Source organism: Crotalus tigris, unplaced genomic scaffold (genome assembly GCF_016545835.1).
Source record: "Crotalus tigris isolate CLP2741 ecotype Arizona unplaced genomic scaffold, ASM1654583v1 scf7180000020429.91544, whole genome shotgun sequence".
Lineage (NCBI taxonomy): Eukaryota > Metazoa > Chordata > Lepidosauria > Squamata > Viperidae > Crotalus > Crotalus tigris.
In genome coordinates this window covers 1-72,089 of record NW_024098020.1, presented here as the reverse complement: position 1 = coordinate 72,089, position 72,089 = coordinate 1, and the positions used below count along the sequence as shown (strand labels likewise).

General features: G+C 40.1%; 1 protein-coding gene across 1 annotated transcript; it reads right to left on the bottom strand.

Annotated features, from left to right (window-relative positions):
* Positions 1 to 30,637: 30,637 nt before the first annotated feature.
* On the bottom strand, positions 30,638 to 69,789 carry LOC120318777 (probable phospholipid-transporting ATPase VA; the record flags this gene model as incomplete). Its single annotated transcript, XM_039366835.1, has 11 exons — positions 30,638 to 31,511; positions 32,227 to 32,414; positions 35,701 to 35,805; positions 36,490 to 36,570; positions 39,318 to 39,518; positions 58,965 to 59,090; positions 61,133 to 61,209; positions 64,556 to 64,877; positions 66,638 to 66,822; positions 69,182 to 69,308; positions 69,580 to 69,789. Coding segments are annotated over 11 exons (2,322 nt in total), but the record flags the coding sequence as incomplete, so codon positions are not given.
* Between the last annotated feature and the right edge of the window lie 2,300 nt (positions 69,790 to 72,089).

Sequence of the window (72,089 nt, the reverse complement as noted above, 5' to 3'; positions counted from 1 at the left end):
TTTGAAAGTTGTTTCTTTTTCTTGTTGAAGCATGGTTTCAATCAATCTCTGATATACTGGGCTAGGCGCCCCAGATGGTGGTGCTGAAGCTGTGATTTTAGCAGTTTTAGCAAGGTTTGGGACACTCATTTTGTTTTTGTTTTTTATTCCCCACCCAGTTACCCTATCATCTATCTGTTGTACCCCCTGGAAAATGTCTTTATCAGCAAAGAAAAACAAATCTCATGTTTAATACACCCTTATACAATTTAAATTTAATATCATGTTGTGTAGTTCTTATAGTTCTTATCTAATGTGCCACAGAAAACAAGAGTTTTGTAGTCCAGTTTTATCTGTCAGTATCAGGTCTGGAGGGGAAGTTATAAAGTCTACTACAGCCCTCATGACCAGAGTTCAGAGTCCAAGAGTTTTGAATCAAGCAATGTTTGTAATCCCAAATGGCTAATAGGTCTTAAACCAATCAGTAGGACCCACCAGGTTAGGAGTAATGAAAAACCATGTTGTTCTTTGTCTCTAGATGTTTCTTAAAATCCCAGGTCAACTGACGCTTGTAATCCACAGTGTGCAGTATAATTCCATACGCTCCATGATAGAATATCACATAGAGTCTTGCTTCTTTCTATCTTCAGCTGTTTATTAGTTCTCAGTGTTTTCAAGGTCATCCAGCTGGCTGCTTAGCTGTGTCTGGGCTCTCTGCCAAGTCTATCCCAGGCATAACATACTGAAAGATTTTGTCTCTCTTCTTTCACTAGGTGTCACCCTCTCCCAAATAATAGGAGTTTAAATTGAAAGTTATTAATAAGATTAGTCTCATCCTGTTATTTTTCCAGCATAAATTAATAATTTTGACAGTTGTTCAAGTTCAGCAAAGTTTTCTTCCTGCTGCTTTTGTTTCTCTGGTAGGGCAGGGAGTGGTGGTGGTGGAATCTCCTTCCTCCAGTCACACCTGGGGAATTCTTGCCTTGGGGAAATTTGTCTGTTCCAGGGAATAGTGTTAAAAATGGTAGAGAAAAAAAAATTCTTTTCACCCAGTTCCATGACATGCTGTTACTGAAGGCTAATCCTCAGCCTTCCTGACTGTCAATAGCTCTTGGACTGATCGCATATGTGCAGTCTGTGTTTCTTCTGTCAGTTTGGAGGGATTTCCTTGGATCAAATGGGCTGACTGCTGTCATCAACAAGGACCCCTTCCTTTATTGTTGCCTCTCTGGGGCAACTTTTGTCCAAAGGAAATCAGCTATGAGCACAAAGCTCTGCTCTCCCAACATCTGTATGTCAAGCCCTCTTGGGCTTGACATATGAGACGGGAGGAAGCCAGCATAGAAGCCAAAAGCTACCGGTTTGAAAAACACAAGCCGGACATCCTCTGACGTTACCTGAATTATGGACAGTCCTGCGGAGCTGAAAACGCAAAGCCTGTGATGAAGGAATAACACGCATGCACAGAAGAACTATAGACTGCCAATCAGGTATTTGGCAGATAGCCGAATCACAGCTGACAAACATGATTTCCAGAGAGGCATGAGAACTTTAATGCATGAGAGCTTTAAGAGAATGGAGGGAATGTAATGTTAATTGTGAAAGAATGCTGGATGGACAGGGATAGGGCGAGACACAGGAGGGTGGATGGGTGGAGTTTACATTTCACTAGGTGCGGTCGTGGTTAACAAGGAATTGATTGAAGGGTGGGGTTAATTTGGACATGTGTTTAAATAACGCTGGGAGGCAGTAGCTCCCAGTGCAAACTTTGTTTTGACAAAGAACCTTACTGCTAGAGGTCTTTGTTATTGTTTCACTTGATCCTAATTAAATCGTTGTTACCTGGGAAGATTTGCCATATTGTGCTTCATTCACCGTGGATCCGGTAAGGATCTTGACACTGTATCTCTATGATGTCAATCTGGAGCTCATACTGGACTATGTGGAAATGGATAGACTCACATTGGAAATTAAAAAAAAAACAAGATACAGAATACTTTCAAACATGGAATTTATTTTATCAATGGTTGACACCTTTGACTATAGGGCAGTGGTTCTCAACATTTTTAATGCCACGACCCCCAACCGGTCGTAAGTCGAGGACTACTCAACCGGTTGTAAGTCGAGGACTACTCAACTGGTGCAGCACCGTTTGCAGAATGGGACTTTTGGCGGGCTCAGCAGGGCAGAGACAGCCTGGACAATTCCTATTGGCTTTTGAAAGCCAATAGAATTAGACTCTATTCAAGAGAGTCTATTCTATTGGCTTTCAAAAGCCAATAGAATAAAAGGGAGTAGCACAGCTAAGGAAAAGGGGAAAAAAATGGTGGACTGCGTTGTTTGGCGACCCCCGTGAAATGGTCTTTTGACCCCAAATGGGGTCCCAACCCACAGGTTGAGAACCACTGCTATAGGGAAAGAGGAAAGAGGAGGAGACAGTGGGACCTTTTCTTTAATCAAATTCTTTTATTTCATTACCCTCAGTAACAAAATCTTTCACTTCCAAATTGTTCCTGTTGTATCCTGAGCCTGCAAGAGCAGGCTCGGGACATTGCTATGGTCCCGGGGTTGCTGCAAGCTGCCCGGGACCAGACTGAGCAGCGCCAGCCTTGCGCACATGTGCGAGGCACAAAAGCGCGCCATTATCTGTAACCATTTTGCCCAGGGATTCGGACACAAAAGCAGAGACCTGTGAGTCTCATGGTTGTTGTTGGAGTGAGCAGAAGGAGAAATAAAGAGTTGCTGATTCAACCATGTGTGATCTTCATTCGCCATTAAACGAAGGACTTAACACTGGTGATGAAGGTGGGATTGCTTACAAGCTTAAAGAAGAAAAGCTGTAAGACTTACCCAGGAGTCCTTGAAGAAGGGAAGACTATGTTAAACTCAGCGTTCTAGCCTGCCAGTACAGCGTCACTGGAGGTAAGCTCAGCTGATAGACTCCTTCCCAAGCAAGAAACAAGGATGGCGAAGATAGGTCGATTATCTGAGTTTGATGTTTCACAGCCAGAAAGATGGGAGTCTTATGTTGCAAGAGTAGAAAACTACTTCAGAGTAAACCAGGTCAGAGAAGACAGCTTGAAGGCTGCAACTCTGTTGTGTGTCTGTGGTCAGGACGCATTTGAAATCGTGTAAAATCTGGCGGCCCCTGCTCCTCTGGAGTCTGTAATGTACACAGACTTAAAGAAGCTATTGAAAGATCATTTCCCAAGATGTCTGTTATTGTGTGGAGACACAAGTTTGAGTAGAGGGACCAGAGGGCAGGTGAATCAGCCAAGGAGTTTATTGCGGCCTTGAGGAAAGCAGCCAAACCATGTGAGTTCAAGGATCTGGAGGAAAGGCTGAGAGACCGTTTTGTATGCGGTCTAAGGAATAGGGACATACAACAGAGAATCTTTGCAAAGGAAGATATCTTATTCCAAGATGCTCTAAGAGAGGTGACGGCTGAGGAAGCAGCAGGTGGGGCAGTAAAGAACATGCAGCCCATCAGAAGCAATCTGGAGGCGGTCTCTGTGCACCAGGAGGGCGTCCAAGAAGGATTGGAGGAAGATCCTGAAGAAGAGGTGGATTGGCTTTACCAATCAGCAGAAAGAAGGCAGAAGGAAGGCAAAGAAAAAGCCCCAGCAGCACTCAAATGCTTCGGGTGTGGAGGTGGCCATAAAAGAGTCAACTGCAGGTTTCATTCTGCCATCTGCAGAGAGTGTGGCAGGCAAGGCCACATAGCATCCATCTGTTTGGGTCGCCAGAAGGTACAACCTGGAGAAGAATTGCATCTGAAAGGTATCAGGGTCCCCAGCCAAAATAGGATGGGTTTCTGCATGTCGCGCAGGAGTATTTGCAGAACAGGCACACACAAACACTTTAAAATAAAGCTGTCACTTAAGGTTAGGTTGCAAGGGGTTCCTTTAGCCATGGAGCTGGACACTGGGTCCGCTCTTTCAATTATTTCTATTCATACTTTTAGAAAGATTTGCAACAGCAGTGGCTTTCAGGCCAAACTTAGGCCTTCCAACATAATACTAACAGATTTTCAAAATTCCAAGGTGCATGTAAAGGGGGAGGCCACCCTTACAGTGGCAACACAAGGATTTTGATGGTCCACTAGATGTGTTGGTTGTTGGGGGTGAACGAACGAGTCTTACAGGACTTGATTGGTTTGAGGCCTTGGGAATCCAGGTTACTGGACTGCAAAATTTGCAAACGGGCCTAGCAGAAGTCTGTGAGGAGCTTGCAGATGTGTTTAGTCCACAGCTTGGGTCCTACAAGGGGCCTCCAGTTTCATTGAGATTAGACCCAACAATCAGGCCCATTAGGGTTAAGGCTAGGAAAGTACCCTTTGCCTTCAAAGGCAAGATTGATGCTGAGCTGGATAAATTGATCCAGCAAGGCATTTTAGAGCCTGTAGATTCAAGTCCATGTGAGGAGAAAAAGCAGGCCCGTCTCTCCCCGTGGCCTCGGGCAGGCTACACCCCTTCACCGTGTGGTCATGCTCGTTGGCCCAGACCTGCGAGACCAGTGGGGCTGCCGCGCACCATGGGGGGCCGCTGCTTTCGCTGTGCCCATCGCGTTGTCCAGGAGCTGTGCTGGAGCAGACGCCGCTTGCGGCAGCTGGCAACAGCTTGTAGTTGTAGACCTCGAAGGGCGTCGCATGAGCTCTTCCACCTTCCTTGTGGCGGTCCCGGGCGCTCGTTTCTTTCCCTGCTGCCCAGGCCTGCGGTTCCTGGATGGCCTCAAGCGGCTGCAGAGGAGAGAGGAGTACAGCTGAAAGAATATAGGGGTCTTCAGATGTGGCCCTTTGTGACTTTTGGACTTCGACTCCCAGAATCTCTCAGCCAGTGTATGTTGACTGTATGATTGATTGTTTTTAATTTTCTTTTTAGTTTTATTGTATTAGGGTATGTACGGGTGTGAGTGATGGAGCTGGGAGTGAGAACTGGTGCCCCCTCTGCTGAGTGTGTAAACAGAAGTGGGGGGTGGTGGATGTACTTCCCGGCTCGATATGAATGTGAGATGTGAACTGCCGGGAGGGGGGGGACGATGGGAGGGAGACCTGCGGGGTGGGTGGGGAGTTTTCGGGGGTGGAGGTGGGCTGGAACATTCCGGTTATCATAGGGAGAGGTAGATACGGTGGGAGCCAAGGGGTGGGCCATCTTCGGGGAACAAGGACTCGCTGCATTAAAGCGATTACTTGTTTCGGCCCCTTGGACTCTTCTCCAATACGTGGAGAGGGGGGTGTTCAGGACCCTGGCCTCAGGTTGTTGCTTCTTAATGCCAGGTCGGTTATTAATAAAGCTCCCCTCATCCGGGATTTGATACTAGATGAGGAGGCCGACCTGGCATGTATTACTGAGACCTGGCTGGGCCAAGAGGGAGGTGTTCCTCTCTCAGACGGGTTTCAGATAATGCACCAACCATGCCCAGATGGGTTTCAGATAATGCACCAACCGCGATTCCAGGGAAGGGGTGGGGGAGTGGTGATTCTTGTCCGAGAATCCTTGAGACCTCGCAGGATCCCTGCCCCAGAGGTTGTTGGGTGTGAATCCCTTCTCTTGAGGTTGGATTCAAGGGTTCAGTTGGGCTTGTTGTTGACATACCTGCCTCACAGCTATTTGACAACAGCCCTGCCCGAGCTGCTGGAGGGGGTAGCTGGGTTGGCGGTGGAATTCCCCAGGCTTATGGTGCTGGGGGATTTCAATCTGCCGTCACTCGGCGAATCCTCCAGTGTGGCTCAGGAGTTCATGGCTTCCATGACAACCATGGACCTGACCCAGATAATTCAGGGTCCGACTTGGTATTCCTCTCGGGGCAGTGGAGATGTGATTTCGATTTAAGGGGTATAGTTACTTCTCCCTTGTCATGGTCGGATCACTTCCTGTTGAAGTTAGATTTCTCGGTCCTACTCCCCCACCGCAGGGAGGCAGAACCGATTAGGTGGTTCCGCCCCAGGCGTTTAATGGACCTGGAGGGGTTCCAAATAGCGCTTGGGGGTTTTCCTGATTCCCTCCTCCGTGAACCGGCTGAGTCCTTGGTCGCTGCTTGGAATAAGGTGGCATCAGGGGCATTAGACCGGATCGCGCCTTTGTGACCTCTCCGTGATTGTGGATCCCGGAGGGCACCTTGGTTTACCAAGGAGCTACGGGAGATGAAGCGTCAGAAGAGACGTCTAGAGCGACGTTGGAGGGCTAGTAACTCCGAATCCGACCGGACACTTTTAAGAGCCTATATTAGGACTTATTTAGTGGCGATACGAGCGGCAAAATGTTCGTATTTTTCCGCACTTATTGTGTCTGCAAATCTCACCCCGCCACCCTGTTTAGGGTGACCCGTTCCCTTCTGGAAGCCGGGGAGCCCTTACAGAGTAGGGCGGAAGAATTTGTGCAGTTCCTATCAGACAAAATCGCTCGGATTCGGATGGACCTAGACTCCGATTGGGCAGGGCCTTCTGAGATGACCGGGGCAGGTCTTAGCCCATTTTATGGGATGAATTTGAGTCTGTGACCACTGAGGATGTTGACAAAGCGGTGGGAGTGATGAGCGTCTCCACTTGTTTATTGGACCCGTGTCCTTCCTGGTTGGTCTCGGCCACCAAGGAGGTGACACGAGGCTGGCTCCAGGTGTTGATCAATGCTTCGTTGAGGGAGGGGTCTTTATCACAATCCTTGAAGGAAGTGGTTGTGAGGCCCCTTCCCAAGAAGCCTATCCTGGACCTGGCTGACTAAATAACTTCCGTCCAGTCTCCAATCTCCCCTTTTTGGGGAAGGTTGTAGAGAGAGTGGTGGTGCTCCAGCTCCGACGGTCTCTGAATGAAGCGGATTACCTAGACCCTTTTCAATCTGGCTTCAGGCCCGGCTTCAGCACAGAAACCGCTTTGGTCGCGCTGATGGATGATCTCTGGCGGGCCCAAGACAGGGGTTATTCATCTGTCTTGGTGCTACTTGACCTCTCAGTGGCTTTTGATACCATCGATCATGGTATCCTTTTGCGATGACTTGAAGGGGTGGGAGTGGGAGGCACTGTTTTACGGTGGTTCTCCTCCTACCTCTCTGGCCGGTCGCAATCGGTATTGGTGGGAGGGCAGAGGTCAACCCCGAGGCCCTTTGAATGCGATGTGCCGCAGGGGTCAGTCCTCTCCCTCCTATTTAACATTTACATGAAGCCGCTGGGTGAGATCATCAGACAGCACGGGGTGAGGTTTCATCAGTATGCTGATGATACCCAGTTATATATCTCCTCCCTGAACTCTCTCAGTGAAGTGGCTGATGTGATGGGCCGTTGCCTTGAAGCCGTGAGGGTCTGGATGGGGGTTAACAGACTCAGGCTCAATCCTGACAAGACCGAGTGGCTTTGGATGTTGCCTCCCAAGGATCATGTTAACTGTCCAGTGTTGACTCTAGCAGGAGAAAATATACCCCCTTCGGAGCGGGTTCGCAACTTGGGTGTCCACCTTGATCCACAGCTGAATTTGGAACATCATTTGATGGCTGTGGCTAGGAGGACCTTTGTACAAGTCCGTCTGTTGCACCAGTTGCGACCCTACCTGGACCGGGAGGCTCTCCTTACAGTCACTCATGTCACCTCACGTCTGGACTACTGCAACGCGCTCTACATGGGGCTACCCTTGGAAAGTATTCGGAGACTACAGTTGGTCCAGAATGCAGCCGCGCGAGTGATAGTGGGTGCTCCTCGGTACACCCACGTTACACCTATCCTCCGTGAGCTGCACTGGTTGCCTATTGGTTTCTGGGTCCAATTCAAGGTGTTGGTTATTACCTTTGAAGCCCTATATGGCTCAGGGCCAGGCTATTTGCGAGACCGCCTACTACCTCATAGTTCCCTTCGTCCGGTTAGATCCCAGAGGCTGGGTCTCCTTCAGGTCCCGTCGGCCAAGCAGTGCCATTTGGCGGGGCTGCGGAGGAGGGCTTTCTCTGTGATGGCGCCCACATCTTGGAACCAGCTCCCCCCGGAGATTAGGACCGCTCCCACTCTGTTGGTTTTCCGTAAGCTGCTTAAGACCTGGCTTTTCTGGCAGGCCTGGGGTTTATAAAATCTGACCCCTGGATGACTGTTATTGTACTGTTTGTTTTGTCATGTTATATGGTGTTTTTATTGTTAGCCGCCCGGAGTCCTGCGGGATTGGGGCAGCTTATAAATTTTAAAAATAAAATAAAATAAATAAATAAACCCCCATAGTAACACCTCTCAAGGCTAATGGGGACATACACATATGTGCAGACTACAAGTGTACAGTCAACAAGGCGCTGCAACAGCACGCATACCCAATACCAGTAGTCAGCCATATTTTGGCCTCCCTCAAAGGGGGGTGAGTTTTTGCAAAGCTAGATCTGGCACAGGCATATCAACAATTACCTGTTGATGAAGCAGCTGCTGAGGCACAGACCATTGTAATGCATAGGGGTGCATTCAAGGTCAAGAGACTGAAATTTGGGGTAAATGTAGCCCCTGGCATATTCCAAGGTGTCATGGAGAGTACACTTAGGGGTATCCCTGGAGTCTGCCCCTATTTTGATGATGTCCTTATTGTTGGAGAATCTTCTCAAAACCTAGCAGAGAGGTTAAGGGCTGTTTTGCTCTGTTTTCGAAGAGCAGGCCTTAAATTGAAGAAAGATAAGTGTAAGATTGGAGTCACATCTACTGATTTCTTAGGATTCAGAATAGATGCCCAAGGTATTCACCCTGCTGAATCTAAATTGAAGGCTATACAGCAGGCTCCTAGCCCCAAATCTAAAAGTGAGCTGCAGGCTTTTCTGGGCCTCTTGGATTTTTACAATGCTTTTCTTCCTTACAAAGCTGCTATAGCAGAACCATTACATAGGCTTTTAGACAAGCAGGCATCTTGGCAGTGGACAAAAGTCCACGAAAAGAGCTTCAATGAGGTCAAGGCTTTGCTAACGTCCAATGATGTGCTTGCACATTTCAATGAACAATTACCTACCTGCATTGCCTGCGATGCATCTCCTTATGGGGTGGGAGCTGTACTTAGTCATTTGAGGGCTGATGGAACTCAGGTTCCTGTGGCATATTACTCTAGGACTCTGTCTTCTGCTGAGTGTAATTACGCTCAAATAGACAGGGAAGCATTGGCCATAGTGGCTGGCATTAAGAAATTTCATGATTTCTTATATGGCCGCCATTTCACGGTCTACACAGACCATAAACCTCTGCTGGGGTTGTTTACAACTAACAAACAAACCCCTCACATTATTTCCCCTAGAATGCTGAGGTGGTCCATTTTCCTGTCAGCATATGATTATACTTTAGTTCACAAACCAGGTAAGGATATGGGCCACGCTGATGGCCTAAGTAGACTACCTCTGAAGCTGGTAGAAGCAGACCCTGCTCCTGCCACCAATATTTTCTCCATTCAGGAGTTGCCAGAATCTCCCCTCAATGCTAGGGGATCAACTGCCACAGATCACACTCTTACACGTGTGCTATCATGGGTATTGTCAGGGTGGCCTGACAGAAGTCCAGGTACGGAGTTTCAAAGCTTCTGGCTCAAGAAGCACGAGTTGTCCACTTTTAAGGGTTGCCTGTTGTGGGGTAGCAGGGTAGTTATCCCAGCCTCATTGAGGCCTAGAATCTTGGTCTCTCTGCATGAGAGACATTCTGGCATTGTCAGAATGAAAGCGCTTGCACACAGCCATCTCTGGTGGCCTGGGCTAGGTAAGGATATAGAGGCTCAGGTGCACAGGTGTCAGTTGTGCCAGCAGTCACGGCCAGAAATGCCTCAGGCCCCAGTTCATAGGTGGGAGGAAGCTCAATCACCATGGTCCAGAGTGCATATAGATTACGCTGGGCCCTTTCAGGGGCAATTCTTCTTGGTTGTTGTTGATAGCCATTCAAAGTGGCTAGAGGTTGTTCCTGTTTCCTCCACTACTACTGTCAGGACAATCCAGGTGTTGAGAGGCATTTTTGCTGCATATAGCCTTCCAGATGTTCTGGTTTCAGATAATGGTCCTCAATTCACTTCTTCTGAGTTCCAGGGTTTTCTTCAGGCCAACATGATCCGTAATGCGACTTCGGCTCCTTTCCACCCCTCCACCAACGGTATGGTGCACATCACCAAGGATGCCCTCAAGAAACTGACTTAGGATGACTGGCATCACAGGTTAGCAGACTTTCTTCTTGCATACTGCACCACACCTTGTACATCCACGGGAAAGAGCCCAGCTGAACTCCACTGGGGTCGCAGACTAATAACTAAGCTTGACAGATTGCACCCTGATTGGATGGCGTCTCAAGTCTCACTGCCACAGGCATCATGGTGTTTGCATGTGGGTCCTCTGGTCTGGACCCGGAACTACGGGCCCGGTCATCTTTGGATTCCAGCTGTGGTCTGCAAGGTCACTGGACCTTTGTCCTAAGAGGTGTCCATGGACGATGGCCACATTCTTCGGCGGCACATAGACCAGCTGCATACGAGACTGGACTCTTCCTCTTTCGCTCCTGGCTCTTCTCTAGGGGGGGGAGGGTTATAGTGTGCATGTTGGGGATTGCTATCAGCAGTCACTGGCCGCTGAGGAGGCCGGGGAAGGCCTATCTCAAGTTTCTGCAAGTGTTCCCAACAGGAATTCATTGGGACGGGAAACATTCTCCACACCATCATTTACTCCAGCCAAGGAGTCACACAGAGGATACCCACAATACTCTCACACACCATACAGCACTCCAGACAGGGAGACTAACCGGGGGTATCCAAACAAATCAAAGAATACAAGAGAACTGGCATCAACCCAAAGGAACTGGCCCAATTCCGCAACTGCTCCCAGAAATAAGTCAATGGGAAAGGAAGTAGACAGAGAGGCGAATCCTGATTCTGGCACCTCTGGTATTGAATGGAGGGCCACAAGGCATTGAGACCCAGCAATTACCCCGGACAATCCGTCTGCTGGGTTGGGAAATGAGGGGCTATGTTCCCAAGTAAGGTCCATTGTGGACCTGGAGAATACCACAAGTCCAAAGAGTACTGGGTGGGACTCAGAGGGTCCAGCCAGCCTACAATTTGGCAGGTCAACCAGGTATGGAGAGGAGCAAAGTCCTGGTCTGCCAAGCCTGGTGGGCGAGCAAGCAGGCCAGGCAATAGAACCAGGGTCACCTGGGCAACTGGGGCAGCAAAGAATGGGCACCCCAAACCCAGTAATTGAGCAGGGAAGCCAAGGGTGTTACCTGGGTCCGAGGAGGTTGCAACGGGTTAAATACTCACCCGAACACCTTAGGGAGTTTGTAAAGTGGCTGTCAAGTCACGGGGAAAACAAGGCAGTAATGCCATAAATGAATGGTTGAGTTATTAGATTGTTTTTGGAGTGTCAGGTACAATTATTCCCAAAATGATAGTATGGTATCACACAAGGGTATAATCCACGAGTAACATCAACATCCACAGTCCATGCATTTGATTGATGGAACCTTATACTACGTCCCTTCAGAGAGGTTGCACATGTGTGCGGAGAAAGTTTTATCTGGGGGGGTGTTGTGTCCTGAGCCTGTAAGAGCAGGCTCGGGACATTGCTATGGTCCCGAGGTTGCTGCAAGCTGCCCAGGACCAGACTGAGTGGCGCCAGCCTTGCGCGCATGCGCGAGGTGCAAAAGCACACAATTATCTGTAACCATTTTGCCTGGGGATCCGGACACAAAAGCAGAGACCTGTGAGTCTCATGGTTGTTGTTGGAGTGAGCAGAAGGAGAAATAAAGAGTTGCTGATTCAACCATGTGTGATCTTCATTCGCCATTAAACGAAGGACTTAACAGTTCCCTTTCAGCATTTTCTAGATGCTTTTTCTAAAACTATTTCAGACTAATTTATAATTATTTGGGGAATAATGACATTAACTTTCAGCTGTAATCTATTTTGGATGCTATCTGTTGCTAGTATACAGAAAAAAATTGGTTTGTTTTTATTTAATCAATTTGAGTACCATCTCAGTCAGAAAGATACTTCTAGATGGATGACACATTAGGATATTAACTTTTGAGGTAAAAGGGGTTAACAATTGAATGCACTGACACATAAACCAGTGGTTCTTAACCTTTTCTTTATCATGAACCCCCTTTAAATACCTTTTGTGGCCACGGACTCAAGACTTAACTCAAGATTTGGAAAATAGAATAATAGAATTGAAGGACATTGGAGGTCTTCTAGTCCAAACCCTTGCTTGAGCAGGAGACTTTATATCATTCCAGACCATTAGTTGTCTAGTCTCTTTTCTAAAGCCTTCAGTGATGGAGACCCACAATTTCTGAAGACAAGCTATTCCATTGTTTAATTGCTCCCACTGTTAGGAAATTTCTCCTTAGTTCTAGGTTGCTTCTCTCCTTGGTTAATTTTCAACCATTGTTTCTTGTCTTGCTTTTTGATGCTTTGGAAAATAGTTTAAATAATTTAAACTATGATTTAAATTATTTAAATGTTATGATTTAAAATTTAAATCAAGTCTTCAAGTCTTCGCAGACCCCCTGTGATGATATCGTGGTCCCCCCCAAGGGTCCATGGACCACAGGTTGAGAACCATTGACATAAACTGTGTTTTTGACCAGATTCTTACAACATGCTAAACAGTAAACATACTAATCACACTGCTTTAATGGATTCAGCCAGTAATTACAACTTGATTGTCATTTCAATGTACTGTTTAAAAAATATAAGCATAGATCTCTGAGCTTGAAAACATCAAAGGAAATATACGTGGTACTCCTTTGAAAAATTAGTTATCTTTGCTAGTAACAGTAACCAATATTGGAGACAAACCAATATACTCATATTGAATTATTCTTACCTGTTACAGATAATCCTTGACTAATGACCACAACTGAGCCCAAAATTTCTGTTGTTAAATGAGACATTTGTTAACTGAGTTTTGCCCATTTTACCACCTTTCTTGCCAGAGTTGTTAAGTAAATACTTCAGCTGATAGGTTAGTAACCCACTTTTTAAGTGGATCTGGCTTCCTCACTGACTTTGCTTGTTAGAAAGTTGCAAAAGGTGATCACATGACCTTGGGACACAGCTATGATCATAAATATGAACCAGTTGCCTAGCATCTTAATTTTGATCACATGATCACAGGGATGCTACAAAGGTTGTAAATGTGAAAATCTATCATAAGTCATATTTTTCAGTGCCGTTGTAACTTTAAACTTGTCACTAAATGAACTGTTATAAATTGAGAATTATCTGTACTTCTCTTTTAAAGCTTTACATGAGATTTTGTGTTACCACAATACAGATATCTGCATAAAAAATATCAAAGGATACTAGGGAAAATAATACCCTCAACAGATGCAGCCACCACAGAAACCAGAGTCAAATGGATTAAAAAGCTATTCTGCCTAAAGAGCTGGCAAATTGTCCTTGACAACTAAATAAATGATGAGTTTGAATCTCCTTTGCCTTGTTCTTAGAGTACATGAATGTAATGTAGTCTCAGCCCTGCCAGTGAGAATAACATAGTTTGTCAACCATTTTACAGAGTTGTAAACAAGCATATAAGAAGGAAGCCAAGGCATAACTTATCAAAAAATTGAGTATAAAAAGTCTATGATACAGCAACATGTTTCCACTTCTGCATGGCAATTCTACACTGACAACTGCAATATTTGTGTGTGTGTGTGTGTGTGTGTGTGTGTATCTCAGCAGGTGGCAGCATTGTATCTACATCTTGTTTTAGCTGATGATCTCAAACACTATAAGGATGGACCACAATAACCCTTGCATGAAGGTTCATTTGAACATTCCGAGGCTTTAGGCAGGCATCTCCAAACTTGGCAATTTTAAGACTGGTGGACTTCAACTCCCAGAATTTCTCAGCATGGCTGAGGAATTCTGGGAGTTGAAGTCCACTAGTCTTAAAGTTGATAAGTTTGGAGACCCATGCTGTAGGCTAAATCAGGAAGTTGGAAGTCTCTTCTATGGTGGCCCTGGCAAATAACTTCTATAATATGTTGGGAGGAATTCTCCCATTCGGCTCTTCCAGCCGGGATTCTCCTTCTCGGCGTAGCGTGGAAGAAATAGATCGTGAAGCCAGCTACCAGAAAGAGAGGTTTAATTACGAGGATCAAAGTTGAGTGACAATTCAGCAGAAATCCCCAGCTAGCTAGACAGAATGATCTTAAAACATGGGTTTTTATACCCTTTCGTGGTTTTCAAACTTGTCATTTCTGATTGGTGAGTTTGAATCTGTCTTCCCTGATTTGCTGGTCAGTGACTATTGTTGGTTAAATTTCTTTCCTAATCCTGCCTAAAAGATGTTAATTACTTTATTGTTGTGTATTTGTTAATCCTAATTGTTGCTAGCCAGTTCTTCATTCAGTGTGTGTTAAGTGTTTGCCATTTAGCCTCAGGCTGCTGTTGACTCAGGTTAGTTCGTATTGGGGTTTTTCCAGGTTATTCCCTCGTTGGAGTGGGGAGGGGGTGTCCAGCTCTTATCAATTCCCCCATTTTGGGCTATCACTGGTGTATCAGTGATTAGCCCAACTGGTTCGTATATACAGTAGTGGTGATCAATTTGACACATCATGAGAGATATTTTCTTGCTCTGTTCTTTGCCCCTGATGGGAGTTGTGCATATCCTTAGGCATTTTAACCCTAAAGGAATCAATTGGCATAGGCAACAAAGGAGGGCTCCACCTATTATGACTGTGATTATACTAACGATGAGAATTTTCATCCAATGGAAGTCTGGTAACCATGAGAAGAGCCAGGAAAGGTCCCAGGATGACTGGTTGTGTCCAATGTTTTGTGCTAGTTCCTTTAAATGTTTGATATCTTGTTCAATTAGCCCAGATTGGTCGGATAGGTTGAAACAGCAGAGTCCCCGGAATTCTTCACAGCCATGATTGTGCCTTAATAATAGGTAGTCAATAGCTTCTCTATTCTCGAGGGTTGCTTCTGTGACTTGCTTTAATTCTCTGTTTAAGGCATCTAGGGCATGGGAGGTGGTGTTTAAACTTTTAGCTAGGGTACATGCCAGGCTATTTATATTTCTTGAGTTCCATGCTGCAAGCCCTGGCAATCCCACCAGAGAGACAGCAAATGCAATATATTCAGACTTTGTGAGGAGGGAGGTATTTGAGTCACAGGCAGGAGGTAACGTGTGGAAGCTTCTTCTTTGTCGCCTTTGTAGAGAGGGCATTAGCATGGTTAGTCGCCCTAATGTGCAAGGGCCCCCCGTGGAGTTTGCTGACAGATAGGAATAAGCTTTTAAGCCACATAGCAGAAACCATCCTGTAGGAAGTGTCACATAGCCATATGAAAAGGTGATGGCCCTGGTATTGTTGCAAGTCAGTTCAGTGTTAGTGAGATTGTAGCAGCTGGAGACCTTAGGCATGTAGCTGCATGAGTTACTGTGCTACTTGTAATATGTACATGCTGTTGTCCTTTATGTTTGTACTGGTCCCCCAGTCAAAAATGTTGTAGTATGAGGCTATCTTATGAGTGCTCTCTTAGCTTAGTGTCATTAGTGATGGCTTTTGGTGCTATTGCTACTCCCATCAGGCATGTGGTTAAGATGTCTTTTACTGATCTACCTCCAGCAAGGCAAAAATCTGTGGTGTTTAGCACTTCCTTTGCTAAATGCTCCCACACGTTTCCCTTTTCTGGAAATAATTTTGGTTCTATGAACCCAGGGGTACATTTCAAATACAAAAATACAATACAAATTGTGTATAGGATTTTAACAAAGATAAACTTAATTACCTCCCCCATTTGTTTCAGTTTCAAAAAGTGTTTTTAGTGTCCACTCTTCAGTTTCTGGGTTTTTCTTGAGCCTCAGAGGTAGAACCTTAGGTGTTGTCTCAGGTATAATGCTGTGATTTATGACTGCTGGTTTGATGTGTGTCCAGTGGATCCAGGCATTCCTTTCAGCTACCTTGATTGCTGTCTGGGTGGTTAGTAGAACTTGAAAAGGTCCACTCCACTTTGGTTGCAGTGATGACTTGCGGCTATATGATTTTATCCAAATCCAGTCCCCTGGTTCAAAATGATGTAGGTTTTCTTCTAATGGTAAAGTCTGTGTCAGGGCACTTTGGGAAAGTAGAGCTGTAAGATAAGTGTAGAACCTCTGATGTAGAGCTGTAAGATAGAATGATAAGACTACCTCCCCTTTTTCTAAGAAGAGGGACTGGGAGTCCAGGCCTTTGAGTATGTTAGGTGGTCGACCAAACAGCAATTCGAAGGGGGAGATGCCTATGTCTCGCCTTGGTCGGGTTCTCAGGTGGAACAAGGCTATGGGTAGTGCTTGGGGCCAGGGCACGCGAGTCTCCTGACAGAGTTTGCCTAGGAGAGTCTTTAATTCTCTATTTTGTCTCTCTATCCCCCCTCCAAGGAACTGGGGTGTCCCAGTGTGTGCAGGTCTTGTTTAATACCCAATGCTTGGAGGACATGCGTGATCACCTGCGATACAAAGTGTGTGCCCCTGTCCATGTCTAAAACACTTGGGACTCCAAACCTGGGCACAAGTTCTTTTAATAGGTGCCTTGCGGTTTCCAGAGCTGTGGCATGGTAGCATGGGTATGCCTCTACCCAGTGGGTAAGCTGGTCTCTGCAGACTAGCATATATTGGTAACCATTGTTCCTAGGGAGCTGAATATAATCTAGCTAGAGTTTTTCAAAGGGGCATTGGGCCCATGGCCTCCCCCCTGTGTGTGTTGCTTCCTTGAAGAAGCATTGTTTGCTTGGCATATCTGGCTTCACTGTAGACCCCTGGGGCATACCACACTCTCCTTATAGTATCTACTATTGCCTGTGTCCCACAGTGCCCTTTAGAGTGTAACTGCTGACAGATTAGCCATAGCAGACGACTGGGGGCTATGGGTCTCCCATCCAGGACCCAACAAAATCCCTCTCTCTATATTGCCTTGCATTTCTCTTCCCACATTTTTATTTCCCCAGGCTCTAACAAATCTTGGTATTGTACTGTTGGTCCTAATTGTAATGTAGGGAGAGTGGTGAATGCTTTCAGGGGTTGAGTGGCAGCCCATTTAGCCTTAACATCAACAAATTGGTTTTCTTTTGTGACCCTAGAATCATCCTTTTGGTGTGCTCTACAATGGATGACTGCAAGGGATGAGGGTAGTCGGATAGCTTTCAATAGGTCAGATATGAGGTCCGCATGAGCAATTGGCTGGCCACTGGACATTAAAAAACCCCTCTGTTTCCAGAGAGCACCGGTCGCATGACAGCCTGCAAAAGCGTATCTAGAATCTGTATATATATTGGCAGACCAGTTCTCTGCTATTTTGCATGCCTTTCTTAATGCAATAAGTTTAGCTGCTTGAGCACTGTAGCGTGGAGGCAAGGGGAAAGCCCAGACTGACTCATGCAGGGAGACAACTGCAGCTCCTGTTACATGGGTCCCATCAAGAAGGTAGGAGGAGCCGTCAGTAAATAAGTCTGGGCTTGGCGGGGGATCATCTGTTAAATCAGGACGTGGTAGTTCAGCGTCTTGGACTAGGTGTAAGCAGTCATGTAATGCTTCGTCTGTTAGATTAATGGGCAACAATGTTGCCGGGTTGAGCGTGTTGCAGTGTTCAAAGGTAATGTTTTCCGAAGTGAATAGTTCTGCTTTGTATTGGGCCAGGCGTTGTTGGGTAAATGCCTGAGTTTGCGACTTTAAGAGTATTGCAAATACATCATGGGGAACTCTTAGAATAAGGGGGTACCCCAAGACCAGGTTCTTTGATCGCTTAACTAGCTCTACCGTAGCAGCCACGGCTCTCAGGCATGGAGCAGCTCCTCTGGCTACAGAATCTAATTGGACAGAATAATAGGCTACTGGTCTGAGGTTTGGATCGAATCTCTGTACCAACACCCTTAAACCCACACCTTTATATTCGTGGACGAAAAGGAAAAAAAGCTTTATGTAATTAGGGAGACCCAGAGTTGGGATTGAGGCCAGGATTTGCTTTATCTTTCCTAGGGTATTTGCTAATTCCTTCATCCATTCCAATAGGATCTGGTTGATCCTTTGTGGTTAATTGGACTAAGGGTTTCGCCAAGTCCCCAAAAGCTGGTATCCATGGGTGGCAAAATCCTAAAACCCCTAATAGGGCACGGACTTGGTGTTTTGTTTGCGGATGCTTCATTCTTAGGATGGTCTCGATTCTTTCGGGTGCTAATTTCCGAACCCCAGGGGCAATAATATACCCCAAGTAAGACACCTCCTTTTTAAAGTATTGTAACTTAAAAGGTTACACTTTATGCCCCTTTTCTCCTAAACATTTCAATAGGTGGTAGGTATCTGCCCTACATTTTTCCTCAGTTTCAGAAGCTAACAGTAGATCATCCACGTATTGGATGAGTGTGGATTTGTATGATAGGAGAATGGAAGCTAGGCCTTCCTTTAAAATCTGTAAAATAAAGTGGGGGACTCCATGTAGCCTTGTGGCAGTCGAGTCCATCCCAGGCGTATTGTTGTTTATCCCATGTGAAGGCGAAGAGGTATTGTGATACAGGATCCACAGGGATATAAAGAAGGCTGCGCAGAGATCAACTACTGTAAAATGGGTGGCTGACGCTGGTACTTCTGTGATTATGGTAGCTGGGTTCGGTACTATTAGTGCTCTGGGTATCACGTGATTTTTCACAGCTCTCATATCGTGCACAAAGCGATAAATGGGGTTCCATTCGCTGTCTAATTTGGGTTTTCGAACTGGAAAGATTGGGGTGTTGCAAGGGGAAGTGCATTTATGCAGCACCCCTTGCTCTAGGTACGCTGTTATCAGTTTTTGTATTGGCTTTATCGCTTCTGGCTGTATTTTGTACTGGGGAATGCATGGTGATGGTGCTGCCTTCACTTGGATTGTAACCGGGGTAGCTGCTTTCAGCAGTCCCACTTTGGCAGGGTCCCACCCCCACAGAGAGGCCAGCAAGCTTCTGAGATCTATAGGCAGCTGGACCTCCTTGCCAGTTGAACACACCATAGTAAAATGTGCCCGTTTGACTGGGATGTCTAAATGGAGTCCTTCTGTAGTACATTTAATGGTGGCCCCCAGTTTACAAAACAAATCCCTACCCAAGAGGGACAGGGGGGGGTTGAGGGCAAACAGTAAATGGGTGTTCCAAGGAGAAAGGGCCAACCTCTACCTTTAAGTTGTCTGTAAATTCAACTGGGATAAGTTTTCCTCCCACCCCCATTACATTATCCTTGGCCCCAGGCACTATTGAATCTTTAAAGGGTGCTGTCATGATAAGAGAGGAGGTGGCTCCAGTGTCAATGAGACATTCATATGCCTTTCCCCCTATAGTTATTGTTAACAGGGGTTCTCTATCGGGGCCGTCCTTTAAGGGAATAGTAGCCCCTTAAATGTAGCCTTATAATCACTTTCTGGTCGAGATAGATCATGCTCTGGTTGTTCCCATCGGGGCAAAAATTGGTCCCTTTCCTCATTCTGATGATGGGTTGTTCCCCTTGGGAAGGGAGGTCTTGGTTGGCTATGTTGATTCCAGTCTCCCTGTTCTGACCCTCCCAGCATAGTCTACTAGTATGTCCCTCCTTTCCACAATGGAAGCAATGCCAGCAGAAAGTTTTTCCCTCAACTTCGCATCGCCGTCATGTTATTACTTTTGGGGTGAGTTTATGGTGCCTTCTCCCATTATCCCTATTTATCATTGCAAAAGCTTGCAAGTCCTCCCTCCTTTCCGTTCTGTGTCTTTTTTCTTTCTCCCTTTCTCGTCTGCTTCCTTCCTTTCTCTCTCTTCTTCTGCTAATTTTTCCCTCTGGTCAAATACGAAGTTTGCGATCCTGAGCAAGTCCGAGATATCTAAAGTGGACCAGTTGGAGACTATCTTGTGGAAGTGCCCCCGGATATCATTCGCAGATTGATTAATGAAAGTGGCTGCAAGAATGTTCTTATCTTTCTGACAGCCTATGTCTAAATGAGCAAACGTGGTTCCAGCTTCCAAGAGACGGACCCAGAAGGCATCTGGGGTTTCCTTGTCCCTCTGCATTGTCCTTTGGAATTCAGTCCTATTGAGGGGCTTTTTCCCTATTTCCTGGAGGGCTTCCATTAGATTAATTTTTGCCCTTGTATAATCATCCCAGTGGTTCTGATTATTATAATCCCAATCTGGGCGGTTGAGAGGCCAGGCAACCCTAGCGGGGGCTACTTGCCCAGGCACGTTTGTTACAGGTCGCCTGGCTATCTCTTCCATTTTTTCAAAAAGTTTCATCAATTCGTCCTTGGTCAAAAACACATGTAGTAGGTGGGTCATGTCTGCCCAAGATGGATTGTGGGTATCTGCAATAGATTTTATAGTCTCTATAAACGACTGGGGGTCCGCTCAGAAGGTGGGAGTATCCTTCTTCCAAATGACCAAGTCAGATGAAGAGAAGGGGTGTGGGTTAAAATGTGTTCAGTCTGGCCCCTTGGTCACCCAGGTACAGGCCCATTCAATAGGGGGACCATGAAGGTTGGTTCAGGGTTTTCTAGGGGATGCTGGGGTTTTAAGTCAACTTGAATCAGGTTTTTCTGTCTAGACAGTTCAGCCCAGCATTACCAGTAGGGTAGTTGGGTCGGTTCTATCCTTGACCTAAGCGCTTTTAGTGTTTTGAGTTCCAGAGTGCCACCTTCAGGCTAAATTTGTCTTTCGTGCTCATCTTTAAGCAAAGCCCATCTTTTGCATAACTCTTTTAACTGTTTCTTTTTCATTCCAGCCTGGACAGGAAGCTGATTCCTGTCCCAGGCTTCAAGCAAGCTCTCAACTGGGGAACCTACTGTATCTCAACCCTTGAATTGGAACTTCACATGCTTCTACGATGGGATTTTCCTCTAATGCTAAAGGGCACTATACGCCGGAAGCCTCCTTGTGAGACTTCTTCCTTCCACCACAGTTTTGTGGGTCCAAAAAGGGGACTCACGGAGCACTCTGGATCCCTCTCAGAATACATGGGCTCCAGTGGAGCTAGCAGCAGGCCGGGGTGCGGCTAGAGTACATACGGAGGGGTGAGCTCCAGCTGGTTCTCAGAGGAGGGTGCCCCCCCACACATACTCATACATTCTTCCTTTTGTTCCCCAGACCCTTTAATTTAATAAATTTAAATTTGGTGGCACTTACCCTCTTTCCAGGTAGCTGTTCGAGTGCAAAACTCAAAACTCCCTTTAATACCCGATGCCGACCGGGTAGGGTCCGTGGAGGCTTCCCTGAGGACCAAGGTGTCTGCTGCCGGCTGGGTGACGACTCCTCCGGGCCCGGTCCAGTGGCTGGGTGAGCTGGAAGTCCCTTCATGGTCACCAGATAATTGTTGGGAGGAATTCCCCCATTCGGCTCTTCCAGCCGGAATTCTCCTTCTTGGCGTAGCACGGAAGAAATACATTGTGAAGCAAGCTACCGGAAAGAGAGGTTTAATTACGAGGATCAAAGTTGAGTGACAATTCAGCAGAAATCCCCAGCTAGCTAGACAGAATGATCTTAAAACATGGGTTTTTATACCATTTCATGGTTTTCAAACTTGTCCTTTCTGATTGGTGAGTTTGAATCTGTCTTCCCTGATTTGCTGGTCAGTGACTATTGTTGGTTAAATTTCTTTCCTAATCCTGCCTAAAAGTGTTAATTACTTTATTGTTGTGTATTTGTTAATCCTAATTGTTGCTAGCCAGTCCTTCATTCAATGTGTGTTAAGTGTTTGCCATTTAGCCTCAGGCTGCTGTTGACTCAGGTTAGTTCGTATTGGGGTTTTTCCAGGTTATTCCCTCGTTGGGGTGGGGAGGGGGTGTCCAGCTCTTATCAAATATCTATAAGTAAATATAGATATGCATACATACATACATTGTTCTAACTGTCAGGAAGTTTCTCCTTACTTCTAGATTGCTTCTCTCCTTGATTAGTTTCCATCCGTTGCTTCTTGTCCTGCCTTCTGGCATTTTGGAGAATAGCTTGACTCCCTCTTCTTTGTGGCAGCCCCTGAGATATTGGAACACTGCTATCATGTCCCCCCTCGTCCTTCTCTTCATTAAATTAGACATACCTAATTCCAGCAACCGTTCCTTATATGTTTTAGCCTCCAGTCCTCTAATCATCTTTGTTGCTATTCTCTGTATTCTTTCTAGAGTCTCAACATCTTTTTTACATCGTGGTAACCAAAACTGGATGCAGTATTCCAAGTGTGGCCTTACCAAGGCATTGTAAAGTAGTATTAATACTATATGTGATCTTGATTCTATGCCTCTGTTAATGCAGCCTAGCACTGTGTTGGCTTTTTTGGCAGCTGCAACACCCTGTGGCTCATATCTAAGTACTTGTCCACTAGGACTCCAAGATTTCTCTCACAGTTGCTACTATTGAGCAAGGTACCACCTATACTATACCTGTACATTTGGCTTTTCTTTCCTAAATGTAGAACCTTACTTTTTTCACCATTGAATTTCATTTTGTTAGATAGCACCCAGTGTTGAAATCTGTCCAGATCATCCAGTATTTTAAACCTATCTTCTGGAGTGTTGGCTATTCTTGCCAGCTTGGTGTCATCTGCAAATTTGATGAGTTGCCCATCTATCCCCTTGTCCAAATCGTTGATGAAGATGTTGAAGAGCATTGGGCCTAGAATAGAGCCCTGGGCACCCCACTACACACTTCCCTCCATGTAGATGCAGTTCCATTGAGAACCACACGCTGAGTACAGCTGGTCAGCCAACTACGAATCCCTCTGATGGTGATGCTGTCTAACCCACATTTTTCTATCTTACCAAGTAGTAGGTTGTGATCTACTTTATCAAATGCCTTACTGAAGTCCAAGTAAATTATATCCACAGCATTCCTCAGATCCACTAATTCTGTCACTTGTTTAAAGAATGCAATAAGATTTGTCTGGCATGATCCGTTTTTGACAAACCCTTGTTGGCTTTTAGTAATGACTTTGTTTGCCTCTAGGGGTTTGCTGATTCATAGTTTATCTTTTCCAGAATTTTCCCAGGTATTGAGGTCAGGCTGATAGGTCTGTAATTTCCTGGATCCATCTTTCCCCCTTTTTGAAGATGGGGACTACATCAGCTCTTTTCCAGTCCTCTGGTAGTTCCCCAGTGCTTCAGGATCTTTGAAAAATATAGTTGAGTGGTTCTGAGATCACATCTGCCAGTTCCTTGAGAACCTTGGGGTATAATCCTTCTGGCCCTGATTATTTGAAGTCGTCTAGGCTGGACAAGTGTTCACTTATCATTTTCTTGCCTATCTTAACTTGTGTTTCTAATCTATTTTTTATGGTACTGTTTTTGATAGGTTGGACTGTTTTTTCCCTTTGTGTAAAGACAGATGCAAAAAACGAGTTAAATAGTTCTGCTTTCTCCCTGTTGCTTGTCATCTTCTTGCCACTTTTCCCCACTAATGGACCAATCCTTTCCTTAACTTTTTTCTTGTTTTTTACATATTGAAAGAAGCTTTTTTTATTATTTTTGACTTTGGTCGCAAGCCTTAGTTCATTTTGAGCCTTAGCTTTCCTCACTTCAGGCTCGGACTATTTCCTGATATTCTGCTTTAGTTATGTGCCCCTCTTTCCACTTTTTAAACTTGTGCTTTTTATCTTTCAATTTATCAAAAGTTCTTTATGCAGCCATGCTGGTTTCTTTTGAGAGCTGTTATTTTTCTTCTTTGTTAGTATTATGCTAGACTGGGCTTTTATTATCTCACTTTTCAAAATTTCCCAAGCTTCTTGAGTTGTTTTCCCCTTGAGGATTCTCATCCACAGAATCCTTCCCAATAAACTCTCTAAGTTTATTGATATTAGCTCTCTTAAAATCCAAGACTCTAGTTTGACGGTGTTCTATTGCTTGTGCTTCCATAATGTTAAATTCCTATATTGCATGATCACTTCCCCCAAGGTTTCTGTGGCTATCATTTCATCTCTGTTAGTGAGGATTAGAGCCAATATGGGTAATCTTCTAGTTCCCTTCTCTACTTTTTGGGAGACAAATTTGTCTGCTAGGTTTGTCAGGAATCTGTTTGATCTTCCACTTGGTGCAGAGTTTGTCTCCCAGTTGATGTCAGGGTAATTAAAGTCCACCATTACTATTGTGAAGTGCTTCCTATATACCTTAATTAGTTGACTAGCAAAAAGTTCATCTATTTCCTCTGTTTGGTTGAGTGGCCTATAGTATACACCTATGGCAATGTCAGTTCCCCCCCCCTTTTATATTGTTTGGCAAAAAAAAAAAAAGGCTAAAGTCAGAATTAAGAAATTAAATGATGGGATTTACCAGAGGGAATATTTAAAAATTAAACAACTGTTTGAATATGGTTAAAGAAATAGAAAGATTTTGAATATAAATGAAGATTAGTTTAAGAGGGATGAACCCCTCAAGTAACATACTATTATTTTTCTTTCTTTTTCTTTGTCTTTTGTTTTTTGACATGCGGTAGTTTATATAAAATAAACGTTTTCTGGGTTTTTTTTAAGATATGAGTAATGTAGAAGTGGCTTGTATGAGAAAAAAAAAACCAAATACTTAAGTATAATTAATTTCGAGAAAATTTTAACCAGTAAGAATGCTTTGAATATTGTGAGGAAAACAAATTTTAATAAGAATTCTGTAAACAGGAATTAGAAAAGAAGCTTTTATTTGCAGAAACATAAGAAGAATGTCTATATTTAATTGTCATTTATTTAAATAATAACTGTATTAATTTAAGGTTGGCAAAAGAGAATATTATTGGAAGAAGAGAAAATCAAGCAAAACTATTATATGGACATTAGAATTATAGAAATTAATTGTTGATTTTTTTTAATACTAACTCAGACAACAAGAGCAAGCTGTTTACCAAATGTTAAGGTGATTACTTTAAAAATCAATAAATATATTTGTAAAAAAAGAACATGTTTGTGGGACAAAAATTGGTTCAATCAATCAACTTTGCAAGATCTTTTTTTGCGAGAAATTGTAATTGATTGGTTGAAATTTTTTTTTTAATCACACAAATTATTTTTGTTTGTGGGGCTGCACAGGGTGGCGGATGAAGTAACGGAAAAGCTGGAAAGGTTAGAAAAGAAATGGTTTGGGAAGCAAGGGCATCTGGGCAGTGGTGAGTAGGGCAAGCTCTCCAGCTCTATGGTGACAAACAAAAGCAATGGAGCTGGAAAGCAGGCTGTGTGGGCAGAGCTGCAAAGAGGGCTCAGAAGGGGAGAGAAAAGGAAGAGAGTGGATGGGCAGGTGAGAGGGGATCTGTCCCATGCCATCCCACTTGTTTTGCAGCAGCTTTCAGCCAAGCCACATTGCACCCACCAATGCTGCTGCCATGAGGCTTGGCAGATCCCCCCGAGTGGCCATGATCTCCCCTCCCAGCCAGCCACCATAGCCCAACCTACTCCACGTCTGGCCAGCTGGGTGGCACAAAGCCTCACCACTCTTCTCCTCCTCATCGTCCTCCCCACTCAAGCAGCCACCAGCAGCTTGGGTGCTTGAGCTCTGTCCAAATTGAAGAAAGCGGAGACGCAGCAGCAGGATTTCTCTTAAACAATAAGACCCAGGTGTGCTGCTCTCTCATGTGTGCCCACTTCTTGAGAGCAATCCCACTGCTGCACCTCCACTTTCTTCAACTCGAATGGAGCTAAGGCTCCCAAGCAGCTGGCAGCCACTTGAGTGGGGAGGACAAGGTTTGCTGCTGCTGCTGGGCCATGCCTGGGCTATGCCCTGTCACTGCTTCCCAAACTCCACCTTCACTGCTGGGGGAAGCAGTGGCATTGGTGGAGTGCTCTGTCCTGGGGAGGGAAGCAGTGAAGTGCTCCATCCAGGGGGTTGGGTGGAATCATGGTGGTGGCGGAGCTCTCTATCCTGGGGGGGAAGCAGTGGTGGCAGAGCGCTCCATGCGGGGTGGGGAGAGAATTCCGCAGAGAGTTGGTTTTAAATTATTTGAATCCCAGCACTGGGCTGGTTGATAGATTATTAACAGTGCTTACATCTGTCCCTAGATAGATTAATAACAGATCTCACCTCTGCCCCTGCTCATTCTACTCCCTCCTCTCTCATCTTTTAGTTAGGATTAAATATTTGTATTTTTATAGTATTTTATTTGTATTGTGTATAGTTTTATATAGTTTTATCTTTTTAACTTTGCAACCCAGATGTAGGAAATGACCAGGCTGAGCCCGAGGGAGAGGTCAAATGCATCATAAGTCTTGAGATCCTTCATGCCCACCATGTAAGTCTAGCCCTGGACAGAAATCCAGGTATGACAGAAAAAGCACAGCCTAGTGCCATTAGCATATTAGTGTTCATTATTATTCAATTCATAAATAGGTTCATAAATAGTGAATTATGTGTTTTGTGAACCTCTTTTGCAATTTGGACAACAAATCATGGTACAGTAAAATTAATATTGATGTAGTAAACCCATTTTATTTATCAAAATCATATATGTATGATTAAAATGTATGGTTTCATGAAATGAGTAGGCAAACACAACTTGCAAAAATATGATTTTTTCCTTCTCCCTGTGATATATTTTAACAGCTTCTAATGTGCTAAGGAAGATCTACCTGTTTATGGACAATAAAAAATGACAATACATTCCCCAGTTTCATATAAGACTGCTGAAGATTGTTGGAATTATTTTTAATTAGGTAAAACAAACAACTGCAGCCAACTCTGTTGCTAAAAACATTTCAGCCTGTGGGATTTCTGCACAAATGTGTGGGAGGAAAAATAAAATGAGTAACCAAAGAATTTAAGATCCAAAGCAGGCAATGCCATTGAAGGACCAGATATTTAGCTAGTGTAAACACTTTGCTTGATCAGTATTTAAACCAACGTTTCAATAGCTCTGGCCAGATTGTTTTGGGGTGGGGATGTTCAACATTAGTACTCTGGTAAGCTGTTTTTGCCACTTACCAAGATGGTTCTATCTGCAGAAGAAAAGCCTTTGCACATGGAATTACATACACAAAGACTTTCTCCCTACAGATCGCTTAGAGTTCTTGGGGTGGGATTGGAGAGGTGAGCCTTAAGTGGAAGATTCAGGGGATCTCTCTCTCTCTCTCTCTCTCTCTCTGTGTGTGTGTGTGTGTGTGTTATTTAAGTATTAAGCTTACATACTTGTTATTTTGACAAAGCAATAAATAATTTTGATAATTTAAAAACCTGCTTGGGAGACCTAAAAGGGAAAGGGATATGCCATAGTCTAGTCATACCCTAATGCTAATAACTTCAGCAGGCTGCTGGAATGAACAGCCAAAGATGTATATGGTTAGATTCCATCCCCACCACCACCACCAAACTGAAGACCTTGCTGAATAAATATACCTAGGCATGGCTCTGGGAGAGAGGGTTAGAGTATATCATAATATGAAGGTTAATGACTGAATGAAAGGGAGCTATAGGAGAAACTGGAACAGAAGACAAAATAATCTGGTAATATTAGTTCTATTCTCTGCTGATCCGTTTACTCCACGGGTGTCAAACTTGCTGCATCATGTGATGTGTTGCGACATATCACGACTTTTTTCGCATTGTTGAAGATGGGGTATGCCCGACCTCTGCATGATGCAACCGGCCCACGGGCCAGCAGTTTGACACCCCTGGTTTACTCCAAAGTGGTTGTCTCTATCTGGGTCATACTGAAAGTCCTATCATCTCCCAGAGAAAGAATCTGATGGAAGCATTTTCATTCATCCATACACCAGAGGTGATTTTTTTTAATTAGGATGTTACATGAAAACACTTTCGCAATATGACAGCAGTTATCATTCTCCTGTTATCTCAATTCAGGAAAGTGTGAAGCAGGCTGTGTTCTGGTCACTTTTCTCTTCAGTATTTATGTGAACTCAATAATCATCACCTGCACCAAAGCATCACTTTCTGCAATACAACCACAATAGAGAGTTGTCTGTGCTACTTTGTGAGCTGATGAAACATTTTTTTTCTTAATTGAATCCGGCCTAGGAAGAAATCTACAGGTCCTAGCAGAACAATTTTGGAAAATCAAAGTTGAGAATGATTTATGCTAGTGCAGCTTTCCTATATAAAGTCCCCTGGCCAGGGTACCAGCAATCTGGCAATGGAAATTTGATATAGCTTTCCAGATAGAGGAAGGCAAATTAGGTAATCGGTACTGGAAACGTTTCCTCCAGCAAATTCCCTTTCAGTACTGGTAGTCCCCAATTCAAATATCAGTTCCATTCCCAACTCTGTCATTAAGTAAAATTGATATGTAAGGCAGAGCAGTATTATTGTATAATGCTATATAGGCAGTATTGTATAATGATCTTGAACCATTGTGTATTTAATGTGAATAATTGTGATTTAACTCATTTTTTTCTACAATTGGCTCCATTCTTTACTAGGTTATTCTTAAACAGGGGCATTCTTAACCCAGGGACTTCCTGTATTACTGCCCATAGCATATTTGAGCTTTTTTCTCAGCACACTTTAATGGGCTAATTAGTGATACAGTATTAGAAGGAAGGTCTAAAAATATAATACTCTTTTTACAGAGTAAACTACCCCATGACCTGGAGGAATTTGGAATGCTAGAGCATGTATTCCTTTGATGTTCTTTTTATAGCAACTTGCATCCTATCACATAACTCTGTTTACTAATAGAAGTTCCACTTTGAAGATATTCTCAATTGCTTTTTACTCTTAGACCAGAACCCTAACTCTGGGAGAGCAGCAAAATTTCTTTCAGCTACCATTCCCTTACATAGGAAAACACTCTAATTTTAGGATATACAAAATATAAATAAATATGCAAAATATAAATACAAATAAATCAGAAATATACATTTTTTCATGCTTCCTATGTTGTTTCATATTTTTATGTCTCTCTGTTATATTTCACTGGTCCCTGATTACAATCAAGATAGAGTGATAAACAAATCTACATTTACTTTATAGTTGAGTAATTTACAATTTAGTATTTTATTTTCAAAATAGTTCTGTAATTTTGTCAATTTGTTTTAAGTATTTACCTTTGTTGTATTTTCCTACTAGTATTTAAAATATTTTGTAGTTTGAATGTTTTATTTAATTCTGTTAATTATCTAGAAAATCTTCATGTATCTAAATCTGAGCTCAGTACCCTTTTTACAAAAATTACATAAAAAGCTTTCCAGTGACCACAATAAAAATATTACAATAGTATAAATTAATTAATAAAACTTCCTATATAGTTAATCCTTCATTTTCTATTGCATTACTAATTGCAGTTTAATAGCAAACTTTGGAAGAGCTTTGGGGGTTACAGTCAAGGTTGAAGAGAATATGCAACCCCATCTAAACATCATCTCTTTTGATAGTGTGAAATGTAGTCTTCTTATTCTAGACTAGCTCAGGAATTCTGGGAGTTGAAGTCCACAGGTCTTAAAGTGGTCATAGTTGCCCACCCTTGTTTTAGACTCAAACATTCTATGTATCATTTTGAACCATTACTTTGTGAACGGGTCACAAAATTCTCACCATTTTCCAAGCATGTTGCTACTTATTTCACTGGAAATGGTTCATTAACATAAAATGAAGAACTTTCTCACACGTATATCAAGCTGCAATATGGATTTTACTTCATTGTTATTTTATAATACATAAACTGCTAAGATTGAAATATAAAAAAAAAAGAATGTCAAGAGTTATTTGTTTTTCACCTAGTTTCTTCTCTGCTCTCAACTTGAAAACAATAGGGGTGATGGTGGTTGAATCATCTGGGATGGGAATGGAATGCCAAGAATCCATCTGCAGATTGTGACGCCCTGCTCCCCCCTTCAAGAACACACTGTGCCTGTGTTTGAATGATTCAGACAATTCCCATAACAAGGACAGTAGGTGATTGGACAACGCAATGGACTAAGGGGAGTGCCCAAAGGAGCAATTCATGTTTAATTATACAGATCTTTGAGCAGGAAATTCAGAGCTGATTTTGCTTCTTTTGTGCCAATGTAGTGTATTCAATAAAAGTATTATTGTTGGAAAGAACAATGTCCCAGGAGTTCCTTTCTTAGATTCGCTAGCTGGAATCAGACAATTAGATCACACTTGTAAGATGTCAACATTGTTTTCACAGCAGTGGGATGCTACTTGGTGAAATGAGTTTTTCTTTCAGGAAAATGTTTTAGCAACTGGCTTGAGTATATAGTTTTCTTTCCCTTTCCCAACTCCTTTCACTTGGATAAACTGAATGTGCACTGTCTTTATCAAATCAGTGTGGCATTTGACTTAATCTCCCCAGTTAAATCAAAATTGATCCAATGATTTTGACCTAGTTAATGAGATCATGAAAGAACCAATATAGGTAGTCCTCGATGTTCAACCACAATTGAGTCCCAAATTTATGTGACAAGTGAGAACTTGTTAAGTAAATTTTGCCCCATTTTATGACCTTTCTAGCCACAGTTGTTAAATGAATCATTGCAGTTAAGTTAGTAACATGGTTGTTAAGTGAATCTGGCTTCCCCATTGACTTTGCTTGTCAGAAGGTCGCAAACGCTGTTCACATGACCTCAGTGATGGTCATAAACATGAACCAGTTGTCAAGCATCCAAATGTTGATTACATGCCATGGCAATGCTGCAAGGGTCATAAGTATGAAAAATGGGCATAAGTCACTTATGACTTTGTAACTTTGAGCGGTTACTAAACGAACTGTTGTAAGTTGATGATTACCTGTACAAATAAAATTATTGCATTTGTACAAAATGAGATGAAAAATAAATGCATACATATATGTATATATATATATATGTATAGGTATCTTTATTTGTATAAAGTTTTTATTTTCAACATACTTGCTTAGATTTTCTTTCATAATAAAACTATGTACCTTGAATGCCGTTTTCATCCTAAGAAAAAGAGCACTCTATCCTTTTTATGCAAATAAAAAAATATGTGTTTTGGAATGCCAATGTCATAAAATGGTTGTTTCAAGAGATTCGGCTTTCAAGCAGTCCCCTGAAGAAGTTTTTGCCTGTTCCTGAAAACAGGAAGAGTTCTGCTCTGTCAAGCCTTTGAAGTCCTGAGAATGACAACTACACAAAGTTATACTGTCATGCCTTCTGTTCCGTAAACTGCCTGAAAACCATGGCAGATCACTTCTGATGCTCTTGAACAACAGAGTTGATGAAAACCAGTTGAGCAAGCTGAAATCTGATCCATCTACTCTTGTACTCCATTGTATTGTGTCATCAACATTCATCAACGTTGGCTCTAGATCAAAAGCACTTTTTTGAAAACCCAACGATGGTTCACCTTTATCATCAACTACTGAAAGATGTCCATTTTCCTCACAAAATTGAGCATCGAGAGGAGAAACAAGAGTATTTAAATCTGTTGAACACCCTGGTTTTGGCATCTGAGATAGCTCCTTTTTTTGTTGACATAATTCTGTTGGGTTATTGTGGTTACAGGTCCTTGAAAAACCACTAGTAATGAAATATGGGCTTTCAGGAGAATAACCAGTATTTTGATAAATTTGGGAATTGGTGTCCCTTTTGGTGGCCCACTTGTTTAAAAGCTGGTTGTGGGAGCCTGGAAGCAATCTTGATATCTGGCGTCCAAGTTGAAGCTGGGTTGGGAAAAGTGTGCCTTGAAGTATTCTGTAGAGAAATCTGATGGAGAGAAGTGAAGGAATTAAAAATGAATGCATCAAAAGAATACTGTACCAATTTAAACCTGAATAAAATAACAAGGGTGATAGCTGTCAACACCACTAGGTAGAACAGCCCAGGATATCAACTCCACCTGAAGGCTTTATTAAACTTGGTTACAATAATAACATCTTTCAAGTTCAATTGTACTGTACTACTTCTTAAATTTCAATGAATTAGGGACACATCTGTATAAGCTAATTCCAAATGTTAACTTGTTCTTGACTTAAAAAAAATGCTTCAACCTGTTGCTCAGATTCCTGCATATCTTCATCAAGGTAATTTTCCTTAGTCTATATATCCATTGCCTCTTTTGGTCTTACCCTCCCAGTGTGTCAAAAAATTCTTGTCCAGGTTCATGGGAATGAACTGCAAATTCACTGTTCTCTTTTGCTGGCAACTCCCCTAGAAGTCCTACAATGAGGCTGTACAAGGAGACTTTTACTTGTCAGCATATCTTTTTGCTGTGCTTTACTTGATGTTCACTTTCTATATTTATTATGGTCAGTGGCAGGAAAAATAAAGTCACTGATTTATTTGGCTTATCTGATTATTGTAGCATATGCACTTTCGTTTCCTCATAGAAATATTGCTCACAAACAATATGTAGAAAAGAAAAAATGCTTTAAGTTAACTCTCTAAGTGATGCCCACAAGAAAAAAAAAAGATACTCTACCTGGGAAGCAAAGCCACAACGGGTGAAATAAGACAAGTCAGATAAAACACCGGTTCTCCCATCAGCTTCTCCATAGTCCAATAAGGATTTGATGGAGGATAGCATATTGGGCACGAAATATTATAAATGAGCGCCACAATGAAGAATAAAGCAATGCTGAAGACACATGATGACAAATGTAGCCAGGTCTGAAAGAAACATATTAAAATTATTTTGCAATTCTATACTTTACTGCCATTGTGTGTTCAGACAAAATGGAAAACTAGTATTTTTCTAAAAGGTTCAAGAGGATGGAATAAGTTCAAGAGAAAATATTCCCTACACCAAGGTTGAAATCTACATCAAGAGAGAAATGTAAGGAAATCTGAGTAGATTTCTACAAGAATTTTGTAACCACAATGGAATCAGTGAAATGGTGTTGCCAAACTGGACATTTCCATTGTAGGAGGATTTTCATGACCAAGTAGATCAGTAGATACAACCTCAGAGAAAAAGCAAGTCTTTGAGCAAATGAGCATTCATACCTGTTTTGCTACAAGGCACTACTTAGTCAGCATCTCACTTTGGATGATTCCTGCAACATCACCACAACTTAGTCATGGGTAGACTCATTTTGGACTCATGGGTTCAGCAATTATCAGCACCTTATAGAATATTTTTTTAAAAAACCCTCCCTCTTACAGTTTGTCAATTATATTATGTGAACGGAAAGCTTAAATATTTAAAAATATGTTATTGTTTGAAAGATTTTTGTTTTAGTCTCCTAGTAAATTTGCATTTACCAGCAAATATAATTTTTACCAATTGATAAAAATTGATCATATTGTGACATTTTCAGGTGCTTAATCGGATACATTCAGTTATTACACAGAACTTATCTCTAAAGGCTCAAAGGTTACCTTCCCTTGTTAAAAATGTCCTATTGAAATATATTCATGTCTTTCCTTTGAGTAGGAGTTAGTGTAGACATACTAAAAATAAAAATATATTCTCCAGTCTATACAGATAGAGTCCTATAGTACATGCTATTCAAAGCTATACATACTCATCCGTATTAGGTAGATAATTATATAAATTTCACATCTGTCTTCTAGCAGAAGTTTGAATTTATTCCCTTTATTTTAATGGATCCTTGCTTCACTTTTTTTTCTTGTTTGAATTTTTAAAATGTATGGGCTGAAGACAGCAACAAAGTTTTGCTAGCATTGTGAGGGTTGCTTGAGTAGTGTAATAGCTAAGCAAAGCACAGAAAGACAAATAGCATTTGCCTAAATGTATGTCTAGAAAAATCTATGAAGAAAACCCCAAAATCTCTTCCCGGCCTTTTGAGTTGGTAGCTATAGTGTTGGTAGAGATTGTTTTATACATTGTTATTCTGATGCAGAAGTCATTTCATGTATTCCAACCATATATTGCCCACTGGTGTGCTTATAGGGGAATTCTGAGAGCGAAGAACAATAATGTGTTGATATCAGTAGGGATGGAGGAAAAATTAATCTGGATTATTATATAAACGTATCCAAGTGGATCCTCCTGAACTAAAAAAAGAAAATGCGACAAAACCACACTGTTCTAAATTATCTTTGTATTAAGTAAAAAATGTGTTAAACTAAGAATTACAATATTTGCAAAAATATGGGCAATAGCAATATATATAGACAAATATATAGATGACTCACACCTCACCCACTGATGACTAACACCGTCCAATGACTCTGACCTAAAGTAACCTCCCCATCACAAGACCCATCACAATCTTCTCTCTGATGACTCACACTTGACCCATCACAAGACTCTCTCTTGACTCACCCACACTTGAACCTTATAAACAGAAGAGAACTGACATAGACATCTCCTAAATGCTGCTGAAGATGTTACCTAGCCTGGTAATGAAATGTTCAGAAACCAACCCACATGCTCAGAGAATGAACCTGCACCCTCATATAGACAAATATATGGAGCTGAGACCAATTCCAACTGCTAGTGATCGCCTATCAAGATCTACAGTAGATGGCTTGGTTCTCAGTTTCCTTAGGGTCCATCTTCTCCAGGTGGAATGTAAGAGGTTAGGTTCCTGCCCCCAAGAGAGATCAAAGAGCATGAAGTTGGAGATAATCCTTCTTGTAATGTTTCAGCTATTACTTTGTAAAATCTTATCAGAGACATATCAGGTATCCTGCTTATTGGCTTTGTATGGAATTGTTAGTTCCATTTTAGCAGATGATAAGAGATTAATTCTTTGTTGAGGTTTATTCTTTCTGATGCTATTTTTTTTACATATATAAACTCTTGGGAACTGAATGGCATGGGTATTTTTATAAATAAACTAGACAACTTGTGACCTGTTGAATCATTATTTCAGAGATATCCCCTAAACAGAGAAACAGAATGACCCTGTGTGGGCAAAAAAGCACTGGGAGTGACTTCCAACTTCCTGGGGGCTTTCCCATTGACTTTCCTTTTGGGAAACTGGTGGGGAATGTTTTAAATGATGGTCATATGACTCTGGCTGATGAGGCTGTGCCACAGCATTGAAGTGGACACACTTTTGTCAAATTTCAATCCCATGGGAGTAATGGATCCCAGATTTTGGCTGCAGTGTTTAAATTAGCCCATTTGTGATATGTTGACTCAAAAATTGTTGCCCTATGTTGCAACAATTGAAGGTTATAAGAGACAGGAGAGTTTTAATTGTATATAGATAAGTAAATATGGATAGACTAGAACAAAACATTGAGGTGGGATGAAAGCATGTGTAGAGTCTTTACCTTTGTTTATTTATCACAAAGCAGGCTCTGTTCAGTTTGTCTATGCACGCAAAGGGCAAAACCTGCATTGTGTAAGTGGAATACTGCTTTCTTGATCCTTCTCCCCACCATGCCACTGGGGGGGGAGGGGAGAATTACTTGTGAGTTACATAGAGAAATAAAAATAATGAAAGTGTGAATGTTGATTCCTTATAAACTGTCCTTATAAGTAATATGCTTTAAAACGTGGTGGTAAATGTTCTTCTGAAAAACATGGGGACCAGTTCATACAGGAGAAGAGGGGATATGAGAAAAACAAGGGTAGCTCGAAATGCCAGGAGAGAAAAACTGTCAATCTTCAAATGCAGACCAATTGATGGAATTATGGTAGTTAAGTCTTAATTAATAATAATTTATTAAGTTTATATATCTGCCTAAATAATGCTTGTGATGATATAAAATATGCTAAACTGTGTCCTCTGTGAATGTTTATGAGATTCAGAGTTTTGAACATTGGTCTGTTTGTACATGTGCATATGTGTTGGTGTGCAGGAATCTCAAAATTGAATGCAGCATATACTTCAATAAGCTATTATTTACATATAAAAGAATGTATGAGATCATTACCTACTGAAGTTTGCTAATAAAATAAAATCTAATTGAAAGGCAACTGTAGAACTATGCCTTAAGTGGCAGAATATAGGTCACATTTTTGAAGGTAACTTACCCAGGTTTTGGTTTCTATAGCCAAATGGAGTATTATGGTAAAGAGAGCTGCTGTGGTGATAGGAATTCCCCATGAAAATATGTCCACATCTGAATCATAATATATCTAGACAAAATTAAATGAGAATTAAGCACATTTGACAATATAAATCCAGAAGAATATTAACCCAAAATCCAGAAACTATAAAAACTTAGGAACGGGGTGGAAAGTATTTCATAGTTTTTGTTGCTGACACCATCTCTTCCTATTCTGAGTACATGACACCTGAATTTTTGGTGAATAGTACAGGGAACATACAAGCTTCACTGTCAGATGCAAAGAATCATGACTATTCATAAAATTGCAGCATAGAAGATTTATTCAAGCCTGTGCACAAGAATCTGGTCAATTAAAGTTCAACATTAAATTGGCGCCAGGTAAGGATCAACGGAATTCAGGAGGGGTTAGACTTGGAGCACTTGTGGGAACACAGTGACTCTAAACTAATGACAAACATAATTCTTTCCCCAGCTCTGCCAGCTTTTCTCCTACATTCACTGGGTGTGCACATAAAGCCATTTTCCAACTGCTGATCCTTATCACCCAATAGCAACAGATTGGGTTATCTGTATCAATAACCCATAATTTTGAATATCTTTTTTCCTCCACAGCTTCAATAATCAAAGCCATAAATGCCAAACTGACCCTTCTAGCACTTAGTTTCACCTCCATACATTTGCCACGCTTGGCTTCTTTTCCCCATGATTCAAGAATAGAAGGATTGAAGCATGTTTACCCCTGATAACTTACAAAGTAAGGGATGAAGAAACAAACCAAGCTTTGATAGAGAGCATCAATCATGTTCATCCAAAACATATGCGGCTGGTACTCCTGTAATGGGGGAGGCAGAGAGAGAGAGAGAGCTTTACCTCTGATGAACCACTTCTTGTTAAAAAAAAAGCTCAGTGATTAAAAGAAGCAGAAGAGTTCGTTTAGGGAATTCATCTAGAAAAGCTGCTGAATATAAATTATATTCTGAGCCAAAGCATTCCCATCCAACCTTTTTGGCAGTTTGACCAGCTCCAACCCCGTCCAACATTTTCCCAAAACCCTTCCCTTTCAAACATAGTTAAGTGGACCACACACTTAGCCTCCTCTCCCTCTACTGTCTTATCAAGAGCTACTGGAGGTCCTGACTAAAGGCCACCTGATCAGACTATTTTTCCTGAGGCTCATACTGAACATGCTGTCCTATTACCTGGAATAGTAATATAGCTGATATTAAAGATTGTAAGAGTAGATCAGGGAGAGTTTGGAGGATCAAAGAAGTCTGAACAGGATGAATAGGTTTGGAATGGCTCAGAAATATTAGATAGGCTTAGTTTGTGCATAAGGCAATTCCCAGTCTTTCTGGAAGCAGCTCAGATTTCTTTCTTTTTCTAAGCCAGGTCAAACTCTGAAGTGACCTGTGATGTATCTCAATTCCTGAATGTGACTCCTGTTCTCATAACTGACAGTGACATTAATATGGTGAAGATATTGGATCCAAATGAGTAAGCTGCATTTAGTTCAGGCAGGCAAATGAATTAGGGACTAGCTTCTGTTGATTTCAATAAATATAAAATGGAATTAAAGACTATGGATTTAATGAATCATTTTAATTATGGTGATTATACATTATATTCCTAGTAGCAGTAGCCATAAGCCTCTCAATAAAATTTTATTTGTTCATGCACAGCTGATCTTATCATCTAGCTATTTGTGCCATTTGACAGTGAGGGTTAGAAACACAAAACATAACAGAAATTATTAAAACACATCACCCTGGAGGCAACTCACATCAACATATTAAAAAGGAGTCACATGGCATCCTGACCCAGGTCAAAATATTTTTAAATGATGACGGGATCCAGGCCATCTGAATCCAAAGACCTCTTCTTGGCTACTCTGGACAACGTTTTAGTAACTACTTAGGGACTTGGAAAGTTCTTATTTTCTTGTGAAATCATTTAGCTATCTTGCAGAACAAGAGCACATACATAATTCATTGTTTGATATTATCCTCTATTTCCAATGTGAAAATTTAGAAATGTATTCTGGCCTCAAGGTTCACTGTATTCTGCTGTCAAAATATACAGTCCTGGGTAGAACTTCTTTCTACCATGCAGAATTATTTTACTTTTTGGCTACCTATGAAAGTTAGAAAGTTGATATGGCAATATAATATCCAAGTTCTTTATTAATACATCTAAGTATGCTTAATTTGAACAAGGTTTTCATTACTTCTCCTTGTTACATCAGCAGGTAGCCAACTGGCAGCCCTCCTGAACTCTCAGTGGCTGTCAAAACCATCAATCATGGTATTCTTCTGGACTGACTTTGGGTGCTGGTAGTGATAAGCATTGTTACAATGGTTGTCCTCCTTCCTCTGTGGCCAGTTCCCGTTAATGTTGGCAGTGAAGAGGTTGAATCCTAGGCACCTGCAATGTGAGGTGCCCAAAGGCTTGAGCCTTTTGCCACTCCTTTTTAACATTACATGAAACTACTAGGGGAGGTCATCCATAAGTATCAGATCTCATATCACCAATATGTTGATGATACTTAATTATATATCTCCACCTCTAGCTGAACAGTATTGGCCATGTGCTTAGAATCTGTAAGGGTCTGGATGGTGACCAATTGGTTTTGACTCAACCCTGGCAAGAAAGAGTGGCTATGGTTATGCTCCCCAGGTCCAGATGATATTTCATCATTAACTATTGATGGGGTGGCACTTCCCTGGACTGAGCTGCTGCACAACTTGGAGGGTCCTCCTGGATCCATGCAGGACTAGGAGGCAGCCATGGTTAGGGGCACTTTTGCATAGATTCATCTTCTGCACCCTTTTTTGGACCAGGTGACCTTGGTCACAGTCATTCATGCTCTGGTTTCCTCCCATTTGAGTTACTGCAATGTGCTCTACATAGGGGTGCCCTTGAAGACTATCTGGAAAATTCAACTAGTCCAGCAGTGCACACAGTGATGGGTGTCCCTAGGTTTGCCCATTTAATACCTTTGTGGCCTGAGCTGCCTTGGCTTCCAATTTATTTCATGGTGCAATTCAAGGTACTGCTCTTCATTTTTAAAGCCCTATATGGCAAAGGGCCAGATTATTTGCAGGGCTTTCTTTCCCTAAGGTAATCTACCCATCCTAACTGGCTAGATAGGACGAACATGCTTCTTCCTTTAAAGATTATCATCTGATGGAAGCTAGGAAGTGTGCCTTTTCCATGGTAGCCCCTGCCCCTTTTCCCCTGACTTTTGGCCTTCCATAAAGCACTAGAGACCCAGCTTTTTTTGTTTTTATGCATTTTGTTTTAATAGTTTTAATATGGTTTTGTGTTATTTTAATTTTTGATTGGGAACCACCCAGAGTTTATGATAAAATGAGTGGCTATATAACTATTGTACATAAATAAATAAAAATTATATTGCATTATGTAACATTATATATTGCAGAGGAATTTTGGATGGGCCTTAATGTTATGCATTTCAGGAATCATGAGGGTCTAGTGGTTTTTCTAAAATTAAAAAAGATAAGAATGATCTTCACATCACATTTTAGGACCTGGACAATGCAGAAATGAACACATTTTTACCTCCATCTTCTGGCCACTTGTGTAGAGTTGGGGAATAGCAATTAATGTCTCTGCAGGTACATCTTTATCAAGTACTCCAACAATCAGTTGAGGAAGAGATGAGAATAATAAGTTAAAGAAGATCAGGTACCATTGATCAATCATTGATGACCCCGAAAATCCACAGTAAAACTGGTACCAGAACAGAAGGGCAACAAACATCTTTAAAAAAAAGAAAAAGAGCAAAATATGAATCTTTAATATTTGCAAGCAGCATATTTATGTGTAAAATTGTAGTAGGATATCTCCTTTTTCATGAAAATATTGAATTTAATAAAATAAATCTAGTTCTAGTTCTTTATCTGACTCAACATATACTGCCCAATCCCTCACCTTTACAGGTAGTCTTTGACTTACGACCACAATTGAGCCCAACATTTCGGCTGCAAAGTGAGACATTTGTTAAGTGAATTTTGCCCCGTTTTATGATCTTTCTTGCCACAGTTAAGTGAATTACTGCAGTTGTTAAGTTAGTAACATGGTTAAGTGAATCAAGCTCCCTCATTGACTTTGCTTGTCAGAAGGTTAGATAGATTAGATAACCTTTATTGTCATTTTTTTTTACTGTGGACACACTGGCACACATTAAAAATGAAATTTAGTTGCTTGCTCTCAAAGTGTACACATACGTAACACATATTTAAACATGCTATATACGACATATATATAAACCTATACTCTTATATATAAATAACACATAAATATTAATCACTGTCCATCTTGAATACAAAACGGAAAGAGGATGCTTTAAAGTTCACAAGGTTAATACTGTATGGAACGAAACTGTGACTTAATCTGGATGTTCTGCTTCAGATACCATGGAACCTCCTCCCAGAAGGTAACAAGGAAAACAGGTCGTGAAGAGGATGTATGGTGCCCCAGACAATCTTGCAGCAACACTTGTACGCTATGTCTTGGATGGAAAGGAGGGAACTGCCAATAATCTTTTCTGCCATCCTCACTACTCTCTGCACCGCCTTCCTGTCTGAAGCAGTGATGCTTCCATACCAGACTGTAATGCTGTATGAGAGGATGCTCTTGATCATCCCTCTGTAGAAAGTGGTAAGGATGGGGGAAGGAAGATGCAGAAAATGCAGGCCCTGCTGTGCCTGCTTCACCAGTGTCTCGCTACTGAGCGACCAAGCCAGCCTACTTGTTAACCGCACATGCAGGAATTTGATGCTCGTAACCATTTTCACAGGTGAATCATTAATGCAGAGAGGACTGTGGCTGTGCCTGCCTTTTCTGAAATCGACAATGGTTTCTTTGGTTTTTCCAATGTTTAAAACTAGGCTGTTTTTCTTACACCAATTCACCAAACCCTCAACCTCCTTGCAGTAAGCATCCTCACTATTATCTTGCATAAGGTCCACTACTGTTGTACCATCCACACACTTCACAATATGGTTGGTGACAAACCTAGCACAGCAGTCATGGGTCAACAGAGTGAACAGCAGCGGACTTAGGACACAGCCCTGAGCTCAAGAAAATGGTGTTAGAAATACAGCTCGCACATACTGGGGCCTGTTAGTAAGAAAATCAAAAATCCAGTTGCACAAAGGAGTGTTTAAGGCTAGAAGGCCCAGTTTGTTTATTAGATGCTGGGGAATGATTGTATTAAATGCCGAATTGAAGTTGACAAACTGCATTCGCATATGAATATTTCTTTCCTCTAAGTTCTCCAAGCTCAGATGGAGAACAGAAGAAATAGCATCCTCTGTGGAGCGATTTGGTCGGTAAGCAAACTGAAGTGGGTCAAATGCTGGTGGTAGGCTAGATAAAATAATGTCCTTTATCAGCCTCTCAAAGCATTTCATAATGATGGATGCCAATGCAACCTGAGGGTAATCATTGAGACCAGTCATTGTGGACTTTTTTGGCACTGGCAAAATGATGGTTCTCTTAAAACATGATGGGACCACTGTCTGCTGCAATGAGAGATTGAAAATATCTGTAAGAACACAAGCCAGCTCATCAGCACATTACTTAAGAACCTGCCCAGGGATATTAGAGGCTTTTGGAGGAGTTGGTGGTGGCGGCAGTGTTCTCCAGGGCGAAAAGGAGTGAAGCCTCTTTAAGGAAAAGGTGGAAGAGACAAGATCAGAAAACGAAAAGGAGGCTAGGTTGTCGTGCAGGAATACAAACTAATTTGAGGGATAATCCACATGGAGCTCCGTTCCCATCTGTCCTATTTGCCATCGTTCGCTCCCTAGAGACTAAAATGGACGATCTGAAACTTGAGCTGGCCACGAACAAGGAGTGTATATCGGAGGTGGTGACCCTTTGAGAGCTATATACAATGAAATTTCATTTTGATGTATGTTGATTGGTGTACTTTCAAAGTGACAATAAAGTTATTATTATTACTATTATTATTACTATTATTATTATTATGGATCATCGCACAGTCAGCCAGATGGTCAGACTGGATTTGGCATTTTGTCTACCTATCAAGTCCTTCCCAATGACCTGGGATAGGCAGATGTGGATGTTTGATGTTATTACAGATATCATCGCAGGATGGAAGCAGTTCCTAGTAAGGCCGCCTTTTGCAATTGACTAATAGCGAATTTGTCAATGCTAATGATGTTCAAATAGTGCTCCAGTTGTTTTGGGATTGCACCCAAGGAGCCTATTACTATTGGTACTACCCTTGCTTGCTTTGCCACAGTCTTTCTATTTCTATTTGTAGGTCTTTGTATTTTGTTATCTTCTCCAGTTCTTTCTCGTCTATTCTGCTGTCTCCAGGCACTGCCACGTCCACTATCCAGATTTTTTTGTCTTTCTTATCGACAATTGTTAAGTCTGGGGTGTTATGTTGCAGGTGCTTGTCTGTTTGAATTCTGCAGTCCCAGAGCAGTTTAATTTTATCATTTTCTATGACTTTCTCTATTTTATGATCCCACCAGTTTTTGCTTACAGGCAAATGATATTTTTTGCAGATCTTCCAATGCACCATTGTTCCTACTTTGTCATGCCGCTGCTTGTAGTCAATCTGTGCAATGTTCTTGCAACAGCTTACCAGGTGGTCCACTGTTTCTTCAGCTTCTTTGCATAGGCGGCACTTACTGTCTGTTGCTGTCTTCTCAATTTTGACTTTATATGCATTTGTCCTTAAGGCTTGGTCTTGTGCAGCCAGAATTAGTCCCTCGGTCTCTTTCTTCAATTTTTCTGCTCTTAGCCATTGCCAGGTCTTGTTATTATCTGCTTTCCCAGCTATTTTTTTAACATATTGGCCATGTAGTGCTTTGTCTTCCCATGCCTCTATTCTGTTCTTCATTTGATCTTTCTTGTAGGCCAGTTTGGTCTCTCCAGTAGTCAGTAAGCCTTCCTGATATACTAATTTCAGTGCATCTTCATCATTGTACTTCAGTTATTCTTCCAAAGCCATTTTTTCTTCTTCAACCATCTGATGTACTTGTAGCATTCCACGCCCACCTATTTGCCTTGGTAGATAAAGTCTGTCAATGTCATTGTGTGGATGAAGGACGTGATTCATTGACATTATTTTTCTGGTCTTCCTATCCATTGCTTGTAGTTCTGCTTGAGTCCAGTCCACTATTCCAGCTGTGTACCTAATAACTGGAATTGCCCAGGTGTTGATTGCCTTTATGGTATTTCCTCCATTGAGTTTGGACTTTAAGATCTTCTTCACTCTCTTGATGTATTCACTTCTAATCTTTTTCTTGACTTCAGTGTGCTTGATGTTGTCAGCTTGAAGGATACCCAAGTATTTGTAGTAATCTTCTTCATCCAGACTCTTAATGTTATTTTCGTGGGGCACTTGATTCCTTCAGTTTTCACTACTTTTCCTTGTTTGATAGTAAGTGTGGCACATTTGTCCAAGCCAAACTCCATTACAATATCTTGGCTATATATACAGACAGTGTTGAGCAGCGATTCTATTTCAGATGATGTTTTTCCATACAGCTTCAGATCATCCATGTAAAGGAGATGGGATAGTCTGGCAGATGTTTTTGATGTTTGATAGCCATGTCCTGAGTTATTCAGTATTGTTGACAGAGGAAACAGTGCAATAACAAATAGTAATGGTGATAATGAATCTCCTTGAAATATTCCTCTCTTGATATTAACCTCTCCCAGCCTCTCACCATTGATCTGCAACTGTGTCTTCCATTGTGCCATCGATCTTTGCACAAATTTTCTGATGTTTCTACTGACTCCTGTTATTTCTAGGCACTTGATTATCCAATCATGTGGCAGAGAGTCAAATGCCTTTTTGTAGTCAATCCATGCCACATTCAGGTTGGTCTTCCTTCTCTTGCAGTTTTCCAAGATCATTTTGTCTATTAGGAGTTGATCTTTTGTTCCTCTGCTATTGGGGCGGTTTCCTTTCTGCTCAGGTGGAAAGAGATTGTTTTCAACTAGATGCTGTTGTACTGCATCAGCTACCACACCAGTTAGTAATTTGAAAGTTGTTGGTAAGCAGGTAATTGGCCTGTAGTTACCTGGTGTTGCCCCTTTTGCTGGATTTTTCATTATTAGGTAGGTTTTCCCAGTTGTTAGCCACTTTTCAATTTCTCCTCCTTGTAGTATATTGTTGAACTGCTTGGCAATGAGTGGGTGTATAACAGTTAGATGTTTCAACCAAAACCCATGCAGTTCATCTTCACCTGGTGCTGACCAATTTTTGATTTTCTTTGCTCTTTTTTCTACCATTTTTGTTGTTATTACTAGTTCTTTCATTTCAACTTCTGTTTTATTTGCATCCACCTCTTTTAACCAAGCCGCATCCTTGTTGTATTTCTTTGGGTTATCCCATATCTGCTTCCAGAACTGCACTGTTTCTTCCTTGTCAGGTACTGACATACAAAGTCAAAATTGAGAAGACAGCAACAGACAGTAAGTGCCGCCTATGCAAAGAAGCTGAAGAAACAGTGGACCACTTGGTAAGCTGTTGAAAGAAGATTGCACAGACTGATTACAAGCAGCGGCATGACAAAGTAGCAACAATGGTGCATTGGAAGATCTGCAAAAAATATCATTTGCCTGTAAGCAAAAACTGGTGGGATCATAAAATAGAGAAAGTCATAGAAAATGATAAAATTAAACTGCTCTGGGACTTCAGAATTCAAACAGACAAGCACCTGCAACATAACACCCCAGACTTAACAATTGTCGATAAGAAAGACAAAAAAGTCTGGATAGTGGACGTGGCAGTGCCTGGAGATAGCAGAATAGAAGAGAAAGAACTGGAGAAGATAACAAAATACAAAGACCTACAAATAGAAATAGAAAGACTGTGGCAAAAGCAAGCAAGGGTAGTACCAATAGTAATAGGCTCCTTGGGTGCAATCCCAAAACAACTGGAGCACCACTTGAACACCATTGGCATTGACAAATTCGCTATTCGTCAATTGCAAAAGGCGGCCTTATTAGGAACTGCTTCCATCCTGCGACGATACCTGTAATACCATCAAACATCCACATCTGCCATCAAACATCCACATCTGCCTATCCCAGGTCCTGGGTAAGGACTCGATAGGTAGACAAAATGCCAAATCCAGTCTGAACATCTGGCTGACTGTGCGATGATCCATATAATAATAATAATAATAATAGTAATAGTAATAATAATAAAAAGTTGGAAGGGACCTTGGAGGTCATCTAGTCCAACCTCCTACTCAGGCAGGAAACCCTATACCACAGTGTTGGAGCATTCACTGCTTCTGGGGGCAGGTTGTTCCACTGGTTAATTGTTCTAACTGTCAGGAAGGTTCTAGGTTGCTTCTCTCCTTGATTAGTTTCCATCCATTGCTTCTTGTCCTGCCTTCAGGTGCTTTGGAAAATAGCTTCACTCCCTCTTCTTTGTGGCAGCCCCTGAGATATTGGAACATTGCTATCATGTCCCCCCTCGTCCTTCTCTTCGTTAAACTAGACATACCCAATTCCAGCAACCTTAGATGTTTTAGCCTCCAGTCACCTAATCATCTGTTAGAGAATTTTAATTTCTCTATTGGTGAAAAATAAATCAGAAGCTCTCACAGTTGACTGCATTTAGCTGATTCAAATAAGTTTATATTTATATAAAAATATTTACAATACCATTCTTCTTTACAGCAACATAGCTTAATGAAGACTTCTTACAGAGACAGACCAGAGACAAAACCAGAGACTGGAAATCCAGTTCCTAACTCAATACTCTTTTTGCACAGACTCAGTAGCCCTTTCTTCTCATTGGCTGACTGAGTTACCACAGGACTCTTCCTGTTCATGAATATTCCAACACTCCTCCCTTCATGACAGGAAGAGACATCAGACCTATTGACTTAACACATTTTCCATAGTGAACATTACCCAATGGTTTAGTCATCATGTCTGCCAAATTATCCTCAGAAGAACAATGATGTAAACTAATCAATTTTCCTTTTACAGCTTCCCTGACATTACAATACTTAATGTCTACATGTTTACTTCTGTTCTTCACCCTGTCACCAGTTGCCATTTTTATACAGGCAGCATTGTCTTCAAATACCTTTACAGATTCTTTTACATTAATATTTAAATCTTGCAACAACTGTACATACCATGTTACTTCAGAACACAATTCAGATAAAGCAATAAACTCTGCTTCCGCTGTTGAAATAGCAACAGTTGTTTGTTTTCTGGACTTCCATCCAATCAGAGTCCCTCCAAACAATATTATAATCCCAGAATTTGATTTCCTTGTGTTTATGTCATTTGCATAGTCACTATCGACATAACACTTTAATTTCAATTCCTCAATAATCTGTATTTGAAGACCCAAATTTATAGTTCCCTTTAAATATCTGAGAACCCTTTTTACACCCATCCAATGTAACTTTGTAGGTGCAGCACTAAAACGACTCAAAATGCTTACTGCGCAAGCTATGTCTGGTCTGGACCACTGTGATAGATATAGCAAACTCCCTATTGCCGAGTGATATATCTCTTGATCACAGGTTTCACCTTTGTCTGCACTTAAACTATTATAAAAATCTACACTCATGGGTGTGGGAGCAGTATTGCAATCTTTCATATTATATTTCTCCAATAACTACTCAATTTTTCTCCTCTGACTGAGAATATAACCACCTTTTTCATTTTTCTGTATCTCTACACCGAGATAATTTTTTATTTCTCCCTAATTCTTTAATTCAAATTTCTTTCCTAATTTATCAGCAAATTCCTTGACTTGTGATGCATCCTTTGCGATGAAGCAAAGATCATCCACAAATGATAACAGTAAACAATTCCCTCCTTGTAACTGTCCAGTATATATACAATTATCAGCTTTGCAACTTTTAAATCCAAGATCCTTTAAAGCAGTATCTAAACAGATATTCCAGTTTCTGGCTGACTGCTTCAGCTCATAAATAGCCTTGTTTAATTTATATACCATGTTAGGTTTTGCATTTCATATCCTGGTGCTTGGATCATATAAATTTCTTCCTCTAACTCAGCATTGAGGAATGCAGTTGTGATGTCAAAGTGCCAGATTTTATGCTTATATGCCGCTGCCAACACCAGTGCTACTCTTATACTCTCACTTTTCACAGTTGGTGCAAATACTTCATCATAGTGCACATTCTTTAATTGTGAAAAACCTTGTGCCACTAACCTGGCCTTATACTGTATATCATTATTTGGCAATACCTTTTTCTTATATACCCACTTACAACCCACAGCTTTAGTTCCCTGTGGCAAAGTCACTGATTTAAATACTTCATGGTCTCCCATGGATTTCATCTCTTTATCCATGGCCTCCTTCCATCTTTCTTGTTCAGCTTTTGGTAATGCCAACACTTCTTTATAACTTCTTGGCTCATACCACACATTTACCTTGCTGGCAGAATACCTGTCAGGTGGAATTCCTTTATTACATCGCTCTGACCTACGTGGTATTAACTGCTCCTGTGTCTCAAGTCTTTCTGGTTTCATGTCTTGTTCAGCCTCTCCTCCCTGAACATTGACATCTTCTATAATCATTTTCCCATCATTAGATGAGTTATTGTCACTAAACAGATCACCGTCATTAAGTGAGACATACCCAGAATTTGCATTAATTCTGTCCCAATCTGCAAAATTAGCAGACCTTGAAATTACAATTCTTTTATTTCCATCGCTAAAGCGATATCCTTTTGACCCTGGCTCATAGTCCACAAACCTGAGCTTTCTTACCTTTTGCTGTCCTTTTCTTCTGATTACTTTTGGAATATGTACCCATGCAGTACTTCCAAAAATTCTCAAATGTGCCAGTGATGGCTTTCTCCCATATAGAATGGCATATGGAGTATTATTAATGGAGGAACTCCACAGCCTGTTAACTATATAATTGGCAGTCAATATGGCTTCTCCCCAATATGACCTGCTCATACCAGAATCCTCCAATAATGAATCTTTCATTGTTTGCAAAACACCATTCCTTCTCTCAGCTACATCGTTCCCTGCTGCTGTGTAAGGATTTGTACATCTGTGTCTTATCTCCAACTGCCCCAACCATTGTTGGAATTTAGTTGACATAAATTCAGTACCTCTGTCAGTTTGCAACTGACACACTTGTTGTCTGTACCTTCTCTCCACAAAACTTGCCCACTATTTGAATTGTTGTAGCACCTGTCTTACTTCTAAGCAAGTAGCAAAACGAATACCTGCTATAATCATCAACAATTACCAGCACATATTTTGCTCCTCCCAAACTGGCTTTCATAGGTCCCACCAGATCTGCATGGACCAGCTCTAGAACTCTTTTTGTTTGTCTGGTGCTATATTTACTAACTGGGAATGCCTTTGACTTCGATGTTTTGCATACTGCACAGTCGAAATATGTTTTGCATCCCTTCAAATTTAGCCCTTCTGCAAAATCTTACATTTGCTGCAAAACTTTAAAGCTTGCATGGCCAAGTCTTCTATGCAGAAGATGAACACATGAATCATGCTCTGCAACATTCTTAAATATATGGGAACATTGAACCTTTTGTCCCTGCAATACATATAGATTATCTTCCTTTATGCCTTCTGCACAAATATTCCCATTCCTTTTGATGAGACATTTCCCATTTACAAAAATGACCTCAAAACCTTGTTTGTCTAAATTAGACACACTTAACAAATTATGTTCCATCTCAGGTACACAAAGCACATTGGTAAACTTTGATTCCAAATATGGAATTTTTACATCGCCTTTTCCAATGACTTTTGCTTTCTGGCCATTTGCCAAAGCCACAGCTTCTTGTGCTACTGGAACAAACCTGCAAAATAATTTAGAGTCATTAACAATTGTTTGACTTGCCCCACTATCTATTAGCCACTTTTCTCTGTTGTTGCTATTGCAAACTTTTGCAACATCAAAATGCTCCTTTTGCAAAACAGTCCTTTTTGGTTGCACAAATGTCCTTTGCTGCAAACAGTTCCTCTGCAAACAGTTCCTTTGCAGATGGTTGTTTGCTCCACAAATGTAGCAAGTCTTTTCCTGCTGAGCAGCTCTCTGCTTGCAAAATCTCTCCTTTGTTGCAATTTGGCCCGGGTCCGATCTACTTGTTTCTTCTTCTCTGGAGACTTGCAGTCTGGACCCCCTCCTCAGGAATTTCTCCTCCTTGTGGCTGCTTCTAAAATGGCGCTTTTCTTCTTCATTAAGCAAGCATGCCTTTAAAGCCTCAAAATTTAAGTCTTGCTCTTGTTTGCATTCAAATATTGCAGAAACTGTGTCCCAAGTTTTATCTAAACTGTTCAACACCAATAAAACCTTCTGGGACTCAGGGAATTTAATCCCATGTTGTTCTAAATCCAAAAATAAACTTTGCATTTTATTTAAATGCTGTTCCACAGATTCACCTGGTTGCAAACAGGCCCTGTAAAGTTTTCTTGACAATTGCACGATATTGCATGCAGAAACATTCATGTGCACAGCTCTCAATTTCAACCAAATCTCCTTTGCAGTCTTTAAATGTTCAACATTTAGAAATTGTGCATCATCTAAATTCAAGATGAGATAAGCCACTGCTCGATCATGATTTTTCTGATCAACTGCTGCAAACACTTGTGGTGGATTTTCTACAATATACCACAGCTCTTTAGCTTTCAGCAAACATTCCATTTTTGCAGCCCATATAATGTAATTCTTCTGGCCCAAATGAGGCACACAGTTTTCCTTAAATTCCATTGCAGCCATTCTGCTAATTCTGCCTTGTTCTTATACTTTCTAAACACAGGCAATTTCTTCCAGCTTTAAATTACAATGCAGTCCTTAGTAAGCTCTGGGCCCATAACCTGTTAGAGAATTTTAATTTCTCTATTGGTGAAAAATAAATCAGAATCTCTCACAGTTGACTGCATTTAGCTGATTCCAATAATTTTATATTTATATAAAGATATTTATAATACCATTCTTCTTTACAGCAACATAGCTTAATGAAGACTTCTTACAGAGACAGACCAGAGACAAAACCAGAGACTGGAAATCCAGCTCCTAACTCAATACTCTTTTTGCACAGACTCAGTAGCCCTTTCTTCTCATTGGCTGACTGAGTTACCACAGGACTCTTCCTGTTCATGAATATTCCAACATCATCTTTGTTGCTCTTCTCTGTACTCTATGTAGAGTCTCAACATCTTTTTTACATCGTGGTGACAAAAACTGGTTGCAGTATTCCAAGTGTGGCCTTACCAAGGCATTGTAAAGTGGTATTAATACTTCACGTTATCTTGATTCTATCCCTGTTAATGCAGCCTAGCACTTCAGTAAGGGATTTGATAAAATAGATCACAACCTACTACTAGATAAGATAGAAAAATGTGGTCAAAAAAAATTTAAAAAATTAAATAAAAAATAATAAAAAATAATAATAAAAAATGACCTGGAATCTTAATGGCTTAAATTCACCTCAGAAACAGAGAAAGGTCTTCTACTATTTGAAACAACATAATAATGACTTGATATGTTTGCAAGAGACTCATATAACTTCAAAGGACTCAAAATATTTGACAAATTCTCGTTTGGGATCACATTTTATAGCTCCAGCTCCAGGGAAAAAAGGGGGTGTTGTAATTTATGTGAAGAAAAATTTATCGGCTAAATTAATTGAGGTTGAAGGAAGATATGTCTTTGAGGAACTACTGTTACAAGGCAAGAAAATTCTTATTGTTGGATTATATGCCCCTAATCAACAACAGAAGCAATTTTATAAGCTTTTGCATGGGAAGATATCCCAGTTGGATTATAAATTCGTAATTTTGATGGGTGACTGGAATGGAGTTTTGGATATAACTATAGATAAAAAGAGCTTTTCAAACATTTTTACTCAAACTAAATTACCCAAAACCTTTTTTGATTTGAAAGAAGAGTTGGAACTTATTGACATTTGGCGAGAAAGGAACACAAGTGATAGAGATTTTACCTTCTATTTGGATAGACACCAGTCATTTTCAAGGATTGACTTCTTTTTGATTACTAGTGATTTGCTTTCCAGAGTGAGGAAGGTAAAAATCTTCCCCAGGACCTTGTCAGATCATAGTCCGGTGTGGATGGAACTACATTTGGAAGATGGGAATAGAAGACCCTGGAGACTGAACGAGAATTTGTTTACTCGGGAAGAATTTGTACAAAAATGTAAAGAGCATTTAAAGGAGTTTTTTGCCATAAAGATGAATAAGGGTACATCGATGCCCATGGTTTGGGACGCCAGTAAGGCGTATATGAGGGGAATTTTGATTCATTTAAATAAAGTTTTTAAGGAAAAAGGGTTACAAAGACGTAGAGAAATAGAAGAAGAGATTAAATTAAAAGAAGCGTTTGTTCTTAATCCAACTGATAATAATTTAAAGGTTTCAATAAAGATGCTTAGGGAACAATTTAATATGTTGATGGCAGATCAGGTGCCTACCAATCTGTCTTATATGAGACACAATACTTTTTGTAATGCGAATAAGCCTGGGAGGTGGTTGGCTTATCAGTTACGAAAGAAACAGAAAGCCAGGATTATAGAGAAAGTAAAATATAAAGGTACTGAGGTTTTTCAGCAAAATTTTATTAAAAAGAGTTTTTTAGACTTTTATGCAAAATTATATTGAAGTGATAATATAAAGGGTTTGGATATAGACAAATATTTACAACCAGTGCATTTTCCTAAACTTTCAGAGGAACAACAAAATGGGATGAATTGTTTAATTACTGTGGAGGAAATTGGTTTAGCTATTAAGCAGTTAAAGGTTGGAAAGTCTCCAGGAACAGATGGATTGACTTCGAGGTATTACAAGATTTTATCTGAAGAAATGATGGAGCTATTAAAGGAACTCTTTAATAGTATATTGTTGGGAGCCCAAGTTCCTCCTTCTTGGAAAAGAGCTTTTATATCACTGATTCCGAAGGAGGATCAAGATCTTACAGAGCCTAAGAATTATAGGCCAATATCATTGTTAAATGTTGATTATAAGATTTTTACAAAAATTTTGGCAAATAGATTAATGCAGGTTATGAAGGACTTGATTCATAGTGATCAATCAGGATTTATAACAGGGCGATGTATGAAATATAATGTCAGACAAATCATAAATTTAATTGAGTATTTGGATAAGAATAATCAGATTCCTGTGGCTTTTATATTTTTGGACGCTGAAAAAACCTTTGACCAACTAGATTGGCAATTTTTATTCTTATTGGTAGAGAAAATGAATTTTGGGGATACGTTTTTACACGCACTCAAAGCTATATATCAGCAACAATCCGCACAAATTGTTGTAAATGGGGGATTGACTGAAAATTTTAATATTGAAAAAGGGACAAGACAAGGATGCCCATTATCTCCATTGTTATTTGTCTTAACGTTGGAAATCTTGTTGATTCAGATTCGAGAATCAAAGGTAGCTAAGGGTATAAAGATAAGGAAGAATGAGTATAAATTGCGGGCTTTTGCGGATGATTTGGTTTTAATTTTGGAACAACTGAATCAAGCGATTGATTGCCTACTAGAACTTATAATACAGTATGGGAATGTCTCTGGCTTTAAAGTTAACAACTATAAGACCAAGATATTATCAAAGAATATGTCAGTTAAAGATAGGGAAAGCTTGGTTAAAGCTACAGGTTTTCAGATGGTAAAAAAGATTAAATATTTGGGAGTATATTTAACTGCTTCAAATGGAAAATTGTATAAGAACAATTATGAACCATTATGGGCAAAAGTACAAAAGGATTTAAAGGATTGGAAAAAATTGCAATTGTCATTGTTGGGGAGAATTTCAGCTGTAAAAATGAATGTTCTACCAAAGTTTCTTTTTTTGTTTCAAATGATACCTATTTTAAAAAAAGAGGTAAATTTGGATGAATGGCAGAAGGGTATCAACAATTTTATATGTGCGGGGAAAAAACCAAGGGTTAAGTTTAAGATTTTGCAAGACGCCCAAGAAAGAGGAGGACTTCAAGGCACCTAACTTGAAATTATATTATGATGCAGCCGCCTTAACTTGGATAAGTGACTGGCTTAATTTAACAAATAAGGATACCTTTTTTGGAAGGTTGGGATTTAATGTACGGCTGGCATGCATACTTGATTTTTAATAAGAAAGTCGACCGGACTTTTAAATCACATATTTTGAGGAATGCCTTACTTCGTGTTTGGAAAAAGTATTATTATAGGTTAAACTATAAAATACCTATCTGGGGGATTCCCAGACATGCAATTGAGGGAACCTCCAAGGGGATGAATTTTGATAAAATTTCGTATAAAGAATTATTAATTTGGTCTGGTTCAGATTGGCATTTAAAATCCTTGGATGTATTAAGGCAGGAAAATATTCTACAGTCATGGTTTCAATATTTACAAATGGTAGACAGGTGGACTGTAGATAAGAAAGAGGGAATAACAGTAGAAGATAAACAATTGGTTATTCAGATTAAAAATCAGACTCAGGCTCATATAAAAAGAATTTATAATGTTTTATTAGAGTTAGACTCGGAAACAGAATTGGTTAAAGACTGTATGATTAAATGGGCTCAGAATATACAGGAACCGATTTCACTGGATTTATGGGAGACAATTTGGATTAGAAATGTTAAATTTACACAAGCTCAAAATTTGAGGGAAAATTTTTATAAAATGTTTTATAGATGGCATTTAGATCCTAAAAAATTATCTTGTATGTATTCTAATATACAGCCCAAATGTTGGAGATGTAATAAAGATGCGACATACTTTCACATTTGGTGGAATTGTAAAAAGGTAAAGGCTTTTTGGATTATGATTTGGTGGAACATTCAAAAGATTTTTAGAAGGAAGATAAAGTTTACTCCTCAATTATTTTTACTGGGTATTTTTGTGGATCTAAATGACAAAGAAACTATTTTAATGTTGAATTTATTAACTGCAGCAAGGTTACTAGTAGGCTCATATTGGAAGAAAGATTCCTTGCCTACTTTAGAAGAATGGATACTTAAAGTTTCTAGTTTTGCAGAAATGGCAAAAATGTCTGCTTATTTAAAGGATCATACACAAGAAAGATATATTATTGTATGGAGAAGATGGATAGATTATATTCAGAAAAAGTATGGAACTAAAAAGTTTCATTTATTTTATGAATGAATCTTATAGTAAATGGTATAGAGAATTGTTTAGGATGTTATTGGAGTTAAAGGTTAAGTATGATATTTTCTTTTTCCTTTTCTTTTTTTTCGTGTTTCTTTTTCTTTTTTTTTCCTACTGTAAATTTTATTATTAATAACCCTGTATTCTGCTCTGGGAAGGGAGGGGGGTTGGGGGTGGGAGGGTGGAAGAGTGGGGGGGTAAGGGTAATATAGATAATGGTAGTTCCTGGGCAGTTCCCCTCTGCTGCGTTCATGGGCTTGATAGGGATGAGAGGAGTAGAAGGTGTAGAGAGGAAGTAGGACGGTAAGAGGTGAGGGGGAGGGGAAGAGAGTAGGAGGGGAGGAGAGAAAGAGGAGGGAAGTAGGGAAGGTTCTATGAGAGGGTGGACACAGCCTGGGGGGAATGGGCAGGCGGTACCAATGGTTATGAATTTATTTTATTCTAAAATTGTATTTTTCATGATGTATAAATGGAAAAAATAAAAAACTTTTAATAAAAAAAAGATAGAAAAATGTGGGTTAGACAGCATCACCATCAGATGGATTCATAGTTGGCTGACCAGCCGTTCTCAGCGTGTGGTTTTCAACAGAACAGCATCTACATGGAGGGAAGTGTGTAATGGGGTGCCCCAGGGGTCTGTTCTAGGCCCAGTGCTCTTCAACATATTCATCAAGGATTTGGACAAGGGGATAGATGGGAAACTCATCAAATTTGCAGATGACACCAAGCTGGCAGGAATAGCCAACACTCCAGAAGATAGGCTTAAAATACAGGAAGATCTGGACAGACTTGAACACTGGGTGCTATTTAACAAAATGAAATTCAATGGTGAAAAAAGTAAGGTTCCACATTTAGCAAGAAAAACCAAATGTACAGGTATAGTATAGGGGGCACCTTGCTCAATAGTAGTAACTGTGAGAGGGATTTCCGAGTCCTAGTGGACAATCACTTAAATATGAGCCAGCAGTGTGCTGCAGCTGTCAAAAAAGCCAACACAGTGCTAGGCTGCATTAACAGAGGGATAGAATTAAGATCACGTGAAGTATTAATACCACTTTTGTCATTTTGTCTACCTATCGAGTCCTTAACAAAGACCTGGGATAGGCAGAAGTGGATGTTTGATGTTATTACAGATATCATCACAGGATGGAAGCGGTTCCTAATAAGGCTGCCTTTTGCAATCGACTAATGGCGAATTTGTCAATGCCAATGGTGTTCAAGTGGTGTTCTAGTTGTTTTGGGATTGCACCCAAGGCACCTATTACTATTGGTACTACCCTTGCTTGCTTTTGCCACAGTCTTTCTATTTCTATTTGTATTTTGTTATCTTCTCCGGTTCTTTCTCATCTATTCTGCTGTCTCCAGGCACTGCCACGTCCACTATCCAGACTTTTTTGTTTTTCTTATCGACAATTGTTAAGTCCGGGGTGTTATGTTGCAGGTGCTTGTCTGTTTGAATTCTGAAGTCCTAGAGCAGTTTAATTTTATCATTTTCTATGATTTTCTCTATTTTATGATCCCACCAGTTCTTGCTTACAGGCAAATCATATTTCTTGCAGATCTTCCAATGTACCATTGTTGCTACTTTGTCACACCACTGCTTGTAGTCAGTCTGTGCGATCTTCTTGCAGCAGCTTACCAGGTGGTCGACTGTATCTTCAGCATCTTTGCATAGGCGGCACTTACAGTCTGTTGGTGTCTTCTCAATTTTGACTTTATATGCATTTGTCCTTAAGGCTTGATCTTGTGCAGCCAGAATTAGTCCCTCGGTCTCTTTCTTCAATTTTCCTGCTCTTAGCCATTGCCAGGTCTTGTTATTATCTCCTTTCCTAGCTATTTTTTTTTTTATGTATTAGCCATGTAGTGCTTTGTTTTCCCATGCCTCTACTGTGTTCTTCATTTAGTCTTTCTTGTAGGGCAGTTTGGTCTCTCCAGTAGTCAGTAAGCCTTCCTGATATACTAATTTCAGTGTATCTTCATCACTGTCCTTCAGATATTATTGCAAAGCCATTATTTCTTCTTCAATCATCTCATGTACTTTCAGCATTCCACACCCACCTATTTGCCTTGGTAGATAAAGTCTGTCAACGTCACTGCATGGATGAAGGGCATGATTCATTGTTGCTATTTTTCTGGTCTTCCTATCCATTGCTTTTAGTTCTGCTTGAGTCCAGTCCACTATTCCAGCTGTGTATCTAATGACTGGCATTGCCCAGGTGTTGATTGTCTGTATGGTATTTCCTGCATTGAGTTTGGACTTTAAGATCTTCAGTGTATTGATGTATTCACCTCTAATCTTTTTCTTGACCTCAGTGTGCTTGATATTGTCAGCTTGAAGGATGCCCAAGTATTTGTAGCAATCTTCCTCATCCAAACTCTTAAAGTTATTTTCATAGGGTATCTTGATTCTTTCAGTTTTCACTATTTTTCCTTGTTTGATAGTAAGTGTGGCACATTTGTCCAAGCCAAACTCCATTGCAATATCTTGGCTATATATACGGACAGTGTTGAGCAGCGATTCTATTTCAGATGATGTTTTTCCATACAGCTTCAGATCATCCATATAAAGGAGGTGGGATAGTCTGGCAGATGTTTTTGATATTTGATAGCCACGTTGTTGCTTTTGTTGTTGTTGTTGTTGATATTATTATTATTATTATTACTTCTCCCTCCAGCTTTCTATTTTAAACCTTACTGAAGTTTTATTCTGTTTATTTCAAAGGGCAATGTGAAGCCTCACATCAAATTGGTCCACTTTTCTGATGATTTTATGCATTAGAATGGAATTGAGGTGCTCTGTGTAATGAAATGGGAAAAGAAATTAAACACAGCTATAGAAAAAAAGAGGGCAGTATTGGTTCTGACTGATTCAATTGGCTTTGGAACAAGGATTTCTCTCTTGACTCTCATCATGCAGCATTTTGTGATGTATTCATATTTACATGTGAGCTAGTTTGAAATGTATAGATCTGTGGTCCTTTAATAATAAGTACACACAGATAAACTGATTGACTAATAGATTATGAGGCTCAGAAAGACCATCCTAACTACAAAGCAACCATGCATATCGTGTAGCTCTTGAAAGGCTTGTTTTTGACTCAGTTTTTTTATTGTTGTATTTTCGTGGTGCATGGTTAGCTTCATATGATCATAAGATATAATTGTATTCATTTGCAGTTGAGTCATTCCAATTTTGCTGCAGCAAATTGTCTGGTTCTGCTGTTGCAAGCCCCATTTTGAAGCTGATTTTGCTTTCAAATGTGGTGGGATAAATTCTGGCTGATTGGAGAGTTAAAAATAATATGGGGGGTCCTATAAAGCTGAAATCTGTCAACTATATTCCATAAAGTATTCCTAAGTTGCACATCTTATTCTTAAAAAAAAGTAGAGAAGGGAACTAGGGGATTAGCCATTTTGGATCTAATTTTCACTAACAGAGATGAAATGAAAGAAGGTGTTGAAGCCATAGGAACCCTGGGAGGAAGTGATCATGCAATATTAGAATTCAACATTATAGAAGCACAACCAATAGAACACAGTCAAACTAGAGTCTTGGACTTCAAGAGAGCTAATTTCAATAACCTTAGAGAGGGCTTGGGAAGGATTCCATGGATGAGAATCCTCAAGGGGAAAACAACTCAAGAAGCTTGGGAAATTTTGAAAAATGAGATAATAAAGGCCCAGTCTAGCACAATACCAACAAAGAGGAAAAATAACAGCTCTCAAAAGAAACCAGCATGGCTACATAAAGAACTCTCTGACAAATTGAAAGATAAAAAGGACAAGTATAGAAAGTGGAAAGAGGGGCAAATAACTAAGTCAGAATATCAACAAATAGCCTGAGCCTGAAAAGATGAAGTGAAGAAAGCTAAGGCTCAAAATGAACTAAGGTTTGCGACCAAAGTCAAAAATAACAAAAAAAGCTTCTTTCAACATGTAAAAAACAAGAAAAAAGTGAAGGAAATGATTGGTCCATGAGTGGGTGGAAGTGGCAAGAAGGTGACAAGCAACAGGGAGAAAGCAGAACTATTTAACTAGTTTTTTGCATCTGTCTTTACACAAAGGGAAAAAACAGACCAACCTATCAAAAATAGTGCCATAAAAAACAAAATAGAAACACAAGTTAAGATAGGCAAGAAAATGGTAAGTGAGCACCTGTCCAGCCTAGATGAGTTCAAATTGCCAAGACCAGATGGATTACACCCCAAGGTTCTCAAGAAACTGGCAGATGTGATATCGGAACCACTGAACTATATTTTTCAAAGATCCTGGAACACAGGGAAATTACCAGAGGACTGGAAAAGAGCTGATGTGGTTCCCATCCTCAAAAAAGGAAAAAAAATGATCCAGGAAATTACAGACCTATCAGCCTGACCTCAATACCTGGGAAGATCCTGGAAAAGATAATCAAACAACGAATCAACGAACACCTAGAGGAAAACAAAGTCATTACTAAAAGCCAACATGGGTTTGTCAAAAATAGATCATGCCAGACAAATTATTGATCTCAGCCGCATTCATTTTTTCTGAAGACTTACGGTTTAATAATAAAATAATTTCATATACTCAGAACACTATCTTATAACTTTAAGAAGAATGGTGTTCTGGGACAATTATTCAATGTAGACATGCTGTTAACATTCAGATTTTCCATACTTCTCAAAAAGATCAGAGTATTTGAATAGCTTTTATGGACTATGGTGGGACACGTCTCTTGGACATGTGAAGTCTGGATGTTAAAGGAAGTTTTAGTTCAGAACCACCAATGTGAATTTGTTCTAGGCAGCTACTGAAAACTAGCACAAACTCCAGAACACCAAAATAATCTAGTTTTGGCTTCTTTGATGTTAGGATATTGCAATCTTATTCAAATTCTTCTTCTGAAGTGTCTTAACTGGAATGCATATTGAATGTTTAAGGTTCTGAAGAGGTGCTATGTAATTACGAATTGAGATCAAAAGGAAAGCATCACAGGCAGCCTTTTCAGCTTGTTGCAATCCAGAAATAAGATACAGGAACAAAGATAACTACAAACTATTATACTTACTGCGTTTTTGTATAAAAAATACAACACCATGTTGGCAAGTCGGGAGTAACACCAGTGGCCATGCACAAGAAGGAGTTTCTCTAAATATCGGAATTTTGGAACTGCAAAGTCACTCGCCATCACAGCCTTCAATGCAAGAACAATTAAAAGTGACATTATTTATGGATGATGCTTTTTAAACTATAAAAATTACATTAAAATGTAGATGGCACAGCTATACATCTACTTATATCACTGGTGTAAAAATGATAGTGATTATAAAAAGAGAAAATGTCTTTAACTTGCTTATTAATGTTGTCTACAAAAGAAGGCTCATTCATAAGTGGGTATTTTTGTTAGGGCTGTACATGTTTAAAATGATATGGAAGAGATACATTGGACCTTGTTCCAGTCGATTTCCTCTCTACAATGCAAAAACAGTAGCCTGTTTTTAGCTTTCATGTGAGGAAAAAAAGTACAGCTGCTTTAAGATTATGAATAGACTTCTTAAAGAATAACATATTTTTTTAAAAAGATTGTGACTTCTGTATAAGCTTTCACTATTCATTCCTATTATGTATTAGCCATCTCAAATTTAGTTTTTGTCCTACATAGATCCTCTGTGAGTGAGATAGTCAGTTTCCTAATTTGATAGGTAAGTAAGTAAGTAAGTAAGTAAGTAAGTAAGAAAGTAAGTAAATAATGAAGTTTTTTCTGAAAAAAATCAAACAATTCTTTGGCATTTCTATTAAATTAATCAAGTGCATTTTCCCCTATAAATCTATTTCAGATCTTTAAGGGCAAGAGAGGGGGGGTATTTGAGTGCAAATGGACCAATTCATTATTATTTCATAGATTATGAAAGCAATAAATTATAGTCTGAGTGACAGTGACTTCTTAAAAAGAACTTTTATGGATGTCAAGACACTGTGTGTCCCTGAAGGTAAGGACAGTTTTGAGAAGACTTCTTTGAGATTTTTATATATAAGACACTCATATATTTAAAGAAAGATTGCAAGAGAGTATTTCTTAGGATGCAATTCTCCAGTCCAAAAAAGAATATCAATGGGTTTTAATTTCCAAATGTAAACATTCAATTCATTAATATAAAAAAATTGGACTATTTAAGGGGATAAAATAGCAGAATAAAAAACAGCCTAAAAAGCATGTCAAGATTAGTCAACTAAATATTCTGACCTAAAGAAATTTAGGGAGTTCAATCTCTATGGCTGAAGCTCATTTCACACTAGATGTTTGTAAATTATAGATTTTTGCTATTTTACATTTACACATGAGAATGTAATTTGTGAATATGAAAACAAGACTTGTTTACCCATTTCTGGATGTCATGGGCTAAAAATGACAAAACTGAATAGCTCTAACTTTCCCAAATTATAGAACATAAAAAACAGCCCATATGGATTAGGGTTGTGATCAATCTATTCCAGCATTCAGGAGTATCAAAGAGAGTCTGTCTCAGTCAGAAAGACAGGTCAAGAAGAGGACCAATTTAGAGTTGTTACAAGAGGGCAAGGTCTGACTCCTTTGAATCCCATTGAACCTTATCTAGTCTTTAACAGCAGCAAATTGCCAATATGAGAAGATTGCTGTGAAATAGGCCATCTACTACTAACAGTTTTATCTTCCATTAATCTTTCATATCCCCTTGTGGAATCTGTCCCTTATGGAATGAGAAAATCTAAGTATGTGTGTATAGAGCTTTTATTGTGATGCTATGATCCAAATTTTGTCATATGAGCATAATTATGGATATCTATGATATCTATAGTTATATATCATGTGCTGTCTAGTTTTTTTCTTAGCTATACAAATTAGTATTTCTTTTCCAGTTCTGTTGAGAGATACTTTTTACAAGAATCTAGAAAGGAATCTGGAGTTAAAGAAGAAAAATTTTTCAGTGTGCAAAAGCTCTCTTATTAGATAGATGAATGTAACTGATTGTACAAAAGAGATTGCTAAAAAAAAAACAGATCACTAGATAAATTAGTAGATTACTTTAATTTACCAAGTCTGTCTGATCAGTCATGAAGCAGAATGTAAGACCTCTGAAACTTGTAATGTCTGCTTCAATCAGCCTATTGCAGCTAACAAACAAGATGAGTACATTTAGGCATAGAGAAACCTATGGACTTAACTCTATCCTGCACTTGTCAGTAAACATAAATTACCTGCATGCCTTCTGGACCAGAAATCCCCACACCAATATCAGCCACTTGAATCATACTGACATCATTAGCCCCATCACCTGGTAACAAATGGAAAACACATTATTTGTCATTAACTGAAGTAGTGGTTATTAAGGACAGGTAACAGTACAAAGGATAATCAAGAGAATTGTGAGTGGGATAAGCTATTCATGAATGAAATGTCTGTATTTAGACTAACTATAATTTCAAAGCCTCATCTGTCCCATTTATAAAGATGGGATTTAAGCCAAATTAAATCATCTGAAAACAATTTATAGTCATTAAATGACATATAAAATACAGTTTGCACTTGTTCTTCATAGCAAAATTGTCATCCATTCAAAAGAAAGAATGAATGAACCAATAGCCCAAAAAGTAAATTTCTTGGAAACCTTATTTACATACAGTGATTGGGCAATTAGAAGTATTATGTGAAAAATCACTATTATATGTTCTAGATGCTGATAAGAAAGGTGATGCTGAATATTGCAAGTTTAGTTGGGATTTACTTTGAAGAAGTAGCAAGTTTAATTCTGGGAACAAAATAAACAGAGCCTGCAGAACAAATAGTTTTTGTTTGTATGTGTGCTTACAGTTAATGTTGTATCCAATTAGTGTTAAGAGAAAATGGATGCTGCTCACGATGTAGCTTATGCCTATGATTGTGGCCATAATGTTGAAGTCTAATTTCTAAGGCACAGGACTTTTAGGGTCATTCAGAACCCATATTAGCTGCCTCAGGATTCACGGGAAATAGATTGTCAGATCAGCTGTTCTGTCCTTTCTTGTTGTTCTAAAATGCTGATCATGACATTATAGTATTGTGTTATAAAAGTGCATATCTGCTAAACTCTTTAAGCTTTATTTGTTTATCATCATGGGAAAAGATGCATTTGATTTAAGGTGTTCTTGACAGAAACCATGCATATACTCAAATGTGCTATGAATCACATCTTGCTTTCTGAACCCAGATCTCTGCAGAGCTATAAACTCTATACCTACCCCCAAACAATTTTCCCTGTCTTTTTTTTTATCTGCAAAGGTCAGATTTGAAAGAGTGTTAGTTTCATTCAGATATCCATTTCTATTATTTTCAGATCCCTGCTTATAAAATGAAAATGCAATTTTTATTAATGGGTGTTGCTAATGACTGTTCTTGTATATTTGCTTCAAAGATTACAGAAAAAAAATCCAGGATATGATATATTCCACTTTAGTAATCCTTATTCTTAGGAATTTTAATCCAACATATTTAGAGGTATCACGATGGGAAGGCTGAATTAGATGACAATTACATATTTTTGTTGTTGTTAATTGCGAAGTCGTGTCCGACCCATCGCGGAATGATAAAATAGCAGATTCACTCATTGAAATGCAATGTTTTGAAATTTTCCTCTACTTGATTAGTTACAAGGGTATACAAACAGTAATCTGCATGACATGAGATGCTACAATTAGAAATCTACAAAGACTCCAAGATTCCAATGCAAAACACTTAGAAACTAAGATAAAGGAGTAAGAAGTTGACCATCTATTGAAGTTAAGCATCCATTCCCTTAAGCATCCACAAGTAGGAAGAGGGCGGGAGGGAGAGAAGAGGAAAGCAAAGAGAACAGCAACCCAGTGTCAGAATCCAATTATATTTCATCTCTAGTTATCAACTATAGAAAAACCCATTTCTGCCTTCTCTGGATTCTGTCATACAATGAAGGGAAGGGGGTGAACAAAGGGGCTTTATGGCCCTCACTTCCTTCAGTACACTTCAAAGGGACTGGATGTGAATATCACCAAAAGGACTAACCATAACAATGGGGCTATTACCTTTCATGTACTCTTCTCTGAAGTCTCCATCCAGCCGGCAGTAAGGAAAAGGGGGTGGGTGTGTAATGCCTGAGACTGTCACTGGAAGAAGGGGGTGATTGGGTGGGGCTACTGGTGAACCCCTTAAAACCTTGAATGGGAGAGCTTGGACCCCAAGTCCTGTCTAGAATGCCTGCAACCATTTTCTCTTAATAAAGAATGCCTGTTGGAAGAACTATTCCAAGAGTTCTGTCTTCTTAAGATGCAAAGTGGGGTGGGTCCTTACACCCAGCTCCCATTTTACTTCAGTGTTTTTATTGTGCATGCAAAGTCTTCTGTCTCTACCTGCACTGGAAGGAGGGAAGGAATTTAATTCAGGTCATAAAGTCCCTTCCTCACAACCAGCTGCATTTCAGTAATAGTCTGATAACTGACAATGTCTGGATTTAGCCTGGTACTGATTTCTTTAGCTAATGTTGAACCAGGAATGAAGCTTACATAAGTATTATCTTTGCACAAATTACACAGGCCTTCAAGAGACATTTAAGTAATATAATTTTTTTCTCTCGACAGCCATTTCCAAGTACAAGTGGTGTTAGCTGGGAAATACAGCATAGAGCTTATTAGCTATGATAAAAGATTTCACCTTTCAGTTGTATATGGTATCTTCCATTGAAAGAGAAATAGAGCACCAGCTTTTATTATAAAAAGGCTTTTTTATTATAAAAAGCATAAAGCAGCAGATAAATAAACTGTTGCTGATTAGGTTTGAGGCTTCAACACCTCTTGCTCTCATACTATCTGGTTTCTTCCTTCTGTAACTGCTTTCTACTGCTAATACAGATCCTGACTAGTCAGCAAATTAGCAAGCCCATACCTTCCATGACATATGATATTATATACTTCTATATAATACCAAAGGTTAATTTATATGAAGAGAAATGAGGATATTCACACCTCTAACCATAGTTTAGTGGTTAGAGGTGTGAATATCCTCATTTCTCTTCATATAAATTAAACTTTGGTATTATATAGAAGTATAATACCAAAGTTTAATTTATATGAAGAGAAATGAGGATATTCACACCTCTGACCACTAAACTATGGTGACCTCAGAACAAATCAGTCAATAGCTATAGAGGATTAAAATAGGGTAGTCCTATGCAATTTAATTTTCTCTATTTAATTTCACACATCTGTTATCATTTGATAACGGTCATTCCCCCTCGCAATTCAGAATTATGTGTCTCTCTGTCATTTTTTCCCTATCCCTTGACCATAGTAAACACACAACTTTTTCATGCTTTGCACATTTAAAATGGCTTTGAAATATAATTACATTCAAACTTCAGAAATCACATTAAAATACCTCAGACCTGCATCAGTGCAAAAACTTAGATATTAATATCTTTTTACAAATATATTTAAAAATCTAATCATGTAGGGTAGCCATTTACATGACCTAAAGAACAAAATACAAACAATATAAACATAAGACTTATGAATATATTGCCTTGAATAAAAATCAGGGCTCATGTCTGAATAAAAGGGAATCTTTGCACTGATGATTATGCAAACCGATGCTCATTAAGTCATGATACTTGCCTATGGCCAAAGTCATTGTCTTCAGTTTATCTCTGATCAGTTTGACAACCATCCCTTTTTGAATTGGAGTAGATCGGCAGCACAGCACACAGCGACACTTTCCGGCTAATGAAAGAAATTTGTCTTCCAGGCCTTTGTCCAGAGCATAAGCCAGGGTCCTCCCATCAATGACTAAACCCAGGTTGGGCTGGCTCAGTGATGATGACACAGAGAAGGGGGTAAATTCTCCTTTTGTTTTCTGAAGAAAGTTCTTTGTTGTTTCACTGTAAAATTTAGAATCTACCCAATTCAAGTGTTGTTCCAGCATTGCAGCACACATTTCCTAGTTAGAAAAACAATAAGGAAAGTAAAGTATACCAATAGCAATGATAGGATGGCTGAGGTACTGTTTTTAAAATTATGCTTTCATTTTGTTAAAGACATTGATGTGTTTATAAATTAGAATTAACTAACACAATTTCTGGCACAAAGAACAGCCGAACTACTTCTTTTTCTGTTAGTGGAAGTTCTTAAATAGTTTCACAAGTGGTATGTAGTGTGTGTGCATGTGTGACAGACAGACAGAAGGATAGATAGAATATTGACAAGATAATGGATTGAACATCATGATGCAAACTCTGCTCCTTTTAAGCACATGTGCAATGATGACACAGCCACAAAAAACAGATGGGGCTTGCACTATGGGGCTCTGTTTGCTAAGTTCTCCAATTTTAACACTCCTATCAAGAACAACTTTGTCATTCACCTCATGTTGGGGGTTGGGGAGTGCTGTCCTTGAGTCAGCTTCTTGACTCCTAGAAATTGCCTGGTCATATCTCTGCAGTTTTCTTAGCATGTTTTTCAAATGTAGGTTTGTTATGGCCTATTTCCTAGGTCTGAGAGAAACTGACTGGCCCAAGGTCATCCAGCTTCTGTTGTGCTTATGTACACAAAATACTTTAGGACTGCTTTTCCCAATCATATGTTCTCCAAATGTATTGAATAGCATGGCCATTAAATTGCTAAGTGAATTTGTGAAGAAATTTGATATGTTTGGAGGATACCAGATACGATGGCCACTTTAGCAGTTTTGTTTAAAATTAAAAAGAAAAAAGCAGTCTTTAGCACAATAATAGACAATGGCCACCCAATTCACAGCTGTATAACACCAAATATATTGATTATATCTGAACTAAACCTGCGTACCCTATCAAACTAAACTATATTAATTAAACCTAGCCTACCAGGCACATCTTACAGTCTAATGGATATTGAGCTACTTTTCTCTTTTCTCTTTTTTCTAAAGCAGACTAGGAAAAAAAAAGAATTATATCAATTCTCTCTCTGATGTCATACAATATATATTTGATTATACAGCTATAGCTGATTTGATGAGTCCGAGGATAACTGTTATGGTTCGGCTTCAGGCAACTTGAAGTAGATGGATAACTGTAGAGAGCCACGGAGATAGCCTTGAAGGAATATTCAGAAGCCATTACAGAAAGAACAAGGGCAGAACCATCCCTTAAGCCCTGAGAAAGGAGATGCTATTAGGAGGAAGCTCGAGTTGGCTCCTTCCTGACTCAATGGGGTATAAAAGGTGGGGAGGTAAAACACAAGCAGAGTCGCAATACAGGTAGTTCTCAACTTATGACCACAATTGAGCCCAAAATTTCCATTGCTAAGCAAGACAATTGTTAAACAATTTTTGTGCCCCATTTTAAAACTTTCTTGCCACAGTTGTTAAGTGAATCACTACAGTTGTTAATTTAATAACATGGTTGTTAAATGAATCTGGCTTCCCGATTGACTTTGCTTGTCAGAAAATTGCAAAAGGGGATCATATGGCCAATAGTTGTAAGTGTGAAAAATGATCATAAGTCACTTTTTCAGTGCTGTTATAACATTTCATTAAATGAATAATTGTAAGTCGAGGACAACTTATATTCTGTTCATTAAATCAATCTCAATAAATTATTTAGTCTTCCTGTTGAACTGGTTTTTTCATCTGATCTATCTCACAGAGTTCACCATAACATTCTGTATATTGCTTATGGTTCACCAGATTAGAATTGCATGATAATGTACTTTATGTCATCATACCACGGAATCAGCATTCAGAGTAATGATCTCTTCATCATGATCCAATAACTTGCAGGCATAAGCAATATTAATAGCAGTTTCTTGTTTATCTCCAGTTAGAACCCATATCTGAAGGCCAGCCTTGCGCAGATTTATGATGGTTTCTGGGACTCCATCCTGCAAACGATCTTCAATGCCAGTTGCACCTGGGACATAAGCAAAAGAAAACAGAAAATATGCTTCAAGCATATGGGTTAAAAAGAAAGACAAAATGCCAGTTGCACAAATGGAAATAAATCATTTAAAAGATCATATAATTGTCACTGTTACTTATTACAGACAAGGGAAATGATTTTTAGAGTTGATAAATATAATGTAATCAGAAACATCTCATGCTAATAATCACGATCTTGCAGAAAATGTGCTTTATAAGGCTTATAATGCAAAAGACATTAGATGAAAACTTTGGAAACATTGTCTGGTAACACAAGTGGTTTACAGTGGAATCAATCACCTCAAAAGAAATTTGTGTGTGTGTGTGTGTGGGGGGGAAAGACCACACTTGGAATACTGCATCCAGTTTTGGTCACCATGATGTAAAAAAGATGTTGAGACTCTAGAAAGAGTACAGAGAAGAGCAACAAAGATGATTAGGGACTGGAGGCTAAAACATATAAGGAACGGTTGCTAGAATTGGGTATGTCTAGTTTAACGAAGAGAAGGACAAGGGGGGACATGATAGCAGTATTCCAATATCTCAGGGTCTGCCATAAAGAAGAGGGAATTAAGCTATTTTCCAAATCACCTGAAGGCAGGACAAGAAGCAACGGGTGGAAACTCATCAAGGAGAGAAGCAACCTAGAACTAAGGAGAAACTTCCTGACAGTGAGAACAATTAATCAGTGGAACAGCTTGCCTCCAGAAGCAGTAAATGCTCCAACACTGGAATTTTTTAAGAAGAGACTGGACAGCCATTTGTCCGAAATGGTGTAGGGTTTCCTGCCAGAGCAGGGGGTTGGACTAGATGACCTCCAAGGTCCCTTCCAACTTTACTATTATTATTAATCAATTCCAACTTCTTGCAAAAAAAAAGATTTCACAAAGTTGGAATTAATTGATTGACCTCCCCCCCCCCCAAACTTCTTTTATTTCCCTGCATGTGGTGACGGAGGAGCGTGAAGAAGAAACAGGACGGAGCTGGAAGTCAGGCAAGAAGATACATGCAATTCCTGGGGGAAGTGAGAGCATCTGGGTGGTGCTGTGGCAAGCTCTCCAGCTCTGCAGTGGCAGAGAACTGTGACAGAGCTGCAAAGCAGGTGGAAAGATGCTGAAACAGGCCTGTCTCTGTTCTGCAGCTGCCCAGGCCCGCCGAAGGGAAGGCCGACATCTACCGGCACTTATGGTAAATGCGGTGGCATTCCAGCTCTGGCGGGGAAAGGGTAGCTGGCCTAGGTGCTGATGGCAGGAGGCCCACTCATTTCAGCACCCTCCCGTCCCAAGCCTCTGGCACTCCACCTGCCACTTTGGTCCTAGGCTGTCGCCTCCCCGCTCACCTCTCAGGTGGGCCCAGTCAGGCCAGGAAGGCAAAGGCCCCCTGCTCCGGCCGGAGGAGTGTTGGCCTGGCCAACTCCACCTCAGTTGCTGCCCAGCATGGCCACCCCAGGGCTGCAGGTGCTGGCCTAGCACAGGAATTGCTTTGGAAACAAACGAGAAAACCATTTTTTGCCCCACCCAACATTTTCTGGGTTTTTTTCCCAGGGTTTCCCATTTCCAGTTAGGGTTGGGGGGAGTGGGGGTGAGGTTTACTGTAGGCATGGGAGGCCTGGTTATGGCCTCACATGGGTCAGATGAAGGGGGGGATCTGCCAAGCCTCACGGCAGCAGCATTGGGCATGACATGCGATGTGGCAAACGGCTGTGGCCAGCTGAAACCGGCTGTGGAACAAGCTGGGCAGCGGTAAGAGACCGGTATACCATTGGCTAGTGGGGCATGTGGTTCAGATGGGGGGATCTGTCAAGCCTCATGGCAGTGGCATTGGCAGGCACAATGTGCGATGTGGCAAACGGTCAGCCAAAACTAGCTGTGGAAAAGACAGGTGGTAAAGGTATACCATAGGTTAGCAGGGCACGTTAGGTTAGCTTCACCTTGGCGCAGAGGCACTGGCAGCCTCTGTGCAGGCTCTTAAGTAGGGCTTACTTTGGGGGGAGGGCTTATATTAGGCCCAACCCTGAAAATCAAGCTGGGGCTTACTTTTGGGGGAGGCCTTACTTTCGGGGAAACTTGATAGTAAGTTCTCTTACCTTTATAAAGGCTGCTCTATGCTTAGTTAAATTAAGATGGTTTAATTTAGGCATCGGCATGGTTTCATTAATTCAGCTGAGTTCACATCAAAGTTACTATGTACTGTATTTCAAATGTCATTTTCTTTTTTATTTTTTCTTAAATGTTAGAAAGTTCTAATTGTTTGGTCCAACACAAGAACAGTAACAGCTCAACGAGAAATGATATTTTTGACTTTACTGAAATGGGAGAGGGTATGTAAGTGAATGATTAATGCCAAGATACCTAGCAGGTGAAGATTTGTCTCTATACGGCTGGCAGACTGGAACAGCAACTCTTCACGGTTTTCAATAGAAGATTCTGCTTCAATGTGACTTTTTAACCAGCAAGAATAATCCTCATTGCTCAGCACCTTTTGGAAAAATCAAAAGCAAAATGCAAATATTTACAGAATATATAGATCTTAATCCAATCCTAGTGTTCTGCTGTATTGTGACCATAAATCCAACCCCCAGTAAAAAAAAAAGTACCCAGAAATATACACTTCATGATTTTTTTCTGAATCAAATGCTTTCCGGATGTCTTGGATTTGATCTCCAAAAGTCCTTAAGCATTGGTCAAATCATCTGGGATGTTGGGCAACAGGGTGGGAAAGTTTACATTAGGAAGCGGGGTGAGCTTACTTTTTTTGCAATGCATAATGTCCTCAGACCATCAGCAGCATACAAGTTAAGAAACCTTTGAGTTTTGCTTCGGATTTTCTTTTGATGCCTGTTTCGGGCGTCATCTGGAAATAACCAAACAACAGTAAAAAATAGTACTAATCCAGTAGTTTTAACATTACTATTCTTTTCCCTTTGGTTTTCAGAATTGCTAACTCCTTCTATGAAGCCCTAGTTTTGTGATGTTCAAAAGAATTGTTTTAAGTACATGGCATAGCTTTTCTCTGAGATTTTCTATGACATTTTCACTATTTACCATTCATCTGCTCAGTAGAATTGGGAGAGCACTATATTTACCAGCCAGCTGGCCAGCCAGCCAGCCAGCCAAGTAGACAGACAAACAGACAGACAGAGGCTTACATACACTGTCAAAGCATAGACAGTGAAGATCTCATTAGTTGTGATTAATTGCAATAGCTGCCTTTTTGGAAATGTAATACTTATGTTGAGAGCCAGTTTAAAGACTCCAGGAGAGAAACTGAGAGACTGTGAGTTCTAGTCCTACCTTAGGAATAAAGCTAGCTGAATAATTTTGAGCCAGACACACTTTCTCAGCCCTAGGAAAGAGGAAATGGGAAACCACTTTTGAAATCTTGCCAAGAATAAAGAAAGAACCTATCCAGGTAATTGCTAGGAATCAGCCCTGACTTGATGGTACAGAAAAAAACAACCCTTAATTATGTTAGTTTCAATTTTTTAAAAAATATGGGTATTTTTTATCAAGCAAAAAAAATAAAAGCCATGTTAATAAACTTTTAAAAACACCATCTAGTATAACACTGAATAATGTAAAGGTCTATGCCAGCCAAAATATTAAATGTTGATATGATGAATGCATAGGGGGCCCAATAAATCTTTCAAAAACTCTTTCACGATAAGCTTTAATTATTGAATTGTTTTGCACCAGCAAAACTCTCATGGTCAGAAAAACAAGCATCCATTACACACAATACAAATAGCCTCATCAGAAAAGTTTACTTCAACTACATTTCTTAATCCTGTAACTTTCTTCTAGTTTGATTTCTAAAAGGCAAAAAAGGTTCATGCTTCTTTCTTTGACATTTCATTAAATACTGCATACAGAAAATCTTTGAAGTAATTTTCTCCAGCTTTTCCAGAAATATTAAAATAATTATGGCAAGATATTTGTGCTGAAACAAAATCTGTCAAAAATCTGAAGATTAAATTTTATGCAAACATACCATGCAAATGTGTCAAAGGAAACAATCCAATCTGACTACCAAATCTCAAAAGCCATTTTTATTTCAGTATCTTGTTTCATTAGCAGCACAAATGCCCACTGAATATATTTTATATTTTTAATATATTTTATTCATTAATAATAGTTTCAAATATTATTAATCATAACATTGCAAAAGATGTTATTATGTTTCCCATAGCGGCCTACAATTGTGAAAGCTGTAAAAACTAGGCAAGAGGAAAATCGGCTCATTCAAACTGTTAGAGAAGGCTCCTGAGCATTCCACGGACAGCAAAGATGACAAACAACCAAATACTGGAGCATATAAAACCAAATATATCACTGGAAGGCAAAATCACAAAATTCTGCGTAACTAATTTTAGCCACGTCATGTGATCAGATTCTCTAATAAAGGTAGTTATGCATGGAATGGCAGTAGTAGAAAAAAAAACCATACAAGATTGGAATATGTGAAGAGAATTGGTCCATAGAATTGTCCATGATCAAGTGAAGAGCTTCTACTCCTACTCCTCCTTTTTTCTTCTTTCGCAAATAGCCAAAAACTTCACAAATTAAAAAAACCCTTGATATCACAAGATCATTTTAAAACCAAAAAAGTGCATTTAAAACCACATATTAAAATAAGCAATAGTATGGTGTGTATATATGTGTGTGTATATATATATATATACAGAATATATGTGTATTCTGTCTCACAGTATGTTCGTATATCTTTGATGCACTTTTCAGATAAAAATGCACATTCTTGGTTCAGTTAGGTAACTATATGCTGTCAATAACTATATGCTGTCCTTTATGTTAACTGCCTAATTTGCCTCTCTTTTGTTTGTTGAACTTGTATCATTTTTATTCTATGTTTAACACATTTCAAGATTATAGACACTAGTCTTGATATTTGCCAAGTTTTTTTTAAAAAATCAATTTGAACAAAATTAATGTGAAGTGGATGTACTACAAAACAGGTGCAGACCTCTAGCAACATTTTTTTATTCACTGCTCCAAATTTGTAGAAAATAAATATGTTGCCCAACAATGGAAGAGTAGATTGTAAAAATGTTGGGACTTCTGGTTTGCCAACGCAGCCTACATGGATGTCTGGAAGGCAAGCTCCGTCTTCCGCGTCCAGTTTCGCTTCGCTGGGGGACCCTAGAAAGGGTCAAAAGTCGCCCTGTAGGGGTGACCAGCAAGGAGGGAACCCCCGCTTGATCATGGGAGGGCGGTAGCCCTCCCGCTTGATCTGGGGCAGTCC